General features: G+C 37.1%; 2 long non-coding RNA genes across 2 annotated transcripts; one reads left to right on the top strand and one right to left on the bottom strand.

Annotated features, from left to right (window-relative positions):
- Nucleotides 1-20350: 20350 nt before the first annotated feature.
- Nucleotides 20351-36455, bottom strand: LOC122685270. Its single transcript, XR_006338322.1, has 3 exons — nt 35966-36455; nt 20607-20642; nt 20351-20495 (listed from the first exon to the last, which is right to left on the bottom strand). It is a non-coding gene; the product is annotated as an uncharacterized LOC122685270 (long non-coding RNA).
- Nucleotides 32855-48228, top strand: LOC122685271. Its single transcript, XR_006338323.1, has 3 exons — nt 32855-33663; nt 39209-39308; nt 47859-48228. It is a non-coding gene; the product is annotated as an uncharacterized LOC122685271 (long non-coding RNA).
- The last annotated feature ends 23861 nt before the right edge of the window (nt 48229-72089 follow it).

The following is a 72089-nucleotide window of genomic DNA, read 5'->3' as shown; positions in this document are numbered from 1 at the left end:
TGGCCACCTGATGGGAAGAACTGACTCATTTGAAAAGACCCTGATTCTGGGAAAGATTGAAGGCAGGAGGAGAAGGGGACGACAGAGGATGAGATGGTTGGATGGCATCACTGACTCAATGGACGTGAATTTGAGTAAACTCTGGGAGTTGGTGATGGACAGGGAGGCCTGGCGTGCTGCAGTCCATCGGGTCGCAAAGAGTCAGACACGACTGAGTGACTGAACTGAACTGAACTGAAGCTGAGGTGTGATTTTTTTTCCATACACATTTTGTTGAGAGTTTTTATCCAGAACAGATGTTCAATTTCATCAAATGCATCAAACAAAAAAAGATCATATGATTTTATCTTTCATTTTCTTTATGTGGTGTATCACACCAATTTGTCAACTTCATATATATATATATATATATATATGCTCTACATTTATCCACTCCATCTCACATTTTATGTATCTGATATTACAACTTACCTTTTTTTAAATTGTGTATCTATTCAAAGTTGTTGTACTATAGTTATTTTAGTACTTTTGTATTTTGACCTTTATTCTAGAGTTATAAGTGATTGACCCACCACTGTTACATTAGAGTATTTTGAATTTAACTATATACTTCCCTTTACCAGTGAGTTTTATTTCAGATGTTTTCCTGCTCCTAGTTAGTGTCCTTTCACTTCGACGAGAACTCCCTTTAACCCTGCCTGCAGGGCCAGTGTAGTAGTTATGAACTCCTTCGGCTTTTGCTTGTCTCTTCATTTCTCCTTCACTGCTGAAGGGCAGCTTTGCCAGGGTTAGTATCTTGGTCGGCAGTTTTTTCTTTCAGCACTTTGGCTGTATCATGCCACTTCCTTCTGGTCTGCAAAGTTTATGCTGAAAATCTGTTGATAGTCTTATGGAGAGTCCTTTGTATGTAACAAGTTGTTTTGTACTTGCTTTTTAAGGTTTTCTTCCTAGCAATTGACAATTTAATTACAATATGTCAAAAAGCATTACACCATGTCTTCTTATGGGTCTCCTTAGACTAATCTTATTTGGAACTCTGAGCTTCCTGGGTTTAGATGTCTTTTTCTTTCTCTGGGTTAAGGAAATTTTCAACCATTTTTTTTTCTTTGAATAGGCTTTCAGCTTCTTTGTACCTGTCTTATCCTTCTGGGACTCATATAAAGCACATATTTTTCCATTTGAAGATGTACCAAAAGTCTCTTGAATTATCTTTGTTGTTTTTCTTTTTTTGTTTCTCAGACTAAATGAATTTCATTGTCCTGTTTTCAAGTTCACTGATTCTTTCTGCTGCTTTACCGAGCCTGCTGTTGACCTTCTGCTGTTGAATTTCTTAGTTAACTTATTGTATTCTTCAGCTTTATGATTTGTTTGATACTTTTAAATATTTTATATCCCTACTTTGATGTTCTTACTTTGTTCATGTCCTCAGTAAATATCTTTATGACTGTTATTTTGAACTCTATTAGATGAATCATTCATCTCCATTTCATTAAGATCTATTTCTGGAGTTTTATTTTGTTCTTTGGAATATATTCTCTTTCTTCATTTTTCTTGCTGTCTGTATTGATTTCTGGACATAGATTAAAGCATCCACCTCTCCCAGTCTTGACTGAATGATCTCATGTGGGAGATGAACCTTGTCTATTAGTCTAGCCTGAAGTCTTGATTGTCCCTTAAACTTTTGTAAATACCAAGCTGCCTTCTTTGTGCCTGATGCCTGTCAGTATGTGAGGATGTACCAAGACCCATCAGTGTCCTAAAAGGGGAGAATCACAGCCAGCACTTAGATGCCAGTTGATTGGAAACAGGGCTCTCAGCATCTTAGAAAATTTGTGGTTAGGCCACACCCAGGGAAAAGCCAGGATGTTGGCATTTTGCCTGCTCCCCTTGTGCTTGATCCAAGTGTAAAACTTTGTGTGTAGAGGTGCTCCTGCACCCATTAAAAATGCTTCTTTCCTGAAGGCCTATGGGACTTGGGAATGAAAGTGCTGTTAGCTCTCAGTCAGGTAATCCAAGTGCCCATCCTGGGCAGAGCTGGAAAAGTCGGGCAGCCAACTGTGTGTACAAGCTTCTTCCAGACAAAATGCTGTCATCTTGAAGTGGGCTAGGGAGAGAGCAGAAGAGGTTCCACAAGCTTCCTGGTCTCCAGGGAGAAGGTCATTCAGTCCATAGGTGTGTGCTAAATTAGAAATTTGATGCTCAGGCAGCAGCTTTCAGAGTATGCAAATCGACTGCTTTCAGAGACAGACGGAGATGAGTGTTTCTTTTGTTTCTGTTCGTCCCCTCTGCTCTGAGTTCTGGGAAGATAGCCAGTTAAGAACTACTTCTTTGTTTGCTACAATCCTATGGGACTTGTGAATGCAATACTGGGGTTTCAGAACCAGGCAATCCAGGAGCCTGTCTGTCACGTGGCAGCCACCTAGCCTGGAGTGCAGACTATGTACAAGCTCCTTCCAGGGAGATACTGGTGATTTATAGTGGTCTAGAGGATGAAGGCAGAGGAAATGTCCACTGGCTTCCCTGGTCTTCAGGTAGGATGGCGGTCAGACCCTAGATATGTGCTAAATTATAAGCCTTTTCCATCTTTGTGCATGGAGAGTGATGTCGTTTTCTTAAAATGCCGAGAGATATTAATTAGTTTTCCCTCTATCTATGGACATTTATGTAGGTTTACTTTATCAAAGAGCTGCAACAAATTCTCTTACAATATGCTGTATTAGGCATATGTTTGGTTCTCTTTACAGAGGAGAGATCTGGTACTGCCATAGCTGGATCATAAGGCATATTTAATGTTACTAAATTATGGAAAATTACCCATTAAAGTAGTTGTACCCCTTATATATTATGGCTGCATGCTGTTTTCTTCCCAACATGTCATGTTACTAAATTTTTTTTCCATTTATTTTTATTAGTTGGAGGCTAATTACTTTACAATATTGTAGTGGTTTTTGCCATACATTGACATGAATCAGCCATGGGTTTACATGTATTCCCCATCCCAATCCCCCCTCTCACCTCCCTCCCAACCCCATCCCTCTGGGTCTTCCCAGTGCACCAGCCCTGAGGACTTGTCTCATGCATCCAACCTGGGCTGGTGATCTGTTTCACCCTTGATAATATATATGTTTCGATGCTGTTCTCTCAAAACATTCCACTAAAATTTTAAATGATTTACTTATAAGATGTTATGAACTCACTTTTTTAATTTGCATTTCCTTAATTACTACTGAGAAACATTTTTCATATGTTTATGACTATTTATATTTCCTCCTTTGTAAACTGACTGTTTTCTATTTGTTTATTTAGTATTTGATTTCGAAAATCTGTTTTCCTCCTGGGAACCATGGATTATTCCTTGAGAAGTCTGAGAACAGATTACCTTCTCTTTCAGACCCACACATTTTGGGTAGAGCCAAGTGAGAATGAGTTCTTTTGAACAATATTTCAAATATGAATTGGGATGAGCTCTCTTAGTTATAAATATAAATTTAAACAGCGCTATTCAAAGCAGAGCCAGCAGCATCAGCCTTTTATGTGCTTAGTCATTCAGTTGTGTCCAATTCTTTGGGACCCCATTGACTGTAGACCGTCAGACTCCTCTGCCCATGGCATTCTCCAGGCAAGAATATTGGAGTAGGTAGACATTCCCTTTTCCAGGGGATCTTCCCAACCCAGGGATTGAACCCGGGTCTCTTGCACTGAAGGCAGATTCTTTACCATCTGAGCCACCAGGGTACATTCTCAGGCTACTTTGTCAGAAGCTCTAGAGGCAGGTACAGCAAGCTATTTTAATTTAACAAGCTTCTAGGTGACTAAGAAGCACTAAATTAGACCATTAAAAGAAGAAAAAAGTCAGTGATTCTAAAACTAGGTTAAGAATAAGATTATATTTGTTTTATTAACATTTTAAAATTTTATTAGTAGTATACATAACAACTTGAATGAGTCTCAGGAGAATTACATAGAGTGAAAAAAAAGTCATTTCACATGTATTGTATGATTCTATTTATGTAATATTCTAGAAATAAAAAAATTGTAGAAATAGAGAACAGATTAGTGTTTGCCAGGAGTTAGGGAAGGTGAAGCGTAGTGAAGGATTGGGAGGTGAACTTGATAATAAAAGAATACAATCAGGAATCTTTGTTCTGAAGAAACTTTCTGCATCTTGACTGTGGTGGTAGGTACGCAAATAAAACTGAGGAAATCTGAGTAAGACCAGTGGATCATATCAATGTCAAAATATCCTAGTGGTGACATTATACTATAGTTCTGCAAGCTTTGGTGAAAATTGAGTAAAGGATTCAAAGTGAAAGGTTGTTGCTGAACGCGGGATTCTTGGCCTCCGGAGGAGACAAATCCAATCCGGGGCCAGAGACGAGGCTGGATCGCTCAGAGCTTTTGTGTAATAAAGTTTTATTAAAGTATAAAGGAGATAGAGAAAGCTTTTGACATAGGCATCAGAAGGGGGCAAAAGAGTACCCCCCCTCCTAGTCTTTAGCTGTATGTTATATAGTCACTCACAGTCTGTTAATGAAAAGAAAGGAATGCCATAAAATTTAGAATGGCACCAGATAATTCATCCCTGGCCATAAAACGATTGACTTGTAGAAGGGCAGAATACCAATAAATAGTTCTGTTTACATAGATTAGGGGAACAATACCTGAGTAAGTAAATTAGGCCGTTTGGCGGAACCAACTTGAAGATAGAGTCTGGGGTACATTAACATAGCTTAAGACAACATTTCCATAAGAAAAAGAAATGTATGGTTAACTCAAGGTTTGAGAGTAGTTAGCTTTAGGTGAGACCAGGTGTCCTGGCAAAACAGAATGTTAAGAGAAACCTCCTTTTAAATTTGTATAGAGAAGGAAAAACATATCGCTGGTTTGTTTCTTCCTGCCGCTTAAGAGAGAAAAAAATGTCTGGTACTTGCAGCCTCTTTCCTCCATTTGGAGACCCCTGGCCTTCCTGCCTGTTACCCTCTCAAAAGTATCTTCTTGTATTACTTCTTACAACTAGAAGTGAATCTTCAGTTATCTCAAAATATTCAATCAAAAATTAAAACAAAAGATTTATAAGGTTTAATTGCCATCAATTCCCCCCAAATATTCATAGGAAATGGGAAAATGGCTCATTGTCATTTTCATTCAGAATTTGGCAAAATGTCCCAATTATTTAATCATATATTCAAAGAATTAGATAAATTAATACACATGCTGGGTGAAGAACATTTATTTTCTTCTTGAAAAAAATTAAAGAAAAAAGATGATTTTTAGAGCATAGATTTAATTCTTCCTCAAACAATGTATCTCTAATGTTTTAATCTTATGTTATTAACTAAGACATACTTGAAGAGGAAAAAATATCAAAAATTTTAATTTTTAACTTTTATGACTGAGTGTATTTTTATTTGAATGACAATGCTTTGGAATAGGAAAATAATAACTGAAATTAGAGTGTAATTTATGAAGAAGAGACTTAAAAAAATGGGAACTCTTTTGACTACAGATGGGATTTTAGTTTTCAAATAATTACAAAATAAGCTGTTCAATAAGCTCAAACACCTAACCATTCTGCTAGTGGTTAAAGACTCCAAGAGTAAGATGTTTATGGATCTTTGGGAAAATCATTGTGATTTTCACATTGACACAATTTCTCATGTAAACAAGCTAAAATATGCCTGGTTATTAGTTTTGTTTTTTTCTCCCCAGAGGTGACCTGAAAGTTATCATGATGTACCGTTCAGTTCAGTTCAGTCACTCAGTCATGTCCGACTCTCTGTGACCCCATGGACTGCAGCATGCCAGGCTTCCCTGTCCATCACCAACTGTCAGAGCTTGCTCAAACTCATGTCCATCGAGTCGGTGATGCCATCCAACCATCTCATCCTCTGTCATCCCCTTCTCCTCCCACCTTCAATCTTTCCCAGCATCGGGGTCTTTTCAAATGAGTCAGTTCTTTGGAGTTTCAACTTCAGCATCAGTCTTTCCAGTGAATATTCAGGACTGATTTCCTTTAGGATGGACTGGTCGGATCTCCTTGCAGTCCATGGGCCTCTCAAGAGTCTTCTCCAACACCACAGTTCAAAAGTATCAATTATTCAGTGCTTGGCTTTCTTTATAGTCCAACTCTTACATCCATACATGACTACTCAAAAAACCATAGCTTTGACTAGATGGACCTTTATTGGCAAAGTAATACTCTGCTTTTCAATATGCTGTCTAGGTTGGTCATAGATTTTCTTCCAAAAAGCAAGCATCTTTTAATTTCATGGCTGCAGTCACCATCTACAGTCATTTTGGAGCCCAAGAAAGTAAAGTCTCTCACTGATTCCATTGTTTCCCCATCTATTTGCCATGAAGTGATGGGACTGGATGCCATGATCTTAGTTTTCTGAATGTTGAGTTTTAAGCCAACTTGTTCATTCTCCTCTTTCACTTTCATCAAGAGGCTCTTTAGTTCTTCTTTGCTTTCTGCCATAAGGGTGGTGTCATCTGCATATCTGAGGTTATTGATATTTCTCCCAGCAATCTTGATTCCAGCTTGTGCTTCATCCAGCCTGGCATTTCACATGATGTACTCTGAATATAAGTTAAATAAGCAGGATGACAATATACAGCCTTGAAATACTCCTTTCCCAATTTGGAACCAGTCTGTTTTTTCACGTCTAGTTCTAACTGTTGCTTCCTGACCTGCATACAGATTTCTCAGAAGTCAGGTAAGGTGGTTTGGTATTCCCATCTCTATCAGAATTTTCCGCAGTTTGTTGTGATCCACACAGTCAAAGGCTATGGCATAGTCAATAAAGCAGAAGTAGATGTTTTTCTAGAACACTCCTGCTTTTTAGATGGTCCAGTGGATGTTGGCAATTTGATCTATGGTTCCTATGCTTTTTCTAAATCCAGCTTTAGTATCTGAAAGTTCATGGCTCACATACTGTTGAAGCCTGACTTGGAGAATTTTGAGCATTACTTCTCTAGTGTGTGAGATGAGTGCAATTGTGCGTAGTTTGAGCATTATTTGGCATTGGTCTTCTTTGGGATTGGAATGAAAACTGACCTTTTTTCAGTCCTGTGTCCACTGCGAGATTTCCAAATTTGCTGGAATATTGAGTGCAGCACTTACACAGAATCATCTTTTAGGATTTGAAATAGCTCAACTGGAATTCCATCACCTCCACTATCTTTGTTCCTAGTGATGCTTCCTAAGGCCTACTTGACTTTGCATTTCAGGACATCTGGCTTTAGGTGAGTGATCACACTATCATGATTATCTGGGTCATGAAGATCTTTTTTGTGTAGTTCTTCTGTGCATTCTTGCCACCTCTTCTTAATATCTTCTACTTCCGTTAGGTCCATACCATTTCTTTCCTTTATTGTGCCCATGTTTGCATGGAATGAACCTATAGGAAACCATTTATACTGTCTTTTTCCTGGAACCTTGATCTTCTGAACCTTATTGACTTATTCACATTTTAAAAAAAAGACTATCTGAATTTATTCAAGATTAAAATTTAGAAAAGTTTGAGGATTAACTGTATGGAAAGAATTGTTGTACATTCACTAAAATTCATATTCTCTTCATTTTCCTGGGCACACACATTTTCCTGGTGTGTATAACCAGCTTTCCTTGAAGTTTGTTTGGTCACTAAGTCATGTCTGATTCTTTGGAGCCCATGGAATATAGCCCATCAGACTCCTCTGTCCATGGGCATTTTCCAGGCAAGAATACAGGAGTGGATTGCCATTTCCTTCTTCAGGGGATCTTCCTGACCCAGGAACCCAACCTGTGTCTCCTGCATTGGCAGATGGATTCTTTACCACTCAGCCACCAGAGAAGCCCCCCCCCTTGAAGTTAATGTAGACATGTGATTGATTATAGGTAGCAGAATGGGATAAAAGTAAATCTTCCACTTCCAAGCCTCATTCATAAAAATGCTGCTAACCACATTTATGTATTTATTTTTGGCTGCTTTTGGTCTCAGTTTTGGCATCTGGAATCTTCCATTACCACATGTAGGCTCTTTGTTGGGGCATGCAGTCTTCTCACTAGTTGCGGTGCATGGGCTTAGGTGGATCTCACTTCCCCAGTCAGGGATTAAACCCAGATCCCCTGCATTGGAAAGAGGATTCTTAACCACTGGACCACCAAGGAAGACCCCTAAGCACAAATGTTTTTGTTTTATTCACCTTCTGGTTGCCTGGGATGTAGAGACGTGTCATGGTCTTGTGAACCATCTGTTATGACCCAGTTCTAGTATCAGTCTTCCTTCTGTGATTGGCTGACTGCTTTAGATATTTATTGAACTTTTATGTCAGTCTTGGGTGGTATATTTTAACACAGACTTTTCATCTGTGAACTACTAAAGCAGTCAATAAAAGTTGAAGAATCAAATAAGAATGGATTTTCTAATTGGAGTCTTTCCCTTCATTTGACTTATTCCTGGATTGACCAGAGTGGGTTTCTCTCCACTCAATATTCTGTTTCACCTGGGACTTAAAAACTGACACAAATATTTATCAGAATTGTGTGTAGAATTTATCATATTTAGAATCCTTAAACTACATGAAAGTGAAAGAAAGTGTTAGTTGCTTATTCAAGTCCAACTCTTTACAGCCCCAAGGACTGTAGCCCACCAGTCTCCTCTGTCCGTGAAATTCTCCAGGCAAGAATACTGGAGTGGGTAGCCATTCCCTTTTCCAGGGGTTCTTTCCGACCTAAGGGTTGAATCTGAATCTCCTGCATCACAGATAGATTCTTTACCGTCTGAGCCACCAGGGAAGAAGAATGTTTAAGAATTTTCACAATTTAAAATCAGTTAAACATATATGCTGCTAACGTAATTTATTATTATAAATCATGTTTTATTTCTATTCATATATTCATTTGCCCTGGTATCCTAGGAGGTATGTAGGTATGGGTTGCCATCTTAGAAATGGATATTTGATGAATATAGCATAGAAACTGGAAGAATACAAGAACTTGTAGCTTTACATTAGGATGACTATTCCAAGAAAACTTTGGAAATATACTTTGTACTGTGTCTAGTTCAAGGGAAACTGCATTGTAGTTGTTATTTAGACAGTAAGAAAATCCCAATTTGTATAAATCTGAGATCAGCTTTCAGTTGTAAGTCTACGTGTTTTTCCCCTGCATTTTGGGAATCTCTCCATTCTTCAGCAGCAGGAAGGTATCTAACACAGGCTTTGAACTCCTCTCAAAACCATAGAGAGAGAGTCAGTCTTTAATAGTTCCTGTTTGCTGAGCCATAACAGAGCAAGTCACTGGTGCCAAAACCCCACACTCATTCCCTTTAAACAGTCTCTGCAAGCAGGTCAATGAAGTGTTCCTGGAACTATAATTTATGGTGCCTCATGCAGTGATAAGAAAAATGCTGGACTGAGTTCAGAAACAAGGGTCAAATGATGACAATGAGAGCAAACTATTTCAAATTGTTTTAGCTGCAGCTGATGACGAGGCTGCTAGGAGGGAACATGTAGCAGGGAGAGCTAAATGGTCATAACTAAGCCAGGCATTGATTTATTTACCTCCTTGTTCATTCATTCATTCATTTGAACACGCTTTGAGCTCTTTGAGAAAGGGAGGAGAGGTTATGTATTTCAGTCTTTCTCCTAAAATGTTCATTTAGGAAAATTGGGCAAGAGATCGTTTTTGTCACAGATTTCCAAGGACTGGTAAGACTCAATTATGTGAGCTGATTAAAAGCACAAAATATTTATACTTTTGGTCAAGGAAAGAGTAACCCTCTGCTGTTTGGTTACTGTTGTGAGCATGTGCTATATATGTTCTGTAAGTTTCATTTTCTTGTTTCCAAAATAGTACAGTCTTTCTGTATATTACTCTCCCATATTATCACTCACCATTACCTGTCACCATTCAGATCTTTCCTTTGTTTTTAGCTAATAAAGGCTTTAAGCTCCTTTAACAAAATTAAGGTAACAAACTGAAAGGGGAAGGAGTCTTATTTGCCTAGGAAGAGATTGGAAGTCTTAGTAGATTTTCTAGGTGCTAGACAAATCTCAAATATTTTGAAAAACTCCTACATTACTAGTGTTTAAGTTGAAAAAGAAAAAAAAAATGTGTAGCTATACTTCTCTGAACTAGAAAGAAAATAGCTATTATATGTCCTGGTTCTTCTCCTATTCAGTTTGTGACAGTTGGATCATGTTCTTTTCAGTCAGGGCAGTTCTCCCATCCTATTCTGACAGAATTTTCACAGGCTTTTCTCTTATCTTGGTCTCTCTATGAACCTTACCTCTATTTCTGTTACTTTATCTAATTTGGAGATAAGCAGGGTCAAAAACAAACAAAAAAGATCTGGCCAAAGAAATAATGGAAACTTTTGTCTCTCTTCTGAGTTGGAACATTCCTACCCACTACAAGTAATGTAAATTGAAATGCAGTGAGTCATCCTTCTCTGTCATTTCCATGAATATCACACCTGTTGTCCATCTTTGCAAGAAAGGTCACTCGCTGAGAATAATGGCTCATGCTTCCCACCCCTGTTCAAGGACTTTCTAGCTGTCCATGCTCATCAATAGCATCTGTAAAATTAATTCCACTTGGCACTTTCTTCAGTCTACATCCTAGAGATCACTAGACCTGCCCTGCCCTGCCCTGAGCAGGGATCTTCTTACCTGACTTAAACTCCCCTGAGCAATCTGGGTACATGATGCTGACCCCAGGTACCCTAGAAAGAGCCCTGAAATTCAATATGTGTAAAGCAAACCAAATTTGATTTGTTGGCAATAGAAAAGGCGACATAATTCAGCATCATTCATTATTTGGTAAAAGAAAGCTTAAATTTCTTCCATTACTGTTTAGCAGTAGTTTGACGTTGTGATAAATTTACTTTTTGTTTATATGAATACCATTAAAAACTGTTGCAGAACATAGCAATAATTAACAGGTGCTACTTGGGGTTACTGTATTAAATGTTTCACAGTCATATCCGACCTAACCCAAAGAGATAGGTGCTATAGTCTTCATTTTTCAGGAGTAGAAACTGAAGTTTAGTTAGATTAAACAAGTTGTTATCATGTAGCTAATAAGAATTGGAGGATTAATTAAATAAAACTTTTATCCTCTAAAGTCTGTGTTCTTCTCCACTTTGCTATACAACCTCAAGAAAGAATTATACTAATTCTGAATCTGCCTAATAGAATTTGTAATAATTTAACCAAAGCAGTCATACCCATTTATACTCTGAGGATAAATCTATTAATTTAATGAATATTTAAATATTTACTGAGTGAGAGTTATGTACCAAGAGATTTTTTTCTTTTTTTTTCCTAAGCTACTCAAATATTTTTTCCATTTCAGTTATGGGAGACCTATCTGGGAAGAGAATACTCATTTCCCAGGCAAAAATAAAATAAAAAACAATGGTTCATCTATTGTCAATGTTAAACTATTGAGCCTCCTAGAAATCTTGAACACATTCTGTTTCTTCTTTCAGGCTTGAGTTTGAATCTGAAGTATTACATTTTGAAAAAGAACTTTTAAATACCAGAATTTCTAGTTGTTATGAGGATACTTTAAGCCATCATTGTTGAAATTTTTTGAAACTTAACAAACCCTTGGATTACAAAATAGTGTTAAAATAAATTGGAGACTAGGCTTGCAAATTGCCCAAAACACGTTGTGTGTGTGCATGCGTGCGTGCTCAGACACATCCGACTCTTTGTGATCCCATGGACTGTAGCCCACCAGGCTCCTCTGTCCATGGAATTGTCCAGGCAAGAATATTGGAGTGGGTTGCCATTTCCTCCTCCAGGGGATCTTTGCACCCCAGGGATTGAACCTGAGTCTCCTGCGTCTCCTGTATTGGCAGGCAGATTCTTTACCATTGTGCCACCTGGGAAGCCCCTAAGTCATGTTAGCAAAACTAAATCTAACTTATTTCATGAAAATAAGTGAAACTTAGGCCATTTCTTGTAAATGTATTCCTCTGATAATCACAATAGAAACTTAACTCATTTTCCCAAAATGGTATAAGATAAATCATTTTTAACCAGTCCTCTGTCATCTGGAAACCCCCAGTGTAATAACCAATTACTGTAAGAGTTAAACAGTTTCCTCATTTTTGCTTTATGAGCCATCCTGCAGCATTATGCCTCTGAGCTTAATTACAGTTTTAGTCTGAAGACTCTTAGTTCATGAACTGCTCTTATATGCACAACAAACACTATTTTATTGATCTGGTTTTGATTTTACTGTTACTGGATTTTTGCTAGTTCTTGGTGTCAAAAATGGGAACCAAAGAAGACCCCCTTCAGTGACTCTGAGGCTTATGTGCAACCATGGGCTGGTACCCACAGAACCCATTGCACTCACTGCTTTCTCTCTTATCTCCGGGTCCTAGGATCAGTTTCCACTGGATTCAAGCTCCTTTTTTGCAGTTTGAACTTTCTGAGTTTATTGTGCATACCTGTGTTTGTGGAAGCTTCTTAGTAAGTCATCCTTCTGTTCAGAAAAGGAGATAACTATGTTTTTGGGGGCTTTTAAAAATACATATATAAGATTGTATCATCTGTAAATAGAGAAAATTTATTTTTCCTTTCTGATTTGGATGTGATTTATTTATTTTTTCTTTTGTATTGCTTGTGGTTAGAACCGCCAAAACTATTGAAAAAAAGTGGTTAGAGTGGACATCCTTGTCTTGTTTCTGATCTTAGAGGAAATATTTTCAGCTTTTCACCATTGAGAATAATGTTTGTTGTGAGTTTTCTGTAAATGGCGTTTATTATGTTGAGGTAGGTTCACTCTATGCTCACTTTCTGGAGAGTTTTTATCATAAATGGATGAGTTTTATCAAAGCTTTTTCTCCATCTACTGAGATGATAATATGGTTTTTATACTTCAATTTGTTACTGTGGACTATCAGACTGATTTGCAGATATTGAAGAATCTTTGCTTTCCTGGAATAAATCCCACTTGATCATGGTGTATGATCCTTTTAATATTGTTGGATTTGATTTGCTAGTATTTTGTTGAGGATTTTTGCATCTATGTTCATCAGTGATATTGGCCTGTATTTTTTATTGTGATATTTTTGTCTGCTTTTGGTATCAGAGTGATGCTGGTCTTGTAGAATAAGTGAGACGTGTTCCTCTGTATGAAATTTTTTGGAATAATGTGAGAAGGATAGATCCTACCTAATGCTGTATAAATGTTAGGTAGAATTCACCTCTGAAGCCATCTAGTCCCAAACTTTTGTTGGGAGGTTTTTGTTTTTTTCCTCATTCAGTTTCATTGCTGGTAGCTGATCTGTTTGTATTTTCTATTTCTTCCTGATTCAATGTGGGGATTTAGTATGTGTCTAAAAATTTGCCCATTTCTTCTAGATTGTCCATTTTATTGACAGATACTGGTTCATAGTAGTCTCTTATGATTCTTTTATTTCTGTAATGTTGGTTTTAACTTCGTTTTAATTTATGATTTTATTGATTTGGGCTCTCTGTCTCTTTAATGAGTATGGCTAAAAGTTTATTAACTTTGTTTGTCTTCCCAAATAACTGGATCTCAGTTTCATTGATACTTTCTATTGTTTTTTTGTCTCTATTTCATTTGTTTCTTTTCTGATCATTATGATTTCTTTTTGCTTTCATTAGTCTCCAGGTATATTTTTATTTTCCATTTGATTTGTTCAGTGATCTATCTGTTGTTTAGTAGCATAGTATTTAGCCTCCACCTGTTTCTATTTTTTTTCATCTTTTTATATAGCTGATTTCTTATCTCATAATGTTTTGGTTGGAAAAGAAGCCTGATATTATTTCAATTTTATTAAATTTATGAGACTTTTTTTGTGGCCAGCATGTAATCTGACCTGGAGAATGTTTCCCATGCATTTAAAAAGAATGTGTATTCTGTTCCTTTTGGATGGAATATTCTATTTGAATCTATAAGTCCATTTGGTTGAATGTATCATTTAAAGCCAGTGTGTCCCTATAAATTTTTTGTCTAGATGATATAAGTGTGGCGTTAAAGTCCCCTATTGTTATTGTTTTACTGTCAATTTCTCCCTTTATGTCTGTTAATATTTGCTTTATGAATTTAGGTGCTTTTATGTTGGGTGCATATGTAGTTATAACTGTTACATCTTCTTGGATTGCTCTTTTAATCATTATGTAATATCTTCTTTTGTTGTCAGGTTAGGGAAGTTTTCAATCTTGATTTCTTCAAATGTTTTCTGCCCCTTCTCTTTCTCTTCTCCTTATGGGATCCCTATAATGCAAATGTTAGTATGTTTGATGTTATCTCTTGTATGGTTTACATACAATTTCTTTTTACATACTTTTTTAAAGTCTTTTATCACTCACTGACAATTACTGTTTTTCCCTTGATTCTCCTCTGAAAGCATTTACAATCAACTACAGGCAAAATTATTTCACTTTCAAGCAGGTTCATGGAAAAGTACTTGATGATGACTCTACAACACAGGTTTCTATTAACTTTAGATCAAAATGCTGAATTCAGTAAGAATTTTTAATGGAAAAACTGACTGATTCAAATAACTGCTAGTCCAAGATCAGGGAAAATAAGAATTGTTTATGTAAAAATGAATGAACAGTTGAAGATGGTTATAATGTTTATGACTTTGCTTGAAATAGTGCTGGTGCTTTAATGCTGTCTTCCCCCCTCTCCCCACCCCCCCAGATTTAAATAAACTATTTTTCTCCTTAATTTTAAGCTATCTATAGCTTGCAACAGTTTGGTAAAATATACCTTTATAAGCAAAGATTGAAATATTTACCTTTTAGTCCTTACTGATTTCCTCTAGAATTTGGAAACATTTATTAAATATTCTTATTTTTCATGACAATATAAATATTTACAAAAGTCCATAAATAATCTGTTCTCCCTATAATAGAACACAATTGAGCAAGTCTTCAACTTGGCTTCTCTGCCTAAAGAGACTTTTAAAGTTCTCATCTGAGTTTATTATTACTTGAGAATTTTAAATACTGAATGTTAACCTTATGGAGCTAATAAACACATTGGATATTACCAAAGCTTTGGCTAAAACATTATATTTGAAAATATACACATAATCACTATTCTTGCTACTTTCATGTAAATAGTCAGGTCATATTTAATGAGGCTAGACTTATAAACAAATTAGGCTCACTGTAACTATCTTTGATAAAAGTACTTTTACAAAATGTAGACAAAAATATATAAACACAGACAAAAATGGTTTTAATGGAAATCTATAGTATACCTGTTATCAGATTCTAATCTGCTTCATTGTCTTTGAGATATTGTTATTTCCATGTAAACTTCAGAGAAACCATCATAACAGATCATGTGTGGGCAACCTTCATGCTTGTTATTGTTTGGGACACTCAAAAGAGTTCAGCAGAACACCCATGGATACCATCAAAGACAGTCAAACTGCAAACTCAGATGGTTCATTAGATTGAAACTGCCACCCACATTTCACTGTCTAAAGATGCTTTGAATTCAAATCTAGAAATTTTCTTAATTGGCACGGCTTCATTTCAGATACTGAGTTTATATTTTGCTCCAACTATTAACCATTGTTTTTCTTTGGTTTCCATAGAAATTCTTTTTACTAAATGACTTGATTGTTCAAATCATACAGTGGTCTAATTTAGGTGGAAGCTCACCTGCAACACTCTCTCCTGAATTAAAATAAAACATCCTCATGTTATCCTTTCCTAAGTAATCATGAGAATATGAGATTGCTCATACAACACGTTGTGCTTTGTAAACAACTCAGAAAAAATGGAAACCCAATTGCGTATTACTCTGCATATGTAAGTTAGAAATGTGAAACATGAATCTGATTAAACTCATTTGATTTATTTAAATCTTTGCTCCTGGGAATGACTACTCTGGGTTATTTTAAATCCTTGGCTATTATCCTGCTCATAGTGGTTGTATTAACAACTTCCCTAGTGCATTGTATCCTCTCAAGGCTTTTAAACACATTGCAGCTGCCACTCACATCTCAAATGGTATCATCAAGATTAGATGTCAAAGGACTCACTGATCCAACCACATGTATCAATATCTGTTACGATGATGCAACTGTTGGTAACAGTAGCTACATGACCATCTGTCTGAATGACTATGTCCATAGTGGCATAGTTGGTCATACTCTCAGCTTGTGGACCGAAAGGGAAGAGTTGTTAAAATAAAATGCAGAGCAGGCCTGATAATCCTCCAAGAAGATAAAACCATTTAAGCCACATAAACAAAACTAAATCTAGTTTACTTCATAAACAAAACTTAACTCAGTGTACTTCTTAGATATGTATTCATCTCATAATCCTAAAATAAACTTAACTCATCTTTCTAAAATGGTATAAAATCTGCAGTTTTAACCAATCCTCTGCCATCTGGAAATCCTCATTGTAATAACCAATCATTATAAGGGTTAAACTATGTCCTCATTTTCATTTTATAATCCATTCTGCAGTATCATATCCCTGAGCTTTTCTACTTTTGGTTTGAAGATTACCAGGTTGTGAACTGTTCTTATGTACACAATAAACACTTACTAACAAAATTTTACTTATCTGGTTTTAATTTTTACAGTTTCTGGATTTTTTGATAATAGTTATATTACAACATGAGTTTGTGCGTGCATCCTCAGTCATGTCTGGGTCTTTGTGACCCCATGGACTGTAGCCTGCCAGACTCCTCTGTCTATGGAATTTCCCAGGCAAGAATACTGGAATAGGTTACCATTTCCTTCTCCAGGGGATCTTCCTGACTCAGGGGTCAAACCAGTGTCACTTGTGTTTCCTGCATTGGCAGGTAGATTCTTTGTATCACTATGCCACCTGGGAATCCCTATGTTACAAAATATTTTGCTTCAATCCTTTTTAACAGTAAGTTCAAAGTCCCTTTTTCCATTGAGGTGGAATTAAATTGTTTTTGAGTTTTTCTATTATGACTTTCAAATTTTCTACAATCTCTCTGCAGTTTTTCTCAATTTCTGAAATATGATAAATTATATTTATGAGAAGAGTCAAAACAAGAATAAGTAAAGTTAATAAACAGGAAAGCAATGGCAAAAAGAAGAGAAAATGCCGTAGAAAACAAAAGAAATTTTTAAAGAGGAGGATAGTGGGGGAGGAGAAGACGCAAAGTAAAAATAGATTCCAAGCACGTGGAGCGTTAAGAGCCACTGGTGGTGATGGACAGGGAGGCCTGGCGTGCTGCGGTTCATGGGGTTGCAAAGAGTCGGACACAACTGAGCGACTGAACTGAAGTGAACTGCTAAGATGGTAAAGAATCTGCCTGCAATGTGGGAAACCTGGGTTCAATCTCTGGGTTGGGAAGATCTCCTGGAGAAGGGAATGGCAACCCACTCCAGTTTTCTTGCCTGAAGAATTCCATGGACAAAGGAGCCTGGCAGGCCACAGTCCATGGGGTCGCAGAGTCAGACACAACTGAGCAACTGATACTTTCACTCACAGAAACCCTTTCTTGCTTCTGTTAGCATATTTTTGTTCACAGATGAACATTTGGATATTGATCAGTGGACACTTCATTTGCTAGTTGTTTCTATGAACCAAGTAAATGGGACATGGCCACGGGTGCTTGATCACATTGGTGTTACAGAGTATCTTCCTTCAGAGAACTTGACTGGCACCTTCTCTCCTTGAGGTGCTCATGAGCCAACCTAAAGGGTGGTGTAGAGGAAAATTATGAACACCCCTCTGCTAACTGGGAACCTGAATGCAGTCGTTCACTCATTCATTTCCTCAACCATAATGGCTCATTCAAGTAAATTTCTATTGAAAGCTAAAAGCACTGTACTGAACACTACAGGAAATAAAAGAAACATTATACACAGAATCCTGCCTAAATTTTTCATATTAAATGCCTTTTGTGGATGTTCCACAAGACACACCACCTCAACATATACAAAACTAAATTCAGCAGGCTCTTCATACCTCACTCCCGTCACTAACCACCCAGCTCTTCCATTTACAAGCATATCTATTCTTCCACTAATATCGCCTATATCTGTTATTGATAAAACCATCCAAACTGGAAACCTCAAGTCTTTCTCTGTTCTTTCAGCTTCCTCATCCTATTCTCTAATCAGTCATCAGGTACCTTCAACTCTTCTCCTGATTATATCTCTTTCTTTCTACCTACTTATCTCTTACTTGTACTCAACTGAGATAGACTTCTGTCCAAATTTTCTATCAGTTCCTTTTTAGTCTTCCTTTTATGTACACTCTAGTCTGAATGCTGTCCCTAAAGTGCAGGTAGGATATCACTTCCTTGCTAAAATTTTTCAGTACTTCTCATTACCAAAGAGTGAATAAAGTCCCTGAAATTATAGAGAAATATCTTCGTATCTATTCTATTAGCTATCTGCCTATCTAATGTTTCTATTTTCATCTCATATGTCCTCTTTCATAAACTCTTGGTTTGTTGTATGTTGTATTTTTCTTGAAATATTTGTTAGGAGTCATTTTTTTTTTTTTTTTTTTTTACTTTACTTTATGGGAAATAGAAAACTATTGGATTTATTTTAGTAAGAAAGAAATAAGATCAGGAAATAATTCATAAGGATAAATGTATTAATAATTTGAAAAATGAAATGAAGAAGGAACTGGCTATGGTAGGTGGTTACTGCCATGGTGATGAGGATCTGAGCCTGGATAGTAGAATAGAAAAGGAGATGCAGTGAGATAATGTATAAAGTGAGATTATACATGAATATGTGTGAGTTGTTATGTTTCATCTCAATAGGCTGATTTCTTGGTGTAACACAATGGACCACTGAAAGAATAGAAAAAAACAAAGAGTTTTAGATTTTTCTTAAAAGTTAATTATGAGAAATTTAGTAGAGAGGTAAAAAGTAAATATGCAGAAGACTACTATACAAGTAAATGAGAACGACTGATATTTAATGTAGGATTTGTATAAAAATGTTACTAAAATACTGGTGTAACTTTTGGTCACTGTATGTTTAAGCCATATCCTGATTTAGGATTAGTATTCATTTCTTAACAAACAATTTATAAAATTTGTAGGAATGAGTAAAATCTAAAATGATTTGTGGCTTTTTTCTGTTTTGTTTTTGAGTTTTATTTTTTTTTTCCCCTTTCTACTTTGAAGTCGTGTGTTATGCTGAACGCTGTATGGAGGCCTGTAGAAAAAAATAAACACGAGATAATCCCTACCCTCAAAGGAAATTACTAACTCATTTAAGGCTTATAATAGCAAAACAAAAATCTAAACTTTAGTCAATTAAGTAGAAAATTTAGGCCCCAAACACTTTCCTCTGAAGTTTGTATAACCAGAGCATGAAAAAAAGGGACATCTAAATTGTTTTGCTTAATTTATTGGTTACCTACTAGAACCAGAGGCCCCCAAACATGAAACAAAAACAAAGTATTCATGGGAAATATTCAACATGCAAAACATGTTTGTCAAGAAACCAAACAACCCACACATAGCCAATAAAAGTGAAGACTCTTACTCATACTCAAAATGCCTCCAGACTGAAACTGTGTCAGTGAGAGAATATTTCACAGCTGTAGGACTTCTGCATCGAGAGATTTTTTTTTTTTCCCTGTCAGTCTCAAAATTCGGCACACAAATCATCACTTGGAGAATCATACCCAAGCTTCTTAGATAATGAAGGGGATAAAACGAAATGTTGTTATTTTAAGTTTTCAAGGAAGAGGACCCTGTTGTGCAAACAGCTGTTTTTTAGCCCTTTGAGATGGGTGAAGATCACCTTCAGAGCTGTGGACAGGGTTCATACAGGCTAACTGGGAAGACTGAAATCTGAAAGATCTTTGAGTTAGAATCCTAGCAAGAACAGATCACTTTGTAAAGTTTGTCTGAAATCTTTAGCCTAATTAGCTGTCATTAAAAAAAAAAAATCAGAATAATTTAAAGTGTTCTGCCATGAAGTTATAGATACAGGATTTTTTCCAGTTCTTAAAAATCAGTTTTTTTTCTGGTTTTGTTTGTTTCCTCATACATCATCAGAACCATTGCATATTGACTTGAGGATAAATGACTAATATTTAATGCAATTTTGACAATAGTTTCTATTCTGCTTTGTCCTTCAGTGATGATTAGGATTTTTCAGGTGGGCCAGTGGTTAGGACTCAGGGCTCTCACTGCTGAGGGCTTGAGTTCAATTCCTGTTAAGGGAACTAAAATCTCGCTAGCCTTGTGATCAAAAAAAAAAAAAAAAAATCCACAATGGGAGACTTCCAGAGTGGTCCTGTGTTTAGGAATCCACCTGCAGATGAGACTTCCAGAGTGGTCCTGTGTTTAGGAATCCACCTGCAGATGCAGGAGACATGTTCCTTACCTGGTCTGGGAGGATTCCACATGCTGCGGGGTAACTAAGCCTGTGTGCCGCAACTACTGAACTCTGGGGGGCCCAGAGCCCATGCTCTGCCGCAAGAGAAGCCGCCGCAACGAGAAGCCTGCGCATCTCAGTGAAGAGTAGTCCCTGCACCTAGAGAAAGCCCACATCCAGAAATGAAGACCCAGTGAAGCCATAAATAAATAACTATATTTTTATAATTCCTTAAAAAAATAAAAAGAATTATGATTAAATGTTTCATACTTCTCTTTCCTGCTCAAAATGTTCTCCGAGGTAGACCTAAAGAGAGAGAAGTATGGAGTAAGGAAGCATTTACTGGGAAATGAATTGGTATGAAAAATCATAGAGGTTTAAGTTTAGAGATAAGGAGTATTCATATTCAAATTTCCAAAATGAATTTTGCCACTGGGTATAATGTTTATAATAAAATGTGCCCTTTGATCCACTTGAGTGTAGGCTAGGCGTAGTGACTTTCATCTTTATTGAGAGGGTATAGTCAAGGAAAAAACAAAAAGACTACAGTGGGGAAAGCTGGCAGATACCATTTTAAGCAAATTATGAAGGTTAACAACATCAGTAATAATTCATGCTGATGTCATGTACCCCTTGATACGATGTGATGAGCAGTCAGCTTATCTTATGTTTTTCTCTCAAACCTTTGTTATTGTTGTTGTTCAGTCACTAAGTCTCAAGTCATGTTGTCAGCCTAATCATGAGAAAAAAATCACACAGCTAAACTGAAGGATAGTCTACAAAATAACCACTACTCCTCAGCATTGTTACGGTCATGAAAAACAAGGGAAGACTGAGGATCTCGCACAGATTGGAGAAGACTAGGAGACCCGATAATTTAATGCATTGTGGTGCTCTGGATGGGATCCTGGAACAAAGAAAAGACATTGGTGGAAAAACTGGTAGAATCTGAATAAAGTCTGAAGTTGAGTTAATCATCATGTACCTGTGTATTATTCTTCATTTTTGTCAAAAGCACTATTCCTACATAAGATGATGACTTTAGCAAAAATTACGTTATGGGCATATGGAAACTCTCTGTACTATCTTTGCAGCCTTTCAGTAAATTCAAAATTATCCCCCAATTAAATATTTATTAAACACCTATGCATATATACACACCCTGCAATCAAGAGTTAATTACAATTTTAAAAAGAGTAAGAAAGACTAATTACAGCAATGTTGTTGTCATTGTGTTCAGTTGCTCAGTTGTTGACTATCACTTGGTGTTTTAAGTCTAGGCATTGAGACTTTAGCTGGATTAAAAGTGTAAGCAGTTCAAATGAGACTTTTATTTATATTTTATATGCAGAATAACAATGATAATGCCTCATGAAAGTAGTGTTACTCAGTTTTTCTCCCAATTTTTATTTATTGAATGCTGGCAAGACATAAGGAGCTCTTTAAAGCATTACATTTATACATAGAGGTGCTGATACCTACAAACTTATCATCAGACCTGAAACCAGACTGCAGTCCTTCTGACTCCTGGGCTCGAATCCTTTCAAACACAGCTTGGAGCCTATTAGACCTTTTCCACAATTCCATGGGGCATGTGAGCTATTGAGTGGGAAGATATCTTTCTCAGTGGAATTTTGATAAAACAGTCAGAGGGCAGTATTCAGCTTCTATGTGTGTTTGTGTGTATGTGTGTGTGTGTGTTTGTGTGTGTGTTAGTAGCTCAGTCGTGTCCGACTCTTTGTGACCCCATGGACTGTGTCCTCCTGACTCCTTGGTCCATGGAATTCTCCAGGCAAGAATACTGGAGTGGGTTGCCATTTTCTTCTCTAGGGGATCTTCCTGACCCAGGGATCCAACCTGGGTCTCCCGAATTGTAGGCAGATTCTTTACCATCTGAGCCACCAGGAAGCAATGGTCAGAAATGTGGGCATTTTTCCATCCCGATTTGTAGACCTCATCGTCTGTGTCTTTGATGGGGATTTTGATTACCCTTTTTACATCCCTCTGAATGTGCTCCTGGTTAGTTGTGTCCGACTCTTTGTGATCCCATACTCTATAGCCCTCTAGGCTCCTCTGTCCATGAGATTTCCCAGGCAAGAATACTGGAATGGGTTGCAATTTCCTACTCCTTTTACAACTCTGCCTAGTTTAATTGCTGGCATCATCAGAGTTGCGAATTAGTATAATAACAAAATTGCTTTCAGTGTTCTTTTTCAGGTTGATGTAGAAAGTTTCTGAGATGACATTTAATGATCTTCATATAATCCTTTTTGTGTGATACCCAGGAAATTAGTATAGGCTTGAGTTAGTGATTTGATTCCGGTAAACAGAATACAGCAGAAGTGAGAGGCTACCACTTCCAGGATTGGGTGTAAAAGATTGTGGCTTTCATCTTGTGGGTGTTCCGGCTCTCTCCTTCTCTCCTGGATAGCTCAGAGCTGGGGAAAGGCAGCTTCAAGTCCTTGAGGCAGCCCCGTGGAAAAACCCACAGGGTAAGGAAGTAAGGCCTCAATAGTGACAAGAGCGAGCTTGAAAGGGGCCCTTCTTCAACACCTCCTGACCCAACTTAGTTGTTACTGAAGGCCATGAGAAATCATGAATCTTAGCTATCTAGCTAGGCTATTCCTGAATTTCTGATCTGCTGAAATGGCGAGTCTGTTTTTTTCTTTTTCTTTTTTATTGAAGTACAATTAACCAACAATGTCATTGCTAGTTTCAGGTATATAGTTAAGTGATTCAGTTAAATATATATATATATATATACACATAAATTCTTTTTCAAATTCTTTTCCATTATAGATTATTACAAAATATTGAGTAGAGTTCCCTGTGCTATACAGTAGCTCCTTGTTGTTTATCTGTGTTATAGGCAGTAGTGTTTGTATGTTACACCCAAATTCCTAGCTTATCCCTCCCCCCACTTTCTGCTTTGGTAATCATAAGTTTGTTTTCTATGTCTGTGAGTCTCTTTCTGTTTTGTAAATAAGTTCATAGGACAAAGAGATTATTATACTAAGTGAAGTAAGTCAGACAAGGACAAATACCATATAATACCACTTACATGTGGAATCTAAAAGTCTACTAGTTTTAAGCTGCCAAATTTTGGGTAGTTTGCTATGCAGCAGTAGAGAACAGTCTCTCTATAAGGGCTGAATGGGGGAAGGGCACAGATTTTAACCAGGTGCGTGCATTTAGTTTATGCTTCATGTGTTGCTACAGTTGACTGTTCTCTTTTTTGTGATACTGCATATATGCAACTTATTCTTTTACTCAGTTTTATCTGTTTGAGAGTTGTGGTATGTAATTTTCTTAATTATCTAGCAGTAATTGTGAAGGCCCTCCTTCTCTCATTTGTTTTTGTTCTACTCAAGGCAAGCTTTGGGACTACAGAATTAAAACTGAAAAACGAGCTTCAACTTTGCTTTTTGATTGTTAAAATGTTTTGATGAGATGGAAACATGTTTTTAAACATGTTTACTTATTTATTTGGTTGTACGGAGTCTTAGTTGTGACATGTAGGATCTTTGTTGCAGTGCACCGTCTCTCTAGCCGTGGCACACAGGCTTAGTTGCTCCACAGCATGTGGGATCCTCCCGGACCAGGGATCAAACCCATGACCCCTTGACCACCAGGGATGCCCCACACATGCTTTATATCTAATTTTTTTCTTGAAAAGTTTAGTAAATCTCCTGCCTTATATGCACTTAGAAATATTGAAGGACAACATATAGAAGCATCTCCATTTATAAGAAAACCAGATTAATACCTTAATGGGCACAGCAGCTTATGTGATACTTTGAAAAATGCTTGTTCTTTTTTTTTTCCTATAATAATTAAATCATCTTTGTGTATATTCAAAAAAATTAGATATTATTCTTTTTTTTGAATTTCACATTTACAACTCTTGGGTTTAAAGCCAGATAAAATGTCTCGCTACTATTTCCATGTCATCTGCCTATATATTCATCAATCTGTAAATAAACTCATAGGTAAATATATACATACATATTTACCTATAAATATGTACATATGTATATACATGTATAGTATGTATACAAGTAAGTGCAGGTCATGCATGTTTTTGTTGTTGTTGTTCAGTCACTGAATTGTGTCTAACTCTTTGTGACCCCATGGACTGCAGCACGCCAGGCTTCCCTCTCCTTTAACCATCTCCCAGAGCTTGCTCAAACTCATGTCCATTGAGTTGGTGATGCCATCCAAACATCTCTTCCTTTGTTGTCCCCTTTTCCTCCTGCCTTCAATCTTTCCTAGCATCGGGGTCTTTTCCAATGAGTCGGCTCTTCACATCGAGTGGCCAAAGTATTGAAGCTTCAGCTTCAGTATCAGTCCTTCCAATGAATATTCAGGGTTGGTTTCCTTTAGGATTGACTGGTTTGATCTCCTTGCAGTCCAAGGGACTCTCAAGAGTCTTCTTTAACACCACAGTTTGAAAGCATCAATTCTTTGGTGCTCAGCCTTCTTTACATCCAACTCTCACATTTATACATGACTACTGGAAAAACCATAGCTTTGACTATACAGACTTTTGTTGGCAAAGTAATGTCTCTGCTTTTTAATATGCTGTCTAGGTTTGTCACAGCTTTTCTTCCAAGGAGCAAGCATCTTTTACTTTCATGGCTGCAGTCACTTGTCCGCAGTGATTTTGGAGCCCAAGGATAAAGTCTGTCTCTAAATCCATTGTTTCCCCATCTCTTTGCCATGAACTGATGGGACCGGATGCTGTGATCTTCACTTTTTGAATGTTGAGTTTTCAGTCAGCTTTTTCACTCTCCTCTTTCAGCCTCATCAAGAAGCTGTATAGTTCCTCTTTGCTTTCTGCCATAAGGGTGGTGTCATCTGCATATCTGAGGTTATTAATATTTCTCCCAGCAATCTTGGTTCCAGCTTGTGCTTCCTCCAGCTTGGCATTTTGTGTGATGTAATCTGTGTATAAGTTAAATAAGCATGGTGACAATATACAGCCTTGATGTACTCCTTTCCCAATTTGGAACCAGTTCATTTTTCCATGTCCTTTTCTAACTGTTGCTTCTTGACTTGCATACAGATTTCTCAGGAGGCAGGTAAGGTGGTCTGCTATTCCCATCTCTTTAAGGATTTTCCAGTTTGTTGTGATCCACACTGTCAAAGGCTTTAGCGTAGTCAATGAAGCAAAAGTAGATGTTTTTCTGGAATTTTCTTGCTTTTTCTATGATCCAGGGAATGTTGGCAATTTGAACTTAGGTTCCTCTGCCTTTTCTAAATTCACCTTGAACATATGGAAGTTCTCAGTTCATGTCCTATTGAAACCTACCTTGGAGGATTTTGAATATAACCTTACTTAAAAGGCAAAATGGTTGTCTGAGGAGCTCTTACAAATAGCTGAGAAAAGAAGAGAAGCAAAAGGCAAAGGAGAAAAGGAAATACTCATCTGAATGCTGAGTTCCAAAGAACAGCAAGGAGAAATAAGAATGCCTTCCTCAGTGATCAATGCAAAGCAATAGAAGAAAACAATAGAATGGGAAAGACTAGAGATCTCCTCAAGAAACCAGAGATACCAAGGGAACACTTCATGCACTGATGGGCACAATAAAGGACAGAAAGGTTATAGACCTAACAGAAGTAGGAGCAGAGGATATTAAGAGGTGGCAAGAATACACAGAAGAACTATACAAAGAATATCTTAATGGCCTTGATAACCATGATGGTGTGATCACTACCTAGAGCCAGACATCCTGGAGTGTGAAGTCAAGGGGGCCTTAGCAAGCATCACAATGAACAAACTAGTGGAGGTGATGGAATTCTAGCTGAGCTATTTCAACTCCTAAAAGATGATGCTGTGAAAGTGCTGCACTCAATATGCCAGCAAATTTGGAAAGCTTAGCAGTGGCCATAGGACTGGAAATGTTCAGCTTTCATTCCAGTCCTAAGGAATGGCAATGCCAAAGAATGTTCAAACTACTGCACAATTACACTCACTTCACATGCTCACAAGGCCTGCATATACATATTTATTTCTTCATTGCCTTGTGATTGTAGCATATTAAAGATAATCAGAATATCAAAAATTCTTTTATTTCTATATTATAAATTAGAAACACATAGCACTATTTTCTGGAAACTTTCTTAAATGATAGCATATATCAGTGTGGAGAAGATAGGATATGTGGTCTCAAACAAATCTTCCCAGATAATTCTGCTGTTCAATCACAGGTGGATAAAAGTGACTCTAAAGAAATTGTGTCTTTCCTCTGAAATCATATATTTTTATAAATTTGTGTTTTTTTTAAAATTTGAATTCAGAAAATACACACTAAGGTTTATTATTATGGAACACTTGTGATGGAACGTACTGGAGATATTGATCTTAGATTTTGCCCTCACAGAGCTTTCAGGCTGGTGGATGGGACAAACAGAAAGCAAATTACCTACAGTTTTTGCTTTATGTATAGATAGCCTCTTTCAACTTATGATCCAAAAGAATAGTGACTCAAGTCTGCCTACCATGACAACTGGCATGAGCAGGGAAGTATGAACATTTTAGTCCCACATTTTGGCTGGATTACTGTCTTAGTCAATTCGAGCCACTATAACAAAATATCAAAAACTGGGTAATATACAACAGAACAAGAGAAACTTATTTTGGAGGCTGGAAAGCCAAGATCAAGGTGTCAGTATGGCAGGGTTCTCATGAAGACCCTCTTTCTGGTTGTAGATCACTGATTTATTCCTGTGTCCTCACAAGGTTAAGGGGCAAGGGATCTCTCTGGGTCACTTTCTGTAAAGGCACTAATCCCATTCACGAGGGCTGCATCTTCATGACCTAATTACCCCCCAAAGCCTCACCTATTCACACCATCACCTTGGGCATGAGAATTCCAACATATGAATTTGAGGGAGATACAAACATTTACCATATGATGCAATCAGGGAGAGTTTGGCTGAAAGAGGTGACTTCTGTATGGAATTGTACTTCTATGGAATTGAAGGTTAGGGATAATAGGGAAGAAGAAGGACTCTCCACAGAGACAATAGCTCATGGAAAATGGTCTTTGCTTTTATACAAATTGCTACTATCAGTTTCACACTATTATTGTTTAAATATGAATAATGAATAAGATAGCACTAAAAATGGTCTTTGCTTTTATACAAACCTGGTTTTAAAAGTCTCCAGGTCTCCTTCATCTCCTAGAAAGAGCATTTATTGGGTTCTATCTTTTAAAAAAAGGTATTTGGAAGATTTATTTTATTTTAAGACATTGAATGGAATCATTTTCAAGAAAATATCTTGAAAAAATCAGGGAGGAAACACTATACTAAAAATGTGAAGGTAATTCGACAGCAATTTATTATTGATCTAGCTTTGTAAATTTAGTATTTTTCTCCTCAGTCTATCCTTATAAATACATTTCACATAATATAAATGCAGATAAGTAAGTTAACTGAAATGTATACATTTATGGTAAGTGTTCACTAAGATTAAAAATAAAATAATTTGTTAAATTAAAAAAATTGAATTTGACTGATTAAAAATCACTTTCAATGAGTGTTTACAAGGCTTGATGCCTTTCATGTTGTGATGATATTGGTCATTATTAATTGTTATGGTCAACAGATACACAAGGAAAGAGAGTTTTAAGAAGGGGCATTATGATGATGATGGAAATAAACGTGAGCTCATTGGAAGTGCAAAGTTGTTTGAGTATAGGAAAAATTCAAAAGGACACACCAAAAAAATCATTGAACACACGATGCATGTTATTTAGGTAGTTAATGCATTCTTATCTCAGCAAAAGGTAAGGAATGGTTATAATGAATGGTTATAGGTAAAATAAAAACTATTCATTTAAAAATACTCACCATGGTTAGAAAAATCAGCAACAGTGTGAATGCTAATACTATCTCAAGAGAGGAAAAGACTTTGAGAAGGTAGAGATGAAAGAGCTGATGATGAAAGTTTTTTTTTTTTTTTTCTTTTCTGGAAAAGTAGAACGATTCACAAGCTCAAGGCCAGTTATCCTGTCTATGTATCATCAAATTATGTGGCAGTGCCTGCTGACTGCTGAGGAAGTGATTTGCTGTAATCCTTTTCAAGAGAGACATTGCCCACATCAGCAGATTTTCCTATGGATGGAATAGTCTCTTTGGAGAAAAACTATGGCCAAAGAGGCTATTGCAAAAGGAGAAGAGTGTGTCTTGTTTCAAAGCTTCAAAAGACCAAAGTGAAAGTGAAAGTGAAAGTGTTAGTCACTCAGTCATGTCTGACTCTTTGCAACCCCATGGACTGTGACCGGCCAGGCTCCTCTGTCCAGGGATTTCTCCAGGCAAGAATATAGGACTGGGTAGCTGTTCCCTTCTCCAGGGGATCTTCTCAACCCAGGACCAAACCTGGGTCTCCTGCATTAGAGGCAGATTTTTACGGTCTGAGCCACCTGAGAAGCCCCTCCAAGGACCAAGGTGCACACTTATTTCTTGGAGATGTAATTGGAGCCTACAAACCAGAACCCCTTTCAACACTGTAGGCTTTGTGTTTAAGCCTGTTTCTAGAGTTGGTACAAATGTCAGAGAAATACAATTTGGAGAAAACAAGACTAATCTTTACTCTCCCATTGGAAGGTATTAAAGTTTCCACTGAAACCTCACCTTGTAGCTCAGACCCCAGCATGACCCAGTGGTCTCTTCTTGAATACTCTGTTCCAGATTCAGCTCCCTAAGCCTCTCGTGCTGGCTCTGTATCCCTGTGGCTAAACTCATACCTATGCTTGATGAATTCTGTTTTCTGTTGCACTTCATCTTGTCTTCTAGTTTTGGTGTCTTTCCTAATATCCTGAATCACAGTTTCCTTAACAATGCATTTGAAACTAATGGAATATGTTTGAGGAGGGTGCACACGATTCCGTTTCTCTCCATTGGATGATAAAAAGGCCACTAAATAAAAGTGCACTTTGCATAATTGAATTAATGATTTCTACAAGCCATTATTTTTTTGTAAGAGGCAGTAATTTTTCATATCATTTGCAGTGAATGTTCTTCCTATATGATCTCAGGAGATTATATAAACAATATAGTGTTTGTGTTATAAAAAGATACAAAGGTATGGAGGTAATAATCTTGACTAAAATACAGTGTAGCTATAGTCATGTGTGTATTATTTATAAGAGTAGAAAACATACAGATAAAATGCAAAAGCCATTGAGTAAGTCTTTTGACTCACAAACAGATGTGCTATTCTTTAATCTACAAGTAGCCTGAAAAGAGTGTGGGAGGGTGTTTATCATATTCCTTTTAAAGTTTCCAGCCCAAGTGTAAAGGGCTATGTAAACCATCTACGTTTTTGTCAGTAAAAATTATTTCATCCCTTGCTAAAACTCAGTCAGCTCGAGAGTGAAACAGAGCAACTGTTAATACTAGAACTTTGCTTGCTCAGTGGTTGAGGTTATAGTGTAGTGAAAGGCCTCTGCTGTAATACAGGAATGGTCTAATACTTGAAGATGAGCTAAGAAGTATTTGTGATGACTAATGTACTTTTGGTCATTTACTGTCTAAAAGTGAAAGTGATTTATGCTAAATTACTCCACACCAGCCATCTTCAACCAACCAAGTTGGCAACCCACTCCAGTAGTCTTGCCTGGAGAATCCCATGCATAGAGGAGCCTGGGAGGCGACACAGTCCACGGGGTCGCAAGAGTCGGACATGACTTAGTGACTAAACCACCACCACCAACAACCATCTTCAACCAACCAAGTTCGAGCCTTACTGAAATTTCAAGGAAGAATAATAAATACCCCAGGGTTGATCAGTACTGTTATGGAGGCAAAACCATCAACACAATTTGTTGAATGAGGGAAAAACCAAATTGTGGTAGCTGTTTGATTCCTTTCATCACTCTGATTCCTACAATTCCTATGTTCCTGTAGTCGATCCTGTGAATTGTAGCCTCCTTGGTCTCCTCAACTCGGGCAATCCGTATGGTTCTAAAGACATCCTCCCACTTTGTGCTGCATTCTGGAAACTCCCCCAAGGCCCTCTGAGGAGCACCTTGGCCTCACCTGGTTCCTGTCCTTTCCCTCAGGAGTGACTATTCTTCACTGCCTCCTGCCTAGCATGTTCAGAATGGTGGTTTCCTTTGTTTGTTTTTGGTTGATTCAATTAAGAGGATAAATTCAACCTCTCTTACTCTATGCTGGTCAGAAGTGGGAGTCTTGTTTTCTTTGAGTTCGACAGTTGGATACCCCTGGTTTGCAATAAAGTCATATCAGATTTATTATGTTTAGTGTTTGCATGTACAGCTTTTTCAACATCTTTACTTTCAAGTATTTACTCTGTCTTTATAATTATCATGTGTTTCTTATAAATAGCATTTATTAAACTTTGCCTTTTCATTTTGTCTGACAATTATTGATATTGTGTTTAAATTTATGAAACTACTATTTGTTTTATATTTATCCATTATTTAATATGTTCTTCATTTTTTGCCTTTTTTGGGTGATTCAAGTATTTTTCATATTTAATTGTACCCTTTTTTGTGTGTGTATGTGTGGATATATACCTCTGTATGTGTGTTTGTGTATATGCTTAGTAACTACTCTATAATATAAATAAGGATCTTTAATTTATCATAATCCACTTTTAAATAATTGGATACTTTTCATGAGTCTTAGACATTATGGTCCCAGTTTTTGTGCTCTAATGGCATTATATTTTACTTCACACATGTTACAAACACCAAATGCATTATTATTTTTATTTTAAACAGTGAAAAGTTTGAAAAGATATAAGGATATGTATAGTTTATAAATGAAGAAGGAATGGCAACCCACTCCAGTGTTCTTGCCTGGAGAATCCCAGGGATGAGGGAGCCTGGTGGGCTGCCGTCTATGGGGTTGCACAGAGTCAGACACGACTGAAGTGACTTAGCAGCAGCAGCAGCATAGTTTATAAAAGATATTTTATGTTTCTGATGTTCATCATTCTTTCCTGTAGATCCAGGGTTTAATCTATTATTTTATTTCTGCCTTTTTAAAGCTTTTTTTTTAATAGTACAAATAGTCTAGAAACAAGCTATATCTGATTTTTGTCAATAGGAAAATGTATTTCTTTTTTATTATTACAGATACATTTTGCTGAATATAAAATTCTAGGTTAATTTCTTTTTCCTTTTTTTTCTTTCAGCATTTTAAAGGTGCCGTTCCTCCTTTTTCTGCCTTCTTTTCTGTTGAAAAGTCAGACATCACACATATTTTTTTTTTTTTTTGGTATCTTTTTTGCAATGTATCTTTTATAACATATCTCTGTTGTAATGTATCTTTTTTCTTCAGAATGCTTTCATTATCATTTCTGTTCAGTATTTTGTTTATGATATGCCTATATATGCATTTTCCTTGGATTTGTTATGCTTTGGTTTTATTGAGTTTCTGATACCTATGGAGAGGATGATTTTCTTGAATTTTGGAAAGTTCTCATCCAATGTTTTATTACATATTTCTTTTTTTCATTTTTTCTCCTTCCTCTCCTCCTGAAATTATTTTTGCATCAATGCTGACTGTTTACTATTGATCTGCAGAGAGGGACATTTTTTCCTTTTTATATTTCAGTTTGGATATTTTCTATTGTCCTGACTTCCAGTGAGCCAATCTTTCCCTCTGTGACCACTGTGAAGCTGTGAATTCTTCATTTCTGGTAACATTTTTCATTTCTCTCTTTTCTATAGTTCTCCTGCAGGGTTTTACATTTCTCCCCTAAAATTCCTCATCTCTTCACATGTGGTCCATCTTTCCACTAGATCCTTTGGTATTTTTATTGTCATTATTTAATAATCCCTCTTTGATAATTCTAACATCTGGATACTAGCATGATTCCAGAGATATCTTTGCATTTTATAGCAAAGTCACTATCTTTTTGAACTATGGAGATTTTGTCTCCAGTTTATAGTTCTGCTGCCAGCTCTTTCTGCATTACAGATAATCTCTCTCTGCCCTCCCCCTCTGCTTTTAGCTTTGCGAGGGTCACTGCAAGCTGCCTGGGAGGCTTTCTCTCCGTTCCTCTTACCTCCAGGCTTCTGAAGTTGCCTACCTTAGTTTCAGTGGCTGCCACACTGGAGGCTCTCTCAGGAGAGTCCTCAGCCCAGCTGTCAGCCGTAAGTGTATTACAAATGGGGACCTGTGTGTGGAAAAGGGCCTTTGGGTGAGTGTGGATTTGCTCTCTGACAGGGTCTTCTTGGCATTGTATCTGTCAGGCCAGCCTTCCCCTGGTCATTAGAAGTTCATTCAAGTTGTGGCTTGTTTCTTCCTCCTTATTCCCTTTAATAAGATTATTATTAGACCAATATAAAGACCAATACAGTATACTAATGCATATATATGGAATTTAGAAAGATGGTAACGATAACCCTATATGCAAAAACAGAAAAAGAGGCACAGATGTACAGAACAGAATTTTGGGCTCTGTGGGAGAAGGCGAGGGTGGGATGTTTCGAGAGAACAGCATCGAAACATGTATATTATCTAGGGTGAAACAGATCACCAGCCCAGGCTGGATGCATGAGACAAGTGCTCGGGCCTGGTGCACTGGGAAGACCCAGAGGAATCGGGTGGGGAGAGGGGTGGGAGGGGGGATCGGGATGGGAAATACTTGTGGATCCGTGGCTGATTCGTGTCGGTGTATGACAAGAACCGCTACAGTGTTGTGAAGTAATTAGCCTCCAACTAATGAAAATAAATTAAAAAAAAAAAGATAATTATTCTCTTTCCATTCCACGAAAAGTGAGATAGTGAGGTGATATCTGGGAGATAGTGAGGGACAGGGAAGCCTGGCGTGCTGCTGTTCATGGGGTCGCAGAGAGTTGGACCCGACTCAACAAATGTGAGAGCGGGCATGTTTCTCACCAGAAATAAAACAGGATTTGTTAACATTTTGGAGTTGAGTCAACTAGGGTTCTTTGCCTTCTCAGCACTCTGGTGGATTAAAAACACAAATAGTGCAATAGTTTATTCAGCTTGTTTTGGTGGTCATGCCAAAGGCAAAAGTCCTTTGTGATGTTAATATAAAAAATCAGAAGAAATCCCTCGAATAGAGTTATAAAAGGGTTTCCAGTGACAATTGGTGCTTTCTCCAATGCCACTGCGATGCCGGCTATAGAAAGTCTATCAGTTCACTATATGTGTCAGATATTTATATTTATCGGTTCTAAATGCATCAGAACAGAAGGCAAGGAGTGGCCTGAAATCTTGAAAAAGAAAAGGCATGAAAAAAAAAAAAAAAGAAAAGGCATGAAGTTGGCTGCCCTGGTGCTGGAGAACAGGAAATAGAAAACAAGGCAGTCTTGTCCAGGTAAACAGCTCTGCCAAGCACATGCAGCTTTCTTAATCCATTGATTAATGTATTATTTGATCAAGGTGCTTGTTAATTTAATGAAAAATTTATAAAATATTGATTGTGGCATTTTATATGGATTTTTTGCTGGAGAGATCAGCATGTAAAAAGGCAGGGAAGAATAAATTTTTGTACATGTTGTAATAGAGGTGTCAGTGCTGCTAATTTTACTGCCAAGGCTCCTGAGCATACGGTACACTGGGAGAGCAGAGAGCTGCCTGAGAACTCCTTAAACCACTTTCAAATGGAGGCTGAGAGTCACTTTGGTGCTGGTCGGGCAGATGCAGTTAGTGTTAGGACCCAGGGTTAGAGAGCCATCCTGGGACACAGGATGGTTGTCCTAGTTTCCAGTGGGTGGAAACAACTGTTTCCAGTGGGTGGATGATGGTCCTCAGAGATGCAACGCCAGGGTCCCATTTGCAGTGGAAACCATACAAGAACAGGTAAGGAACCGAGTGAGGATTTTTAAGAAGAAAAATGCAACTTGGACAATTATGGATAACTTGACCAGCGTCACCAGACAGTGATATGTGTAGCATAAATCAGATGTTGGTTTGCGTTCTGATAAGTGTCATTTTCTGAGAATGGAGAATTTCATGAAGCTAATATCGGTAAGTAGTTTTCCCAGTAAATACCAGCTTTAAAAGCCCATCTATTTGAGCTAGGAATTTTCCTAGACTTCTTAAATGGGAGAGGCTATTTTGTCTAAGTAATATAAATGTTTTATTTCAATTCAATAAGAAAAATCACTAAGCATCTAACAGTGCCAGGCATGCTGCTGGGTACTGTGGTATAAAAATAAATAAGACACAGTCCTTGCACCTAGAGATCCCACAGGTTACTAGAAGAAGAAACCATGTAAATAAATGTTAGTATGCAATATAAATCAAATTCCGTAATGAGGAACAATCCTATGGTTGAAATGAATGCATCAGGCTATTCAATGTGATAGCATCATTACTTAATGATTTGTTTTGTTAATTCAATAACCATTTATTAAGTAGCTGTGATGTCCCTACTTCAATGTTGATGAGAAGTGTATTTCAGTCCACGTTAATCAATCTAAGCCCTTATGTCTACATTTCACCCTTACATGTACATTTCACACTTTCATATATAGCATTATTCCTGCATTCTCTTACATTTTTACTTCATTCAGTGAAATGAATTTTATATCATCTGATCTGATACATATTGACTTTTTCACTGGAAAAATTAGAAATGATGAATGAAGCACTTTTTTAAAACTAATTGGTTACAGGAGATTATATTTAATTTCACAATGAATTTATACTTGAGCAAGGTTTAAAGTGTATTTTGAGGTAGGTGAAAGGAGGCTTAATGTATATTTGAAACATAAAGAAAAATATGGGAAAAATAATATACAGCTTGTCCTATTAAAAAATATTTAATGAAATAAATTTCACCAGGAAACAAAAGTCAAACCCATGTTCTAGCCTGAATCAATATGGAGAAACACAAAGGAAAATGAAAATGTAATTTGTCTTTGGAATTACTAAAAAGTATTGAAACTAAATAACTGACAAAAGGGAAGCTACAGCTACTGTCTTTTCAAAGTGCACTTCTTATGATTTCAGAGCAATCTGAGAAGGTCAGGGCCTCTCATTCTCACTGACTGCAAAGTAATAGAAGATAAACTCTAATTGTGGGATTAAATGAACATATGGCCAGTGACTTTCCATGAAGAGAATTAGATAGAATTCTTAGAAGATAATTTTTATCAAAGGTGATGAAGAAACTGAGAGCTACTTTTGTTTTTCTTTTTTTTAAAGGAAAATTGATATATAAATATATATATATACATATTTATATATAATATATAGTACTTATATATTAGGATACAGCATATATTGTATGTATGCTCTCAATTATTCAGATTTTTATTGAACCTTAGATACACCTTTTGAAACTAGAAGATTTAAAAACACTTAAGCAGCCTACTTCTTGCTGTTATTAAATGATCTGTATCAAGGGCATTTTTATCCTTTAATATTCACACCTGTATTGACACCTGTGACTCAGGTATCAGATTCATCCCTCAGCCTGAATTCAACTGACCTTCATGTTTTTTGAACGCTATTACAGACCCAAAGAGAATTTCTATGAGTCTGGCTTTTGTAATTTTCTGAATAAAACTAGGACCTTTCTAAAGATTAATAATTAGACATAGGAAACATTCTAAAGACTGGCAAATCAGTTAAATAAACATGTAAAAGTACAGTAGATAACACATGCTTACCTTTGGAAGTTCAGAGTCCAAATGAAGCACCAAATCTAAACTCCAACTGGGAATTCAAGCTCACAGAGCCCCTAGTTAAAAAACGGAGAACATATGAAGTGGGTTTATCCTTTTCCTTCCCAGTTCCATTACACATCAACGTTGTTTTACAAGGAAAATAAATCCATAGTTGCAAAGCAAATAAGAAGTGATACCAGTAGCACAAATGAAATTGTGAATGATTTCCAGAGAATAAGTTCTTACTGATAAATAATCCAGACTAGGAGAAAGTGTACAGGAAGTCCAGCACTGTCAAAGGAGATGTGTTGGGTATGTTGGGAAAAGCTCCAAGTTCAGTCAGGAGGCATGGGGGTGGGGAAGAACTGAAACCAGTCGTCAAGATAAGTATTTAAAAATCTGTCGGCTAACAGGACTCTAGTGGCTTTTCTCCACTTCCCCACAAATTGACTGACAGCAGAGGCGTTTCTTCCTTAGCTTAAGCCAGAGAACATCTTCCTAAAGAAGTTAAATAAACTGCCTAAGATGGTCTAGCCATTCAATGTGACATTTGTCTCTTGCGACAGAAGCCCAGCTGACTGTACATCAGACTGTACAACCGCAAAAACGAATGTAAAAGGAAAGACGTCTCAAGTCAGGAGAAAAACATGCTGAAATACCCCATTCTCAGAGTAACATTCTTGTTATTTTGGCATTTAGGTAGCCTGCTTACCTTCTGGCCACATATCCTTAAATCATTCCTACACGTTGACACATCCTCACCTATTTACACAAAGACAGTAAAACAGCCTGCTCATTTCCAGGGAAAGCCTTTTTGAGGAAATAGAACCAGACCTACTCAGAGAGGGTGCAACACAACAGCTAAATTAATTCATCAATCAAGTCCTTATTCACAAGTATGATTGCCAACTAAAGATCAGAGAATTAAAAAAAATTAGTTCTGATTTTCTTAAATGCAAAGGATGTCAAGAAACAAGCTAAAGAAACAGAACAAATGACTATAGAGGAAAAATAGTTCAATGAAGGTAAGAGAACTTAAATATTCTGATTACATTCTCAGAAAGATTTGCTTCAATATTGAATATATTTAAGAAAAAGGAAGAAGAAAGGAAAACCAGACTACTACTAAAAATAAGCAAACATTTTTGGAACTAAAACCATTTTTTGTGAACAATTACAAAGGAAGTAAAACATACCAAATTAGTGATCCATTCTGAAAGATAATGTTGATAAACTCACAAAACATTGAAAAAGAATTAAATAGATGAGTAGAATAGGGATGGATTATTGAAAATCAATTCAAGGGCTCTGATTTTTTTTTTTAGGAGTTGTAGAAAAGAGTGTAGGGAAAATGAAAATGTGGACATAATTTAATACATTACATTTAATGTATTAATTTAATTTAATTTAATACATTAGAAAAATTTTCTAATACATATTTTGTCCTAGTCAAAGAAAGGTAGTGCAGGTCTTCAGAATGAAAGACTCACCTACAGATGATACCTCAGAACTCAAGGGGTAATGGGAAAGTTGCAAAACTTTCCAGAGAAGAGGAAAATCAGGTTACTGGAGGATGCTAAATGCTGTTTTAACAATAGGAACCTAAGAAAGGCGAAGGTTCCTGACTCTAGGTAGTTGAGTTGACCACAGAAACAAAGGAAGATTTATAAGTAGTACTGCAACACAATCAGATAGGTACTCATATTAGCATAAGTGTAAAAGACCACTAGAGTCCTGGCCCTTAGGTACTCAGAAGAGACTTCACAGAGAGGGTGCTAATCTGACCTGGGTCTTAAAACAGAAGTACAAGTTCACATTAAGTGTCAGAAAATCAGAAACAAATACAATGAACTGCTTACTTTCCTGGCAGAATCTTCTATCTTTTACTTTGATATCCAAGTTTTCTTTTAGATTTCTTTCTCATTTCCCTGTTTATGCTATCTTCTCTCCACTATAAGCTCCTTCAAACTTCTTGTAGTAAGCAGATCATATAGCTTCAATAAATAAAAATACTTAGTTTCTTAACTTTAAATGTAAGTAGTGGAAAGTTTATATTTTTCAGGGAACTAAATAATATTAGTTACACATGACTTTTAAGTTTTTATGGGAAGGGGGTCCTCACTCTTATACCAGAGGCTTTAGTTCATAGTTTTGGTGATTTAATGACTTAGATGATATTATCACTGGGCACATTGATCAACCAAGACTCTCCAACAAGGAATGAAATCTCCTCTAGATTAAATATTTAAATATAGGGCTTTCTATTTGTGCCAAAACATAGAGAGAAAGAAAGAAAAAGAAGGGACAACTCATGTAAAAAGGATTAAAGGAGGCTGCAATGACTGTTCTTGAAGCCTACCTTGTCATTTGAATGTTTATCAGAAAACAGAATGGTGAAATCTGAAAACAATACAGTATTTTTTTTTCATTTTCAAAGACCATGGATTTCTATAAATTATTTTCAGATAAAGATGTTTTAAATTGATGACACAGAGCAGAAACAGTCTTAGTGAGTCAGTAAATTGATGAGCAAGCTTTCCTGAGTACACCATGTATGCAGGACTCCATGGTGGCTATTTTAGGGAAGAAATTGTCAATATTAATGCTGATGCCTCCCTTTGGGAATAAATTGGCGACAGTCAGAGTTTCCAAAATAAAGCCAAGCCTGTTTCAACATTTTTATGTTATAGGTTCTTTTCAAAGTATTACAATATTTGGAAATAAGGGTTTATATTTTAATAATGCAGTTGAACTTAGGGTCAGAAAAAGATAGACATTCATTTTATATTACTACTTGTTCTGCTCCACATAGCATTTTGAATAAAATAGGACATTTGAAGATCCTCTGCACCCAGTTATATTGAGCTGGACTTCTTAAAATTGATTTTTATGGTCTTTCATTTTGGTGGCTTCAGACCACTCGAAAAAAAAGAAAAGCTAGTGTTTGGGGGCAAATGTGCTATGTAGCTTCATCCTTTACCCCAGAAATCAGAAGTACCTTTCTTGAAACCTAACTGCAGTAGTCCAGCCATCAGGAAGTCTTGAAATTTATCCTGGAGACCATTTTCTGTGTCTTTGGCAAAAAGCTTGGAGGCTTGTTTGAGATGGCAAGAGAAGATTTGCACAAGGCATCTGATTCTGAGAAAACGGATTACTTAAAGGTACAAGAGAAGGGTTTTTAGTCCAAATAGGGATTTAGAAGACCTTTTCAAGTGTCTCCATTTGAAAAATCCTTGTTGGTTTCAGGTTGATAACCTATCTCATCATTTGGACAGAGAGCTCAATCCCTTCTGCTCAGAGCGTTCAGAAATCTGACCTACAAAGAGCCTGGCTCTACCAATGGACGGTAATGTTATGATTTCCTTCCCCTTCACCCACGCTCTGAAACAGTGCTGGCAGATTTCCCTTCTGTACAATGAGGCTGCTGACCTTGATAGTCTCAAAGTCCTCTTTCAGTTCTAACCATTGAAAGGATTTTCAGTTCACTTTCCGCTTTCTCCCTCATAACCCGTATTTACTAACATTTTTTAAAGCTGGAGCATAATCGCTTTACAATGTTGTGTTATTTTCTGCTCTGCAGTGAAGTGAATCAGCTAATTTTGTTGTTGTTGAGTCACCAAGTCTTATCCGACTCTTTTGGAACCTCCATGGACAATAGCCCACCAGACTCCTCCGTCCATGGGGTTTCACAGGTAACTGGAGCGGGTTGCCATTTCCTTTTCCAGGGGACCTTCCACACCCAGGAACAAAACTGCATCGCCTCCGTTGGCAGACGGGTTCTTAACACTGAGCCACCAGGGAATCAGCTATGTGTGTACAAGTATCCCCTCTTCTTGGACCTCCCACGGCCCCATCCCACTCCTCTAGCTCATACACAGAGCGCCGAGCTGACCTTCCTGCGCTAGCCGGCAGGTTCCCACTAGCTATCTATTTTACACATGGTGGTGTATGCTAACAAATTTTAAATGGATATGCACTATTCATTAGTGTAATTGTTTGCACAGCTGCCTGAATGTTTGTATGTTTGTGTTCCTATTGTCTGATTTAAACTAAGAACTTCTAGGGAAGCAGGAACCGTGTCTTATTTGCTTGATCTCAGCGCCCAATCCACTGAAGCATATGTTATAGGAAAAAGATGAAAAAGTGTGTGTGTGTGTTTATAGATAGATTGATGTTATGATTTGCAAGTTCAGAAACACATAAAATGTCTATGAATGTAGTTATGGGAGACTGGCTGGAAGTAAACAGGGACAGAGAATAGAGAGAGAGAGGGGACACTTATTCTAAATCAAGATTTCCATTTTCCTAGACTTTGCAGTGTCTTGATGTTTTATCCAAATACGCCAAAGTAAAGGAAGCAGAGCATAAATCTACCTGCTAACATATTTTACATTTATGTCATTTGCTATTTTTCCAAAGTCTGAAAACTTCCAAGGGTAGAGCCATTAATCTGTGACTGAAGAGGCAGAAGGACTAAAGAAAAAGAAGCCTGCTACATCTCCTAAAAAAACAATTCGATGGGGGTACAGAGAAGGCCTCCAATTGAAAGAAAAGAATGGATACTTCCACTCTTCTTACAGAAATTATTTTGCAGAGTTATCGTTGCGGTACTTCAATTTGATGAAAAAGTCCATGATTTAGCACTAAGCATAGAGTGCCGTGTCTGTTGGAGTAAAAAATATGTGAGAGAAGGTCAGAGGGTCAGGTCTAGTTAATTTCTCAGTTTTATGACTCCTTCTCCCTCCAAGATTGCTGTACCATCTATCACCATCATGTTTGGTCAGTATGATTCTAATAGTAGTAATGATGCATTTGGCAAGTGAGACAGTTATCTCATGTGAAAGCTGACTCAGATGACTGACTGTCTTGCATTCTTGTCAGTTGCTTCAAGTCTTACCTCCAGGGACATGCCATCTATGAAGCATCTTCTGCCTTCCTGCTTTCTATGTTCCCCCTCTAGTCTGGAAGAACTGCCTATCACTTGGCAACTGTGTGTCATTGTATCACCTCCTAGTTTTGTATATCTCAGTGAAACAACCTCTTTATTTGTCTGTCTTTAAGTTTCTTGAGAGTATGGCAGTGGGATGTGTTCATTCAGGACACATCATCTGTCCCTGGCTCCAGGATATTCACATGAAACATGCTGAAAATGTGGTACATAAGTGATAGTCTAGATGTGCCACCTCCATAATGATCTAATTTGATGTAACTTGTACTGGAATACCCATAGGCATTATACCCTGAGATATTCTTTTTCCTTCATACACTATTTCATTGACTATTTCATAATACTTTGAAAATCCCCAAGATAACTGGGAAATTTACTCACAGAAACAAGCTATTTCCATTTACAAGGACTCCAAATGTAATACTGGAATAGTTTTCCCTCCTGAAATTCACCTCTTTTACCTCTTCAGAAATATTTTATATGGTTTCTAAAGCTCTTTAAATAAATACATTTTACACAGTAGAAAAAGGAATGTAAATAAGTTAATAAATCTCTTGAAGGAGACTAACCCAAAGATGGCTCAGTGGTAAAGAGTCTGTCTGCAATGAAGGAGATGTGAGTTGGATCCCTGAGTCAGGAAGATGTCCTGGAAATGGCAACCCACTCCAGTATTCCTGCCTAGGAAATCCCGTGGGCAGAAGAGCCTGGCAGGCTGCTGTCCATGGGTTCACTAAAAAAGTCAGACACGGCTTAGCAACTAAACAACAGCATCATTAGAAAAAAGTGTGGTTACAACTTACGATTAGAAACAAATTTCCAAATCCATAGAATCTACACCAAGAGTGAACCCTAAGGTAAACTATGAACTTTGAGTGATTATCTCCTGGTCGTCCCCCAAGTTCACTGACCTCTATGCGAGGTGTCTGCTTTCCTCCCTGAATTCTTTCCCAGACATGGAGGACGTTGAGAGTACTCAGATATCTATAGGAGAATTTGGGGGATTATTTCTACTAATCTGTCCTGTAATCTCTGTACACTTTTTGAGCACCTTCACCCACGTTAATGCCCCAGCTTCCATTGGTCTGAGGTCCAGTATCTTCTGTGCTCTGTTCTGTCAACATAAGGCAAGACTTCTGGCTTCTATCACCCATAGCTTATGAAAGATCTCCACTACCAGGACATATTTGTGAAAATAAACCAGTTATTATCTTTTTGAGCACTTTATTCAAATGGTAAACAATAATGAAGGCTTCAGGAAAACAAACAAACAAGGCTTCAGAATTATCTGCAATCATTGTATGCATATTAACCTCATATCCTAGATTCTCTGATTCAGTTTGTATTTCAACTATTTCATTCTTCTGTCCTCCAAGGTATCTGATACTTAGAATAAATGTATCAGTTTATTCCACAAATATGGTTACCAGATAATCATAGGTTACACCAATTTTGAACCTGATTGAGAAGGGAGGTAAAAATGCAATAGCCAGATGTTTTAGAAGGAAAACATTATTGAATAGAAGTGTTCTCCAGATATGGTTTCAAAGGCAGAGGGAAAGTGAGTGGGACAGTCATCATCATTAGCAAATAATGCATGATTGCCAGATTTCTCAAAGCTAGCCAAATATTGATTGGAAAAAAGTTTTTGAAGGGCAAAATCAAATAAACTACTCTCAAATGTTTTAAGATATTCAAAAGCTAAAATTTAATGCTTACAACAGATAGTTGCATCTAATGTTTAGAACAGATACCTTCCAGGGCGTGGGATGGTGTTTTTGAAAAATAATATCAGCTTTGGAAGAAGAGATGTTAGTGATTTCAAATTCCGTTCTCCTACTCAAATCAATTCATTTTGGCCATCACAACTATTTTATGAGCACCCATTGGGAACAAAGGATCAACCATGCTCTTATGGCGTCATAGTTCTTAAGCTGCGGACATGAAGTAAGGCAAAACATTCTGTAACTGATGGTACTTCCTTGGTGTTCAGTGTAGGATCCAGGCAGTTTCAGTGGGCTCTGTTTTTAACAAACAGCCATTGGTATAGCCTTGCTTTCATTCTCTGATACTCTATTGAAATAAAGTTTGGCTTGGTAAAGATTGGCTTAAAGGAATTGCCTAAAATTTTATTTCCTTTTGCTCTCTTTCACATTTCTTACTTTATGCTAAAAAAGTGTCAACATTCTAACCTAAACTGAAGAAGACACTAACCCATGCTTACCTGTGTTTGAGTCTTTGCTAGGTTGTAATAAATGAGTCATACTTTTGGTGGAAGGAATTTCCAGATAGACTACAGAATATAAAAGCAAATTGCATGAATTCTGCCATCAGAAATCTTTATCATTTAAACTGTTTATCTCCTGCTATCATGATCTTTAAAAATTTTTTCAAAATAATAATACTTTGAAAATCTATATCTTCCCAGAAATTCACTAACTGAAAAAAAAAGGATATACGCCAAATGATATCCTGAAGATGTTGGAAAATTAATTCCTTAAACTTTTATATATGGTTTTTAATTTTAATGTGAAAAGTAAGCCACATAAATAAAAACAAGCTATGTCATAGGTTAATGCACTAGGTGTAACAAACATGACTGGCTTGTCTCTCTTTTTGTGTTCATTGGTTTAAATGCTAAGACTATCCAAATCTTGTATCTGTCATTCAATGTTAAAGACTTTCAAAAAATATTTATCAATTTATTTGGCTCTGTTGGGTCTTAGTTGCACCACATGGGCTCGTTTAGTTGCCCCATAGCACTTGGGATCTAGTTCCCTGACCAGGGATTGAACCCATGTCCCCTGCATTGGAAGGTGAATTCTTAACCATGGGACCAGCAGGGAAGTCCCAGTAATAACAACTTTGATCACAGTTGAATAGACAACTGGCCCATGTATTAGAAGATCAATTTAAATTATAGTAGTTTGTCATTCATTTACTCAATTAAAATATACTTATTTGGAAAATACTTATCTTGATAACCAGCTGCCAGATATTGTATGAAGGATTCAGATAGAAGCCAGTGAAAGAGAAAGACTGCCTTCCCACATGATGTGTATAGATTAGTGAGAGAGATGTAAGAGTAAGTAAATCCATAATAATAATAAATTCTCTGGGGGGTGGAACTGCTCACAGTATCACTGAATATTTCTCTGAGGTAATAAACTGATACCTAAAGGAAGATTCAGCCATGCAAAAAAAAAATATGTTAAGAGGGTAAAGAACATTCTGGGCAGAAAAAAGAAAGAACCTAAGAAAAATAATTCAACCATGGAAAAGCTTGGAGAATTTCAGCAACTGAAAGGAGGTAGATTTGATTGGAGTAGAGAGAGTAGGTGGGCCACCAGGTAAGATGATGTAGGACATTGCAGGACAAGAAAGTAATTTGCGACCCAGTTAAGTTGAAGTGAGAGAGATCAGATGTACTTTCACTTTATGTATCTGCTGTGAGAAATGAAGGAAGCAAGACGAAAACAGAAACAAAGGCAGCAGGGATCATATTTAGGAGGCTGAGAAAAGAATCCACTCAAAAAGTGATAGTGGCTTGGATGAGGATAATAGAAACATAAAGAAAAAAACAGATGTGAGATGTATTTTGGTAGGAGAACTGGTAGGATGTGCTGTTTGAGAAAATGTGAAGCATGAGAAGGGGAGGAAGGCATGAAACATGTCTACCACGAATTTGGGTTGAGCCACTGTGTAGATGGTGGTGCAATTTACTTAAAACCTAGGAGGAGCAGGTTTGAGGATGAGGATCCAAATCCAGTTTTGGATGTGTTGGATTTAGGATGCACTTCAGACATCCATGGCCGCTTGTATATATGTCTTGAACTCATTGGTGAAATCTCAGTTGGAACTGTGTATTTGGGCAGCTAACATTGCATGTTCTACCCATAGAATTACATAATAGAGAAAAGGGAAAGTGTAGAGTGAGAAAAAGAGCAGACCAAGAGTTAATCCCTGAAGAACTGCATTTTGAAGCTGAGTCAAGAAACAGAAACTAGAAAAAGAGACTAGGAGTCTACAAAGAGATAGATAGTATGTTTAAAGAAGCAGGGGGTGACTCATGATGCGGAATGCTGTTCATTGCTCTGCTGGAAAAAAAAAAAAAAAGCAGCTTGGATTTGGATTTGGAAACAAGAAGGCTTTAGTAATCCTGATAAGAGCAGTTTCAGTGGCCTGGGACAGATGCAAAGTAGTGGTAGAAGGGTGGGAAGTAAGAAGTGGAGACAGAACATATTATAAACAATTGTTTCTGGGAATAAAAATAATGTTGGAGAAGTTTGTAGAGACAAGTCAGAGTATTTTCTTTGTTTTATTTTAAATACTGGAGGCATGAGAGAGTGCTTTGAACTGATGGGAGGATGCAGTGGAAAAGGAGAAACTGATGATACCCCAGAGAGAGAAGAGATACTGAAAGAATAATGTTCCTGATGAACTGAGAAGTAGATGAGGGCTTTCCAGAATCTTTGGGAAAAAAAATTTACTCGTTTCTTTCTCTTTTCTTGAATGTTCGTTATTATTATTTAGGAAAGACTCTTCTCCTTTACCTTCCACACTCCAAATAAGTATTTATAAAGGAACAAATAAGTGTACACCTTACCTATATAAGGCTTCCCTGGTGGTTCAGACGATAAAGCGTCTGCCTACCATGTGGGAGACCCGGGTTCAATCCCTGGGTCGGGAAGATCTCCTGGGGAAGGAAATGGCAACCCACTCCAGTACTCTTGCCTGGAGAATTCCATGGACAGAGGAGCCTAGTAGGCTGCAGTCCATGGGGTTGCAAAGAGTCGGACACGACTGAACGACTTCACTTACTTTACCTATATAAATATGTTTTCTTGTATGTCAGGTTGCTTTTGAGCCTGTTCATTCTATTGTTTTGTTTTGTTTTGTTTTTTAATTAAAATTTGTTCTAGAACATTATTTGTCTGTGATGCCATTAATATATCTTTAGTTTTTTTAATTTTTCCAGTGTTGTGTTGGTTTCTGATATACAACAATGTGAATTAGCCATAATTATAAATATATCCCTTCCCTCTTGAGCCTCCCTCCCTTACCCCATCCCACCCCTCTAAGTCATCACAGAGAGCCAGACTGGGCTCCCTGTGCTGCAGAGCAACTTCTCACCAACTATCCATTTTACACACAATAGTGTATATATGTTGATGCTACTTTATCCCTTTGTCCCACTCACTGTATCCCCCACTGTATCCACAAGTACATTCTCTACATCTGCATCTCTATTCTTTCCCTGCAAATAGGTTCATCAGTACCATTTTTCCAGATTCCATATATATATATATATTAATATACTACATTTGTTTTTCTCTTTCTGACTTACTTCACTCTGTATAACAAGTTCTAGGTTCATCCACCTCACTGGAACTGACTCAAATCCATTCATTTTTATGCCTGAGTATTATTCCATAAACAAGCCATAAGCCATTATGTTCTCCATAAACCATTATGGAGAATAGTATGGAGAGTCCTTAAAAAACTAGGAGTAAATCTACCGTATGCCCCAGCAACTCCACTACTGGGCATATACCCTGAAAAAAACACAATTCTAAAAGACACACCAACCCCAGTGTTCATTGTAGCACTATTTACTATAGCCAGGATGTGGAAACAACCTAGATGTCCACTGACATGAATGGATAAAGAAGATGTGGTATATATATACAATGAGTATTACTCTGCCATTAATAATACTCATGAATAAGATAGTTGGTTTACTATAAATAAAAAATAATCCTGAAGAATGTTGAATTATATCTCAAAAAGTGTAGCAGGAGCAATTCAGTTAACAATTGATAAATATTCATTAATTTATTTGTATATATTAGGCATTATGATAAACCATGCAAGAAATCTCAACTTATTTACTTATGGTGAACAATTAAGAAGTAGTATGATATTTAATAGCATGTATTTTGTTTGCTTCTGCTACGCTTGACTTCTAACACTCATTCATTTTTTTTCATTTTATCATATTTTATTATATATATATACAAATATACATATAATATATATATATCATTCATTCATGCTTAGATGCTCAGTCCTGTCCAACTCTTTGTGACTCTTTGGATTGTAGCCCACCAGGCTCCTCTGTCTGTGGGATTTTTCAGACAAGAATACTGGAGTGGGATTTCCTTCTCCAATTTTATATATATATGTATATATATATATACATATAAATTTTATTTTTATTAAAGTATAGTTGATTTACAATGTTATGTTACAGATGTACAGTAAAGTGTTTCAGTGGTATATATATATTTTTCAGATTATTTTCCCTTATAGTTTGTTACCAAATATTGAGTATAGTTCTCTGTACAATACAATAGGTCCTTGTTGGTTGCCTGTGTTAGATATATTAATTTGTTTATGTTAATTCCAAACCCCTAATACATCCCTCTTTCATCCCTTCCTCCTTTGGTAGCCATACATTTGTTTGTCTGTGTTAAACCTACCCATTAGAACAGGGTATGTGTCTCAGTTTATGTGTATGTACTTTTTAATTTGCATGCTCATTAGCTCACTCTTTCATTCACTTTTGTATGTAGCACTAACCCATAAATGATTAACATTGCTTACAGAGTTACTTAAAGCATACTAAATAAAATTAAATTAAAATCTATAATAAAATATCATTTATTTTAATAAAATTTTAAAGTGCATACATAAATAAAATGAGACACATACTCTATTCTTATGAGTAGGTTTAATTTTGGTGGGAAATTTAATTTGGAGGTAGGGGAGTAAAGAATAGTAATAATTATAACAGCAGGCAAAGCATTGTAAGTATTTAAGTGTATAATTTTTTTTTAAAATGTCTAAGGATGGAGAAAGCAATATTTTTAATGGAAGAGGAAGTAGCGTTTTGAGAGCTGAGACAAGCCTAAGCAGACTTCTGATTAAAACATTTTTTCTTTTTATTAGCACCATGCTCTAATCAACTGAGCTAAGCTGATACAACAAAAAATTTTTAAACCTCACTGATGGACTTCCCTGGTGGCGTAGTGGATAGGAATCCGCCTGCCAATGCAGGGGACACGGGTTCTTTCCCTGATCTAGGAAGATTCCATATACTGCAGAGCAACTAAGTCCCTGTGCCCCAAGTACTGAGCTCACACTCTAGAGCCTGCTGCCGCAACTACTGAAGCCTTGGCATCCCAGAGCCTGCTGCCGCAAGTACTGAAGCCTGTGCATTTGGAGCCTGTGCGCTGCGACAAGAGAAGCCATGGCAATAAGAAACCCACGTACCATAACGAAGAGAAGCCCCCGCTTGTCACAGCTAGATAAAAGCCCGCACGGCAACAAACACCCAGCACAGACAAAAAATAAAAGTAATTAAGTAAATAAAAAATATTTTTTAAACCTCATTGAAATACTAGTGCAATCTCATGGTGGAGATATTGTATTATGGATAAAAATATAGAATAAAGTAATAATTCATGTCATTGTATAAAATGATTAAAATTTTACAAAGTGGAGAAAGGGTAGGGGAAGGAAAGACATTTTCCAGCTAGGAGAACATCATGGCAAAGTCAAGAAGGAGGGAGAAAGCAACAGGAGTTGGGGATAATGGGAGATTGGACAAATAGTGCGGTTGCTCATGACTGGAAATACGGATTTGATTTTTATCCTGGAAGGCCTTGAATGCTCTGAAGAATTTTTAATATATTTCTGTAGGGTTAAGACAGGACATCCCGTATTTGGTTTTAGGATGTTTTAGGATGCCTAACATCCTAAACATCCTATGGTGATGATGCATAACAAAAACTAAGGGGGGTAGATGGTGGGATTAGGAAACCAGTTAGGCTTCCTATTGCAAAACCCAAAATATGAGCCATTGGGTTAATAATGGGAATGAAAATGTAGAGAAGATTGAGTGACACACTGCAGAATGAAAACTTTCAAGACCTGGCAAATGAATGTGGGCGAAAAATACAAGGTTACTGAAAAGGTTCGAACTTGAATGCCTGCTGGGTTTGTGAAATGGGAGTAGGAAAGAAGAACTCACTGCAGTAAGAACAGAATGATGAGGTTTATTCTGAGCTTGTGGAGTTTCTGATATCAGTGTCTGACAGGGAGTTGACAATATGGAGAGAAGGGCAGGGCTGGAGATCTTGAATTTTGGCACCTTGGCCAAGGTAGTAGATAAAGCCATGGAAGGATTAGCTTGATGAGGAAATTACACAGCTGAAGAAAGTAAAAATAAAAAAGCCAACGTTTCATTGTATTTATTCTCTTTCCTTTATAGTCCTAAGAAATTACATCTTGGGAGAGATGGATTGTTTAACAGGGCGATTTGTTTGTATGAATGTGTGGACAAAGACCAGAGATTTTGGCAATATGTACTAGTATTAAGAGTATTGATTGCAAATGCGGATTCTGGAAGCAAATTTAGGGTAGAAGACAGCTGTTATTTTAAAACAAATTTATTAGAAATAATTATAATATGTGTAACTGTTTGAATATAGTAAATTATAGTTGAGGTTTTGGGAGGTATTTAGGTATAAAATTACTCTTAAATTAAATACTAGTGGAACTTAGGTTTCTTTTTAAAAACTAGCTAATTAGGTTCTAAAAATGGGAATTGGGAGGGTTTGAACAGCTGGAAAGCAGATGGGGGTTAGGGTGGGGTGAATAGAAAAGTCATTACTAAAGAGAAATGTTTAATATTATGTGTCTTCTGTTTGATTTGGTGGCTTTATAGTGGAATTTGAGGCATCGTTTTGGCAGGCAAATGGGCTTGGGTTCGGTAGTTAAATTTATAGGTAGTACAATGTGGCTTTGCAGAGAATGATAGAGTCTGTTATCATAAATTCTCTGTATAAGAACTTCTGTTACCAAATTGTGCACACATAACATGTTTAATAAAGGATGCTAAAATATTTAATTTGTGATATTCCTGCAGGGTCTTTTTCTATTATTAATTTTTTCTGAGTATGACTGCTGTGTTAGTTTCTACTGTACGGCAAAGTGAATCAGCTTCAGCTCAGTTCAGTTCAGTCGCTCAGTCGTGTCTGACTCTTTGTGATCCCATGGACTGCAGCACGCCAGGCTTCCCTGTCCATTACCAACTCCCGGAGTTTACTCAAACTCATGTCCATTGAGTCGGTGATGCCATCCAACCATCTCGTCCTCTGTCATCCCCTTCACCTCCTGCCTTCAATCTTTCCCAGCATCAGGGTCTTTTCTAGTGAGTCAGCTCTTTGCATCAGGTGGCCAAAGTGTTGGAGTTTCAGCTTCAGCATCAGTCCTTCCAATGAATATTCAGAACTGATTTCCTTTAGGATAGACTGGTTGGATCTCCTTGCAGTCCAGGGGACTCTCAAGAGTCTTCTCCAACATCACAGTTCAAAAGCATCAATTCTTTGGTGCTCAGCTTTCTTTATAGTCCAACTCTCATATCCATACATGACTACTGGAAAAACCATAGCCTTGACTAGATGGACCTTTGTTGGCAAAGTAATGTCTCTGCTTTTTAATATGCTGTCTAGGATGGTCATAACTTTTCTTCCAAGGAGCAAGCATCTTTTAATTTCATGGCTGCAGTCACCATCTGCAGTGATTTTGGAGCCCCCCAAAATAAAATCAGCCACTGTTTTCACTGTTTCCCCATCTATTTGCCATGAAGTGATGGGACCAGATGCCATGATCTTAGTTTTCTGAATGTTGAGTTTTAAGCCAACTTTTTCACTCTCTTCTTTCACTTTCATCAACAGGCTCTTTAGTTCTTCACTTTCTGTCACAAGGGTGGTGTCATCTGCATATCTGAGGTTATTGATATTTCTCCTGGCAATCTTGATTCCAGCTTGTGCTTCATCCAGCCCAGTGTTTCTCATGATGTACCCTGCATATAAGTTAAATAAGCAGGGTGACAATATACAGCCTTGATATACTCCTTTCCCTGTTTGGAATCAGCTGTAGGTATACGTGGAGAAGGCAATGGCAACCCACTCCAGTACTCTTGCCTGGAAAATCCCATGGACGGAGGAGCCTGGTAGGCTGCAGTCCATGGGGTCGCTGGGAGTTGGACACGACTGAGTGACTTCACTTTCACTTTTCATTTTCATGCACTGGAGAAGGAAATGGCAACCCACTCCAGTGTTCTTGCCTGGAGAATCCCAGGGACGGGAGCCTGGTGGGCTGCCGTCTATGGGGTCGCACAGAGTCGGACACCACTGAAGTGACTTAGCAGCAGCAGCAGCTATAGGTATACATATACCCTCTCTTTTTGGATTTCCTTCCCCTTTAGGTCACCATAGAGCACTGAGTAGGCTTCCCAGGTGATGCTAGTGGTAAAGAACTCATCTGTCAATGCAGGAGACATAAGAAAAGTGGGTTTGATCCCTGGATCGGGAAGATCCCCTGAAGGAGGGCTTGATAACCCACTCCAGTATTCTTGCCTGGAGAATCTCATGGATAGAGGAGTCTGCCAGGCTGAAGTCCATAGGGTCGCATAGACTTGGACGCAACTGAAGCAAGTTAGCACTCATGTAGAGCACCGAGTTGGATTCCCTGAGCTATACTGTTGGTTCTCATTCGTTATCTATTCTATACATAGTATCAGTAGTGTATATATGTCAGTCCCACACTCCCAGTTCATCCCGCCTCCCTGCTTGGTGTCCATACATTTGTTCTCTATGTCTGTGTCCATATTTCTGTTTTGCAAATACAATAATCCATACCATTTTTCTAGATTCCACATATATGAGTTAATATACAATATTTGCTTTTCTCTTTCTGACTTACCTCACTCTATATGACAATTTCTAGGTTCATCCACATCTCTACAAATGACCCAATTTCATTACATTTTATGGTTGAATAATATCTCATCATATATCTGTACCACATCTTCTTTATCCATTCCTCTGTCAGTGGACATCTAGATTGTTTCCATGTCCTGGTTATTGTAAATAGTGTTGCAGTGAGCATTGGGGTGCATGTATCTTTTTGAATCAGTTTTCTCTGGGTATATGCTCAGAAGTGGGATTGCTGGGTCATATGGTAGTTCTGCTTTTAGTTTTTTAAGGAACCTCCATACTGTTCTCCATAGTGACTGTATCAATTTACATCCACACCAATAATGCAAGAGGGTTCCCTTTTATCCACACCCTCTCTAGCATTTATTTTATGTAACTGCAGGGTCTTTTAAAGGCAACATTAAGAGAGAGCTTCCCTGTGCATCCTACTAGAAAGTAGTCCCTACATCTCCTATTCTATTAGCTTTTATCCTCTTTGTTTTCTCCCTAGTACTTATCTGCATACTAATATTATATCATACATCACTATGTCCATTTGTTCATTGCCTATCAACTGCCCTAGATCCTAAGATCACTGACGCAGGCATTTGGCTCTTCTTGTTCATTGTTGTAAGTGTCTCAATTTGTGTCTGACTCAAACTAGAGCTCAATAAATACCTGCGGACTGACCGATTGCTGACTGAAGGATAAGAGATGGTTGTTTTCTCTATTAGAAGATATGGGCCTTGAGAAATGTGATTGTTCTTTCTTCTTTCTCATTTAACCCTATCTCTCTCCATTCTTCCTTCCTTCTCCATTCATTTACCTGCCTTTTTATGTGTGGGACAGTATCCTCAGCACCTAAAATAGTGCCTGAGACACACCACTGGTACTTGACAAGTATTTATTAAACTTGTGAATATGTTAATTCATGCACTACTTCACTTGTCAAACCCTCTGTGTACATCTTATTTATACTAGACATTTTTCTAGGTACTAAGTGTGTAAAGAATATCTATACTAAAAAAAAAAAAACCAACAAGAACTTAAAGGTTAAGGAGTGTAGTAACTGCTCTGTTGGAGGAGTGCCCTGGGGACTTTATGAGGGAAGAGGAAGGATACTAATCAGACCATGGGGAGGAAAAGTGTTTCGACAGTGTCTTTGAAGGCTTGTTTGAGCTGAGAATTTAAGAAGACCCATAGATCTCATAAATATCCATAAATATATATCAAATTGAGTTAAATGAATATTACCTTTTAGCAATTGAGGAAATTTCAACACTGTCATTTTCAAATGTGGGTGATGCAGGCTAAAGTAGATATATCAGGATAAATTGGAGAGTTTCCAGAGATCAAGATCTCCTTCCTAATGTCATATCTGAGATCCTGTTTTTCAAAAACTGTATTTTGACAAAGCATCAAAGATAATTCTATGTGGTTCCCTCCCTCCACCCTCCCTAGTAAAAGAACATACCCTAATAGAATGGATAACGTCTCCTACATACGAATGAGTTCCATTCCAACAGCATGGTCATAAATCCAGTTTGTTCATAAGTCAAACAAAGTTAGCCTAGGTACCCAACTAATACAATTGGTGTGTGTGTTAGTCACTCAGTCGTGTCTGACCCTTTGTGACCACATGGATGGTAGCTCCTGCCAAGCTCCTTTGTCTATGGGATTTCCCAGGCAAGAATACTGGAATGGGTACCTTTTCCTTCCCTAAGGGATCTTCCTGACCCAGGGATTGAACCTGGGTCTCCTGCATTGCAGGCAGATTCTTTACTGTCTGAGCCACCAGGGGATTTTTATAATACTTTTCCCACAAATAATGCATTAAAAAAACAACCAAAAAATAAAGACAACATTTTTAATCTTATGCTGCAGCACCTTAAAAAGTTCAGTAGTACAGTACAGTTGGGGTACGGGGGCTGGCGTTTGGTGAACAGGAAAGAAGAGTTACTGCATGGAGAAGGGAGGAGAGGTGGGAGGTGGTAGAACTGAAGGATCATCAGAAGTAGGAGATGGAGGGCAAGCTGCAATTTCACTCACGCCCGATGCCAATGGCATAGGTTCTGATTCCTTGCTTGGACCAGATGCACATTGCATCTTTGAAAGTTCACAATTTGAAGAGTCATCTGTAGGGGAATTACTGTACTGACATCTGAGACAGTGATTTTATATCTGAAAGGATCCTATGTGCTCATTTAAGCCATAGGTTCATGCAATACATGTTTGTATTTTTCCTTAAGGGAATGATTTATTGTGTGTTATTATTTACTTAATAGGTTGAATATACTTTTAGATTTTAAACTGTTACTTTTATTGTAATGTTATGAAGGAAATATGCTAAGCTGCTGGACATAAAGCTTGAAGGTAACATTAGATAGTCAGATAATAAAACACTGATTTAAAAAAAAATAATAAATAAACTGTTACTTTAAATACCTTTCAGTTTACATGTTCTTTAAGAACTACTCCTTTATTTAGAATAAATTTGACATATAGCATTTTTCAAGGACAAAATTCTTAAACATTTGTTGAGAGAAATGGTAGTACATGTGAATAAGACATAAAATATAAAATTTCCTATGGGGATGATATCAGAGGGAAATATAAGTGGGACAGGTATAAATTTGCCTACATACATAGGCACGCATGTTTAAGGTCCATCAGCAACTAGCAAACACATATCTGTGTTGAAAACTCTTGAGCTTGATGTTATGTTTACTAAACTGATGGGTTCTGTTTTCATTCAAGGCTGTTAGCATGTTTACTGAACCTCACAAAATGATACTGTACTTGTGTTTATTCTTTGCTCCTAAGATTCATTTTTGTTATTGTTCAAAAAATTTTTGATGTTCCAACAGACTCTAATTGATGACATTTGAATATATTGTGGATCACTAATTATGACTAATTCTGTCCAAATTTTGATTTACAAGCTAAAAGATTCAGAGGAACATATTTAGTTTTTGTGTTGAAAAAGAGCAGGGTTGTCAGTATTCCTTATGACTGAGAGAAAAGGATTCCCTCTTAGACCTTTAGCATGAAACTTTTATATATGCAAGTTTGAAGGTAGAAATTTTAGAGAAATATTTCATCCCTGTTGCTTTCAAAATAATTATTTTATCTGCCTTAAGTTAAACAATTTTCAGAGAAAGTGCAAGTGCTGAGTTTCCAAATCTAAACTTGATTTTAAATGTGTAAATCCAATATCCATAACTCATGTGATATGCACGTGAATACATTTTAAGCATTTTTTGACATCTAGAGTGACCCCAACAATATCTGCTAGTCCTCTTTTTCAGATGGTGAAGAATAATATCTTGATTAGATTTTTAATTTCATGAATCATTTAAGTTAAAAGCCTTATTTCAATCCTGTTTATTTTGAATTTTTAAAGTCAAGTTGACTTAAAGGCCTTCTTATTCTTTCCGTCTTTCTCAAGCTCCATTTATTCTCTCCAATTGCTTTCTCTCTGCTTCCACTCTGTGTGTGTGTGTATGTGCACGCGCGCGTGCATGTGTATTTAGAATTAGATATGGTTAAGGATGGAATCAGAGTGATATCAGAGTGAAGGCATTTTGGTCTTACCATGAGAATCTCCTCCTCCATTCCTAGATTTTCTGGTATTCTGGGCCCTATCAGTTCAGTTTAGTTGCTCAGTCATGTTCCACTCTTTGCGATCCCATGAATCGCAGCACACCAGGCCTCCCTGTCCATCACCAACTCCTGGAGTTTACTCAAACTCATGTCCATCGAGTCGGTGATGCCATCCAGCCATCTCATCCTCTGTCGTCCCCTTCTCCTCCTGCCCCCAATCCCTCCCAGCATCAGGGCCTTTTCCAATGAGTCAGCTCTTCACATGAGGTGGCCAAAGTACTGGAGTTTCAGCTTCAGCATCAGTCCTTCCAATGAACACCCAGGACTGATCTCCTTTAGGATGGACTGGTTGGATCTCCTTGCAGTCCAAGGGACTCTCAAGAGTCTTCCCCAACACCACAGTTCAAAAGCCTCAATTTTTCGGCTCTCAACTTTCTTCACAGTCTAACTCTCACGTCCATACATGACCACTGGAAAAAACATAGCCTTGACTAGATGGACCTTTGTTAGCAAAGTAGTGTCTCTGCTTTTTAATATGCTATCTAGGTTGGTCATAGCTTTCCTTCCAAGGAGTAAGCGTCTTTTAATTTCATGGCTGCAATCACCATCTGCAGTGATTTTGGAGCCCAAAAAAATAAAGTCTGACACTGTTTCCACTGTTTCCCTATAGATTGTCAAAATTACTCTTGATCTAGAAACTGCTTTTAAATAAAAGCTCAAGATATAGAAATGGTTTACCTGAACTTTTAAAAATATAGAAATCAAACTTAAAAATATACCTCTTGTTTCACCCTAGATAATATACATGTTTCGATGCTGTTCTCTCGAAACATCCCACCCTCGCCTTCTCCCACAGAGTCCAAAATTCGTTCTGTACATCTGTGTCTCTTTTTCTGTTTTGCATATAGGGTTATTTTTACCATCTTTCTAAATTTCATATATATGCGTTAGTATATTGTATTGGTCTTTATCTTTCTGACCCAGAGGAATCGGGTGGAGAGGGAGGTGGGAGGGGGGATCGGGATGGGGAACACATGTAAATCCATGGCTGATTCATGTCAATGTATAACAAAAACCACTACAATATTGTAAAGTAATTAGCCTCCAACTAATAAAAATAAATGAAAAATATATATATATATATGTATACCTCTTGGTACTTTTCTCTTCATACTTTTCATTCTTTTCACATTTTTTACTTCATATTCTTCCCTTCAATGACAGAGCACTTTTTATGTCATAAGAAGAATCATCCTGTTTTATGAACTATTTCAGTTTGTGCTCTCCTCAATTCTGTCTTTAGCTGAAATAAGTCTTTTGGGAAGGACTCTTGTTTCTCCCTAGGAGGTTCTTTCCTGGTGGCTCAGATGGTAAAGAACCTGCCTACAATGCAGGAGACCTGGATTTGATCCTTGAGTCAGGAAGATCCCCCAGAGAAAGGGCATGGCAACCCACTCCAGCATTCTTGCCTGGAGAATTCCATGGACAGAGGAGCCTGATGGGCTACAGTCCATGGGATCAGAGAGAGTTGGACATGACTAAGCAACTTAACACTTCTTTCTCCCTGGCAGTGTACAGAGAGAATTATGCAAGAAGCTATAACAATTATTAGTAACAGCGTGTCAGATTTTAGGTGTCAGCATAAGGATGGGATTTTTCTTAGAAAAAGCCTTCAGATAGTGTGTTTGATCCGGAGTATCAAAGTGTTAGTGTCTGGGGAGGTGTTTAGAAAGTGGCATGCTTATTACTGAGTGCATATTATTAGAAGAATCATCTGCTGAATGTGTGATGAAAATTTAGCCCAGCCAGGAAATTGGGTGTTCAGCCTGACATGCCACCTCTAATTTACGTCACCGCTGGATTCAAATCACATAGGTTTGGCACAGCTAAGTGACCTTCTTTAAAATATTCATGCCATTCTCATTTTCTGGGTCATTGTGTTCCTATTCACATTCAAATGAATTCCTTATTAATTATACTACTGGCTTCAATAGCATTTTTGGTGAACAATGAATTTGTGAATATGATGCAGTCTTTCCTAGAACAGCCAGATGGTTGAGTTAGCCAAATTCCCTTGGCTAATTAACATCTAGATGTGGCTTTTATCACACAAGAGCAGAACTTCTGTGACCTTGGGGTAACTCTCTTCAGCCCACAGTAGATTTGATGCTATTGAGGAACACATCAGAAATTGTTCTCTGTACATATGGAGCTTCTGTTCTGAAAGAAGTAGAACATATAGATATAAATAGAGATTAAAGTTAGTATTAATTGAGTGAAAATTATATTGATGGGGGCTAAGGAATGTTGATTAATGAACTGACCTCAAAAATTAATAGGAAGTAATAACAATATTTGATGAAGAGATTGCATTGAAGTAGGAGTTTTTTTCATTGAAGGAAAAGTTATGGTTGCGAAGAGAGAAGGAGGGCTTTGACAGACCAGGGACCTGTGACGGAGTAGTGGTGAGCAGGGCAGAGTTAGAAAGCTGTTGGCCTGGATACAAAGTGGAATCTGTGGTGCGGGATGCTGATGGAAGTGAAAGTGGAAGGAAGTGGAAACCAGGGAGGGTAATGGCAGAGAAGTGAACCTGGGAAGATGCAGAGCAAGTGGGAAGAGATCCATGAAACACACAATTGGTGGAGTTTTTTCACTCTGTAAAACAAATTGAAACCTGCTGTTGATTGAGTCACAGTATTATGATCAAACCAGTGTTTGAGCGAGATAAATGTCACATGAAGGAAGAGACAGATTCTAGAGGCAAGGAATTTCTTAGATGATGATGGTTAGTTTTCTTTTTAAATCTTTGATTTCTAATGCATAATAGGAAAGTTTTACAGGTACACATGGAAAATACACATGATTACAACTGAGGGTGAAGAAAGCCTAAAGAGACTGTTCACTCTCTGTTAGCTGGTACATAAACTGAAACTCACTGGAAGTAACAGCTGTTGTTTTAGGATGTTTTACAGGTTTAGATATTTCACTTTTTTGAAGTAGAGTTTTAAATTATGTAAAATATTTACTTAGCTCCAAGTCAAGCTAGGGAAAAAGTCACTAAAGTCTTGCTTCTTTCCTTGGTCTATTAATCCTTTTCTCCTGATCCCTACATAAGTAAAATTTTATTGTTTTTTATTATATATTTCCATGGTATTTATTTTAAAAATTTAATAAAATGCATACACATATACAACCCACTTTTTTGTACATATAATGTCAGTCAATAAATAATATTCAATACTTTTTTTCACTTTAAATGTATTCTGGAGCTGCCTGTATCCATCTATCAATCAAGATATAGACATCTATCTCATTCTTTAGAGTTGCATAGTACTGCTTTGAGTGAATGTATAATAAATTCCTTAACCAGTTCTTATTGACAGATATTATTAACGCCACAACTAATAGCCTTACTTATGGGATATTTTGTATATTTGCCAGGATCTACATGTGAAATCTGAAAGTCAAAGGCTAACATATAGATAAATCAGCAAAATATTTTCAAATTCTTCTACATAGGAATACATCATTTTGTGTTACTATAACAATGAATAAGAGGATTTATTTTCTAAGAACTGTCTTTATAGAGCATTTTCTCAATCTTTTAGGTTTTTACCAATTGGATAGCTAAACGTGGTATTTCATTATAGCTTCATTTGCTTTCTATAACTTTTAGTGAAGGTGGGCATTATTCATATGTTTAAGAATAATTTGTGTATATTGAATGTTAATCATGTTTTTATATAATTTCTTCATTTTTCTAATAGACTGTTGGTCTTTTAATTCCAAGTTTGGGAGTTTCTCATAAAAATCCAAATTTTTATAATTCAGTACACATTTTTTTCTATTTTTATTTATATTTTTCATTTTTTTCATTTCTGTTATATTATTTGTCAATAATTTCTTATTCTGCTATAGCTTTTGAATATTTGCAAGTTATTAAGTAATTTACCCACATTTTCTTCTAATACTTGTGTGGTTCTATATTTGAATTCAGAGTTCAGATCCATTTGGAACATATCTTGGTTTTGGTGTAGAATAAATCTAATTTTTTATATAAGCACATAATTGTTACCTCATTGGTTATTAGTAAGTCCATATTTTCCTCCACTGATTGAGATGCTGCCTTTATTGTCCACTAAGTGTTTGTATGTAAAAAGTCTATTGATTCTTTATTTGGTTTCATTGACCTGTCTTTCTGTTCATGTACAAATGCCACTATTTTTATATTAATAGCTTTGTAATACATTTTAAGTTTTGTATGGGTGAGCATTTTTTATGTTTTGCTTTTCATTTTGGATGTTTTCTGGATATTCCTACTGGCTTATTATATCACATAATCTTTATAATCAATTTTGTTGTTATTATTTAGTCACTAAGTCATGTCTAACTCTTTTTGTGACCCCCATGGACTGTCATCCACCAGGCTTATCTATCCATGGCATTTCCCAGGCAAGAATACTGGAGTGGGTTGCCATTTCCTTCTCGAGGGGATCTTCCTGACCTAGGGATCAAACCCACATTTCCTGCATTGACAGGCAGATTATTTACCACTGAACCACCAAGGAAGCCAATTATAATCAATTTATTTATCTCTAAAAAAAAGAAAAAATACTGATGGCATTTTTTGTCATGATCATATTGCATTTATAATTTTACCTATGGAAAATAAATGGCATTTTTTATATTGAGTTTTTCTATTCAAGAGCATGATACATCTTTAATTTTGTTCTATGGAATCTGAGAGTAATATTTTTCCTTATATAAGTTTTATATATTATATTAAATTTATGCATAGTTATTTTTATTTTCAATCTATTAATGGGATTTTCCATTATAGTTATACACCATAATTATTTTTTCTATCTATGAAGACTATTAATTTCTATAAACTAACATTCTGTTTTTCTAATCTTATGGCAACTTTTCCATTGGTGCTTTTGTTGTTTTTCAGTATCACCTCATACCATAGACAAATGGAGATAGTTTTCATCTTATTTTAAAAAATCTTTTGCTTTTAATTGCTTTTTGTTTTCTAATCACTTTGTCAAGCAGATCCAATACAATTAAATAGTTAAATAGTAATAGAGATAGGTTATTGATATTTCTCATGTGACGAGTTGACTCATTGGAAAAGACCCTGATGCTGGGAGGGATTGGGGGCAGGAGGAGAAGGGGACGACAGAGGATGAGATGGCTGGATGGCATCACTGGCTCGATGGACATGAGTTTCAGTAAACTCTGGGAGTGGGTAATGGACAGGGAGGCCTGGCGTGCTGCGATTCATGGGGTTGCAAAGAGTCAGACACGACTGAGTGACTGAACTGAACTGAACTGAACTGAGTAGAGATAGGAGGGGTTTTTGGTTCCATTTACATGAATGTTTCTAATTTCCTCATTATGACACTAATTTAAAGCCAAAATGCACATCAGCTTTTTTTCAAGCTGTAGCATTTAAAAAATTTATTTATTTTTAATTGGAAGATAATTGCTCTACAATATTGTGTTGGTTTCTACAATATATCAACATGAATCAGCCATGGATACACATATGTCCCCACCCTCTTGAGCCTCTCTCCCACCTCCCACTCCTCTAGGTTGTCACAAAGCACTAGATTTTGTGTTCCCTGCATCATATAGCAAATTTTCACTGGCTATCTAATTTTACATATGGTAATAGATATGTTTTAATGGTCCTCTCTCTGAGTCCCACCCTCTGCTTCCCTACCTGTGTCCACCAGTTTGTTCTCTGTGTCTGCATATCCACTGCCGCCCTGCAAAGAGATTCATCAGTACCATCTTCCTGGGTTCCATATATATCTGTTAATATATAATTCTTGCTTTTCTCTTTCTGATTTACTTCACTTTGTATAATAGGCTCTAGGTCATCCACCTTAATAGAACTGAGTCAAATGCATTCCTTTTTATAGCTGAGTAGTATTCCATTGTGTATATGTATCACAACTTCTTTATCCATTCATCTGTTGATGGACATCTAGGTTGCTTCCATGTCATAGCTCTTGTAAGTAGTGTTGTGGTGAACATTGGGGTACATGTGTCACATCAGGTTTTAAGAAAACTATTTCATTTATCTATTTTTTAAAAATTATAAATTAGTATTTGATGTGCCAAATGCATTTTATGAAAAGATCATCCTCTTGATATGATTATGTAAGTTTTCCCTTTATATATCTTGATGTGATGACTATCTTAAAGGATTTCCTAATATTGAAACTCTTTTGCCTTTCTTGAATAAATTTTACTTATTTCTTAAGTGATTACTTTTTAATTATCTTCTTTCAGTTTTCTTTTAAAATCTTCTTTTTTAAAATTAACTTTATTTTTATATTAAATTAAAGTTCTCAGCCAACTTGAGAGAAAGGTGCAAAGATTTTCCATCTACCTCCTGCCCCTAAATATGCATAGCCTCCCCATTATCAACCTCCTCCACCAGAGTGGGACATTTTCTGCTACAATTGATAATCTACATTGACACATCATAGTCAATCAATGTCAGTAAGTTTACATTATGGTTTTCTTTTGGTGTTAAATGTTATATGAGTATAAACAAATGAATAATAAGGTGTATTCATCATTCACACAGAGTATATTCACTGCCCTCAAAATCTTCTGTGCTCTGCTTATTCACCTTTTCCCCTATTACAAACCCTGACAACCACTGATCTTTTTATTGTCTCCATAGTTTTACCTATTTCAGAATATTATATAGTTGGAATCAGACACTATGCAGCCCTTGTTAGATTGACTTCTTTCACTTGTTCATATGTATTTAACATTCCTCCCTGTCTTTTCTCAGAGAAGGCAATGGCACCCCACTCCAGTACTCTTGCCTGGAAAATCCCACGGATGGAGGAGCCTGGTAGGCTGCAGGGGTCCCTAAGAGTCAGACATGACTGAGCAGCTTCACTTTCACTTTTCACTTTCATGCATTGGAGAATGAATTGGAAACCTACTCCAGTGTTCTTGCCTGGAGAATCCCAGGGACGGCGGAGCCTGGTGGGCTGCCGTCTATGGGGTCGCACAGAGTCAGACACGTCTGAAGCGACTTAGCAGCAGCAGCAGCAGCCATGTCTTTCTGGTCTTTTCTGACCTGGAATTGCCATAAAAATTCACCATTAGAGAAAGAGTTTAAGCAAGTGTGCCCTAGTGCCTAAAGTAAAGGGAGAGGGAGAAATAGTCCGTACTATCTACCCAATAGTTTTTGTATTTGCATAAAATGAAGCAAGAGGATGTATTAAATCACATTTTTGTTTAGAAATCATCAGAATAATTGCTCAGTAATTTATGTAATGACACAAAGCAACTTTCAAAGATACTAAATTAAATTCAAACTCTAGTGCTTTGTGTGTATGTGTGTGCATGTGTGTGTGTGAGCATGTGTGTGTGTGAGCATACACTGCTAGTCTATTTCTCTGCCACACATGGGTTACTAATGTCTTAATGCTTTCATATAATTGGGAGTTAAGTCAAACTGATTTTCCCTTCAATTCAGGAAGACTTATTCAGAGATGCAGTCTGAAAAGTTTAACAAAGAAATGAAAAAAAAGATAACATTTAAAATTTTTCAATGAAATGAAGAGTGAAATTGATCTACTACATCCACTCTTTTTATTACTTTGAGTAATCTGTATACTTCTGAAATGTTATTTTGAATGCACATCATTTGAGTTAGTAATAGCTGCATTTCTGCAGTTCACATTTTGTAATTGTGTGTGCTTCTACTTTAACTATTTCTTTACAAATGTGCAATAGTCATTATAAAAAATGTTTATAAAAAAGAAGACTGCCACTAAAGCTTAAAAAAATCTCAGTATTCAATTTATTGATATTCAAACAAAAATGATAATATACATCTCTCTTTGAGAAAGTGGGAGACTATTAATTTCATTTTCTCTATATCATCTCAATAATGTCAAAAGGCTATGGAACTAAACTGAGAGCACATTTGACGTAGCAAGGTTAAGAGGTCTATGAATCTATCTCTCAGAGGCATTCTTTGAAGAAAGATTCTGAGATATTTGGTTTTGTTTGTCTGAATTTTGAATTTTCTACCAAAAGTCTACTCACTAATGAGCTGCCAATACCTTTCATCAATGAATTTCAAGTGTTATTTGCCAAATGCATGGCGATAATTTCAATATTAGTATTGATTAAAATGAGTATTCTTCTTAATTGGTGCAGAAATATAACCTTTACATACAAATCTAACATTAGTATAGTACATGATAGCCTGTTCTTTTCTTCTTGAAAAGCCTGCTTTTATTAAAAACTGTCTTTTGAAAATGTAAACATATAAATTATATTCAGGTTTTTATTCTGGGTGTGTATGTTTGTATTTAAGGTATTAATATGAATGAGAAATTAAAAAAATGAGAAAAAAATGAAAGAAGTCTTAAGTATTCTCTTGGAATAATTTCCTTGTAACTTTCGTGATTCTGGTGCTGACAAGTGAATTTAAACATTAACATTCCTTTTCAGTGTAGTTACCTCCTAAAGTCTAGTGTAATAATACAGTGAAATCCACACTAATTAAACACCAGATTCCCAAGGGATAATGTCATACCAAGCAAATACTAATAAATCCTTCCTGGTTTATTGTAATCCAATTATATGCTAAATTTTAAAGACTTTTCTTTAGCAGTGTTTGAATAACCAACAGTTTTCTTCACATTGTTCTTCTGGCTTGTTTTATGTCCATTTCAATAAATATGCATGTGGTCTAATTTAGAAAAAATAATGTTTGAAGTTTAAATCTTCCTATAAGGAACTGCATATGAAATATAAAGCCGTACATTATGGTAGAAAATTAAGTAATTACAAAAGTTCATTTCAGTCGCTCAGTCGCGTCAGACTCGCGACCCCATGAATCACAGCATGCCAGGCCTCCCTGTCCATCACCAACTCCCAGAGTCTATTCAAACTCATGTCCATCAAGTCGGTAATGCCATCCAGCCATCTCATCCTCTGTCATCCCCTTCTCCTCCTGCCCCCAATCCCTCCCAGCATCAGGGCCTTTTCCAATGAGTCAACTCTTCACATGAGGTGGCCAAAGTACTGGAGTTTCAGCTTCAGCATCAGTCCTTCCAATGAACACCCAGGACTGATCTCCTTTAGGATGGACTGGTTGGATCTCCTTGCAGTCCAAGGGACTCTCAAGAGTCTTCCCCAACACCACAGTTCAAAAGCCTCAATTTTTTGGCGCTCAGCTTTCTTCACAGTCCAAATCTCACATCCATATATGACCACTGGAAAAACCATAGCCTTGACTAGATGGACCTTTGTTGACAAAATAATGTCTCTGTTTTTTAATATGCTATCTAGGTTGGTCATAGCTTTCCTTCCAAGGAGTAAGCGTCTTTTAATTTCATGGGTGCAGTCACCATCTGCAGTGATTTTGGAGCCCCCCAAAATAAAGCCAGACACTGTTTCCACTGTTTCTGCATCCATTTCCCATGAAGTGATGAGACCAGATGCCACGATCTTAGTTTTCTGAATGTTGAGCTTTAAGCCAACTTTTTTAGCCTCATCTTTCACTTTCATCAAGAGGCATTTTAGTTCTTCTTCACTTTCTGCCATAAGGGTGGTGTCATCTGTGTATCTGAGGTTATTGATATTTCTCCCAACAATCTTGATTCCAGCTTGTGCTTCTTCCAGCCCAGCGTTTCTCATGATGTACTCTGCATATAAGTTAAATAAGCAGGGTGACTATATACAGACTTGACGTACTCCTTTTCCTATTTGGAACCAGTCTATTGTTCCATGTCCAGTTCTAACTGTTGCTTCTTGACCTGCATATAGGTTTCTCAAGAAACCTATAAGAAACAGGTCAGGTGGTCTGGTATTCCCATCTCTTTCAGAATTTTCCACAGTTTATTGTGATCCACACAGTCAAAGGCTTTGGCATAGTCAATAAGCAGAAATAGATGTTTTTTCTGGAACTCTCTTGCTTTTTCAATAATCCAGCAGATGTTGGCAATTTGATCTCTGTTTCCTCTGCCTTTTCCAAAACCAGCTTGAACATCTGGAAGTTCACGGTTCATGTAATGCTGAATCCTGGCTTGGAGAATTTTGAGAATTACTTTGCTAGTGTGTGAGATGAGTACAATTGTTCAGTAGTTTGAGCATTCTTTGGGATTGCCTTTCTTTGGGATTGAAGTAAAACTGACCTTTTCCAGTCTTGTGGCCACTGCTGAGTTTTCCAAATTTGCTGGCATATTGAGTGCAGCACTTTCACAGCATCATCTTTCAGGATTTGAAATAGTTCAACTGGAATTCCATGACCTCCACTAGCTTTGTTCATAGTGATGGTTTCTAGAGCCAGGATGTCTGGCTCTAGGTGAGTGATCACACCATCATGATTATCTGGGTCATGAAGATCTTTTTTGTACAGTTCTTCTGTGTATTCTTGCCACCTCTTCTGAATATCTTCTGCTTCTGTTAGGTCCATACCATTTCTTTCCTTTATCGAACACATCTTTGCATGAAATGTTCCCTTGCTATGTCTAATTTTCTTGAAGAGATCTCTGGTTTTTCCCATTCTGTTGTTTTTCTCTATTTCTTTGCATTGATCGCTGAGGAAGGCTTTCTTATCTCTCCTTGCTATTCTTTGGAACTCTGCATTCAAATGGGAATATCTTTCCTTTTCTCCTTTGCTTTTCACTTCTCTTCTTTTCACAGCTATTTGTAAGGCCTCCTTAGACAGCCATTTTGCTTTTTTGCATTTCTTTTCCATGGGGATGGTCTTAATCCCTGTCTCCTGTACAATGTCACGAACTTCCGTCCATAGTTCATCAGGCACTCTGTCTATCAGATCTAGTCCCTTAAATCTATGTCTCACTTCCATTGTATAATCATAAGGGATTTCATTTAGGTCATACCTGAATGGTCTAGTGGTTTTCCCTACTTTCTTCAATTTAAGTCTGAATTTGGCAATAAGGAGTTCATGGATATCACCAGATGGTCAACACTGAAATCAGATTGATTATATTCTTTGCAGCCAAACATGAAGAATTACACAACCTTTATTTATTAAGAGGAATTGAATATGAAGTCAATTAGTTTCAGCTATCTATCACCACACAATGAACCACCACAAAATTTAAGAGCTTAAAATAGCAGCAGCTTGCTTTCTCTCATGGTTGTGTGTGTTGACTGAACTGAGTTCAGTGGTGCTTGCTAAGTGTTTCTCATGCAATTTAAGTCAGATATAAGCTTAGCCTTCAATTATCTGAAATCTTGACCGAGCTGGACATACAAGATGGCTCATTTACATGGTTGGCAATCGATGCCAGCTGCCATCTGGTGCATATACACGTGAGCTCTCAGTGTGGCTTGGGAGTTTTACAGCATGGATTCTGAGACAGAGTGTTCCAGAGATGAGCATTCCAAGGAGCTCATCTTCAATAACTTTATATTTCAGTCACACATCTTAATTTCTTTTGAGATTAAGGTTACTGAAAGAAATGAATGTAATCAAAGATAGAGAAGTCAAAAACTCTGAAGACAGGATTTGAAGTGATTGGCTATATGAACAATAAACTTATCTAGAAAAAATGGGAGAAATTGGAATTGAAAAAAGGATGTAAGTCAGTTGAAGATTCACAAATCTTTTGAACTCTAAAAAAGTTTTACTATTTCTTCTAAATACATCTAAACCACTTCTAAACCCATTGTTTTAACCTAGCGTCCAATCTCCTTCTTTCCTTCCTTCCTTAATATTTGCTCTATGGCCTCAGTGGTACAAGAACCTTGAACCCTTCCTGTATTTTTCCCCAGTTATAGCTTTTAATGTCTTTGCCAAACAGCTTAGGTTCTATAAATCAGTATAATACTTCAATGATTTTTTGACAGAACTCCTAATTTTCTATCTTCTTTCACTACCATTTTCTGCATCAAAGCAACCATAAGTTTTTCCTTTCACAAACAAAAGTTACACAAGCATGCATGATGTAGCCTTAAAAATGTACTTTCTTCAACATGAACTGGGCTTTTATTTCCATGGAGTGGACTACTCTACTCATTGATAAGCTTCTTGTCTCTTCTCAGAGTAACCATTCCAAATCTTCTGTGTCAACTGCATTGCCATTTAATTCATATTTCACAATTTACAGATAAAAAAAATTTCCTCTTCCAATGTATGAAACAAAACAGGCCATCCTGAACCTCTTACCACCATATCCGTAAACATCTGCATCCATCTTTATCTTGTGTCTCAGAATAATATGGAAATCTTGGTCTATTCAAGGAAAATCCTTCAATCTAGAACCAAACCCTTCCCTTCTTCCATAAAGCTGGGATCTTTCTATTTTTTGCTAGTGGATTTTTCTTCTCATGTGGACTAACCTATTTTCATTTCCGGTGTTAGCTCCCTTTTCTTCATACTCTTACTGAACTCCATAAACAACCTTGAGTTCAACAACTATCCACTTGTATATAACTCTCCAATCTCTCTCTCTATCCTGAATCCCTCTTCTTATTTTTGAACTCATATCAGAATGCTTACTGGATATTTATACTTCAATCCCATTATCCCTCAAGCTGAACCTATCCTAAGCCTAACCTACATGACTTCCAACCTTTATTCAAAACCCGTTCATTATTTTCATTCCCCTTTTGTGCTGACTAATCATCCTATGATAAGTGGCCCATGTTACAAACCTTGGAGTCACTCCACATTCCTTGATCTTGCCTCCAAGCACAAATCAATTAATAACCAACTAGGGTCTCCCTGGTGCTCAGATGGTAAAGAATCTGCCTGCAATACAGGAGACCGGGGTTCAATCCCTGAGTTGGGAAGATTCCCTGGAGGAGGAAATGGCAACCCATTCCAATATTCTTGTCTGGAGAATTCCATGGACAGAGGAGCCTGGCAGGCTACAGTCCATGTGGTCTCAAAGAGTTAGACACAACCGAGTGACTAACAGACAGACTTACTATTTCTGCCTCCTTAATATATATTATGGACTCCCTCATAGCTCAGTTGGTAAAGAATCTACCTGCAATGCAGGAGACCCAGGTTTGATTCCTGGTTTGGGAAGACCTCCTGGAGAAGGAAATTGCAACCCAATCCAGTACTCTTGCCTGGAGAATCCCATGGACAGAGGAGCCTAGCAGGCTACAGTCCATGGGGTCACAAGAGTCAGACATGACTTAATGACTAAACCACCACCACCAATGTATCTTATATTTGTTCTTTGCTTTCTATGCACACTGCCAGTGCTGCCTTATTTCAGGTCTTTATCATTACTTACTTTCTGAAAATTCAACTTTTTTCTGCTTCCATCCTTATTTGCTTTCAATCTGTCTTCTACCTGGTTGCTAGAGGATCTTAAAGAATAATATAAAGGCATCTCATTGCCTATAGATTGGAGTCCAAGCTCTTTGCCATCTCATAGAAGTCCTTTCTTATTCAAGCCTTGCCTTTTCTCTCCACAATCATTTTCCAGTTTCCTTTTAGCAACTATACTCTGGTCTAATAAAATTGCAAGAATCCTGAAAATCTTTTCTAAACATTTTTATGTGCTCTTTGATATGAATGACTTCCTTTTTCTTTTATTCCTGAGTGAATACCTATCATTTAAGACTCATTTCAAAGGCTTTCTCCTTCCTAAAGGCTTTGCTATTATTTTCGTCCCATGTTCTACTTTTTAATAAGTGCTTACCTCATTGTTATACCAATAAATCTGCTCATGTTCCATCAAAACAGGTCCTTTAGTTCAGAAATTTTGTTTTATTCATCTAGTACTGAGATTGGTACAATACATACGTGTTGATTAAATGATTCTCAGATGGCCTGAAGGGATGTGACTTTCAGGAAATTTTTATTTGAATAAAGCAAAAGTTAAAGAGGTATGTTATATAAACATCATTTTCCTTATATAACTTATATAACATTTCCTTATATAACATTATTCTCCTTATATAGCTCCTGATTGCAAAATTCAGACTTAAGCTGAAGAAAGTAGGATAAATCACTAGACCATTCAGGTATGGCCTAAATCAAATCCCTTACGATTATACAGTGGAAGTGAGAAATAGATTCAAGAGATTAGATCTGATAGACAGAGTGCCTGAAAAGCCATGGACAGAAGTTCATGACATTGTACAGGAGGCAGGGATCAAGACCATCCCCAAGTAAAAGAAATACAAAAAGGCAAAATGTTGTCTGAGCAGGCGTGACCAAAGAAGAGAAGTGAGAGGCAAAGGAGAAAAGGAAAGATATACCCATTTGAATGCAGAGTTCCAAAGAATAGCATGGAGAGATAAGAGAGCCTTCTTCAGTGATCAATGCAAAGACATAGAGGAAAACAATAGAATGGGAAAGACTAGAGAAGAGAAAATTAGAGATACCAAGGGAACATTTCATGTAAAGATGGGTAGAGTAAAGAAAAGAAGTAGTATGGACCTAATAGAAGCAGAAGATATTAAGAAGAGGTGGCAGGAATACACAGAAGAACTGTACAAAAAAGATCTTCATGACCCAGATAACAACAATGGTGTGATCACTCACCTAGAGACAGACATCCTAGAATGCGAAGTCAGCTGGGCCTTAGGAAGCATCACTAGGAACAAAACTAGTGGAGATGATGGAATTCCAGTTGAGATATTTCAAATCCTAAAAGATGATGCTGTGAAAGTGCTGCACTCAATATGCCAGCAAATTTGAAAAACTTGGCAGTGGCTATGGAACTGGAAAACATCAGTTTTCATTCCAATCCCAAAGAAAGACAATGCCAAAGAATGCTCAAACTACCACGCAATTGCACTCATCTCACACACTAGCAAAATAATGTTCAAAATTCTCCAAGCCAGGCTTCAACAGTACATGAACTGTGAAATTCCAGATGTTCAAGCTGGATTTAGAAAAAGCAGAGGAACCAGAGATCAAACTAGCAACATCCATTGGATCTTTGAAAAAACAAGAGAATTCCAGAAAAATATCTACTTCTGCTTTATTGACTATGCCAAAGCCTTTGACTGTGTGGATCACAACAAACTGGAAAATTCTGGAAGAGATGGGAATACCAGACCACCTTATTGCCTCCTAAGAAATCTGTATGCAGGTCAAGAAGCAACAGTTAGAACCAGACATGGAACAACAGACTGGTTCCAAAGGAGTACATCAAGGCTGTATATTGCCACCCTGCTTATTTAACTTATATGCAGAGGACATCATGCAAAATATTGGGCTGGATGAAGCACAAGCTGGAATCAAGATTACTGGGAGAAATATCAATAATCTGAGATATGCAGATGATACCACCATTATGGCAGAAAGTGAAGAAGAGCCTCTTGGTGAAAGTGAAAGAGGAGAGTATAAAAGTTGGCTTAAAACTCAGCATTCAGAAAACTAAGATCATGGCATTCAGTCCCATCACTTCATGGCAAATAGATGTGGAAAAAATGGAAGCAGTGAGAAACTTTATTTTGTGGGGGCTTCAAAATCACTGCAGATGGTGACTGCAGCCATGAAATTAAAAGATGCTTGTTCCTTGGAAGAGAAACTATAACCAACCTAGATAGCATATTAAAAATCAGAGACATTACTTTGCCAACAAAGGTCTGTCTAGTCAAGGCTAGGTTTTTCGAGTAGTCATGTATGGATGTGAGAGTTGGACTATAAAGAAAGCTGAGTGCCAAAGAATTGATGCTTTTGAGCAGTGGTGTTGGAGAAGATTCTTGAGAGTCCCTTGGACAGCAAGGAGATCCAACCAGTCAACCCTGAAGGAAATCAGTCCTGAATATTCATTGGATGCAAAGAACTGACTCATCTGAAAAGATCCTGATGTTGGGAAAGATTAAAGGCGGGAGAAGGGGACGACAGAGGATGAGATGGTTGGATGGCATCACCGACTCAATGGACTTGAGTTTGACTAAACTCTGGGAGTTGTTGATGGACAGGTAGGCCTGCTGCGGTCCATGGGGTCACAAAGAGTCAGACACCACTGAGTGACTGAACTGAACTGAACTGAACGTTTGAAATTGTAAATATTCATTCTTTCTTCTTTAAACTATCATCATTACAAAGGTTGATAACTCAGTAACTTAGGAATCAAATGCCTGAAAGTAGACAATAAATACTATTGATTGTATTAATTTATCCTTTATAGGAAAATTTCTGTAGGCAGATAACCAAAGCACCGATTTCTACACTGAAGTAGAAATTGTTTTGTTATGGAAACATCTTCAAAGAACAAGAAATAAACTTTACTGATCCAGATTTTCACATCAGCCTATAAGAGAAAGCATGCCTGGCTTTAGCAAAAACCACTATGTTTGCATTTGTCAAAACCTCTGAGATCTTCCATGACAGAGACAGGCCCCACATGGTTACGGAAACGTGGAGAAAGCACCTTATACTGTGGAAATGGCCCCAATTTTTGGCTAACAAATATAAAGTATGGTGATTTTGTTTAATTTTTTTTTCTTCAGCCATCTGAACTAAGTCAGACTGCCTTTTCCTCCTTATGGGAACCAGACACTATGAAGTAAACAAACAAATTGACTTCACTGAGAAAAATGAGAAAATTGTAATTCTTTTTGTTTGTTTCTTCCCTGTTTCTTCTCTTCCCTCTTTCTTTTTTTTTTTGTCTACTTCCCCTCTTCTTCTTCCTCATCCTCCACTTTGTTCTCCCTCTTTTATTCCCCTCCTTCTTCCTTTTTCATCTCCTTCTCCTTTTTCCTTCTCCCTTTCTTGTTCCTATTCAATCTCCTCTCCACCCTTCTTCCCCTCCCTCTCCTCTTTCTTCTTCTAATAACACATACAAACTTACAATGTAGAGGCACCAGTAGC

The sequence above is a fragment of the Cervus elaphus genome, chromosome 28 (genome assembly GCF_910594005.1).
Source record: "Cervus elaphus chromosome 28, mCerEla1.1, whole genome shotgun sequence".
Classification (NCBI taxonomy): domain Eukaryota; kingdom Metazoa; phylum Chordata; class Mammalia; order Artiodactyla; family Cervidae; genus Cervus; species Cervus elaphus.
Note: the sequence above shows the minus strand (reverse complement) of the source record. Positions and strands in the feature narration are given on the sequence as shown.